Below are 72,089 nucleotides of genomic sequence, written 5' to 3'. Positions count from 1 at the left end.
GGTCTCTGATGTAACTATTCAACTCTGCTCTTGTAGCTGTCAAAGCAGACACAGGCAACACTCTAAATGAATAGATGCGTCTGTGTTCCAATAAAACTTTATTAGCAAAAATAGGCAGACCGCCCTTGGACTGTGATTTGACTTCTACTCTACATGATTTGTTTAGGAGTAAACATGCAACTGAGGCCCCGCCCATCAGCATGATTCTCTTTTTCTAGCCAGAATGTTTCAATGTCCATTAGGGTGACTCTCAGAACGTGATCCAAACTCAAGGGCAAATGACACTCTCTTTCCATTGGACTATAGTTAAGAAACTGTGAGGGTGGAACAGTTGTTTTCAGAATAAAACCCAAAGTCCTTTGCATGGATTCAAGGCATCCTGAACTTCAGGCACATACCCACCATCATTCATATGTTTTTACCAGAGGCCAGAACTCAGTAGATGGATACAAATGCCTAAAAAACAAATGAGAAGTAATCAACAAATTAATCTTTTTAATCTCCAAATTAATGGTCTTGGCTTCTTGTATGGATCAAGTTAACTTGCAAACTGTCAATTGCACTGTTTGAAAACAACCTAAAGGAACATATCTTGCACCTTGCAAAAGGAAGATATGTTCCTTTAGGTTGTCTCAAAATGCACCTCTGTACCAATGCCTGCCCATGACACTATTCGATGACCTATTGTATAAGGGGAAAAACAAAAAACATATCATTATATAGCTAATTGACAATGTGGCCCATCATTATTGCTACATTGACAATAATGAATGACCTTCTTACACTTCTTGGTTTTAAAATGTCATTTCTTTTATGAAATGATGGATATCCTAGCTAGTAAGTGCTTATATAATGTCATAACTTATTAAAATGAAAAATTGGCACCCACCCATAACTTTCCTCATTTTTTTAAGTTACCATGTCATTCTGTAAAGAGATTCCGGGAGCCACTGGCATAGTTAGTGGTTTGGCCTAGAACTTGCTTTAGCTGTTTAAGGACTTTTTGACCACCCAATCTGTGCTGTTATCATGTTTCCTCATTCATCCCTCACAACAACAATGAGAAAGGCTTTATCATCCCGAATTTAGAGATAAGGCAACAGATACTTGGAAGAACGTGCTCCTGGTTATAATTTCTCAGTTGTTCCACTTTACAACAAAGTCCTTTTTCCATATTACTCTTCCTAGTTCTGCCTCTCTGATTGAATCCTGGCCAATGCACACAACCATCATCACAGTGTCTGTTTCTGGGGAATCTGAATGAAGACCAAGTGCTTCATAAGTGATGGGCTACATGACTTCCCAAGGCCACATGGTTAATTGAGGCAATGCTGGACCTCTGTCCAGTTCTACATGACTAAAGTCCATGTTCTGTCCCTAGGGCACACTACCACCTTATAGGCACTTGATCTACCCCCAAAGCAGTGAATTGAGGGGAACCTCTGGGTCACATTCACCTACGCATATTGGTAGAAATTATTATAATTGTTATAAGAATACTTTTAACATTTAGGCCCACTAATCAAGTACACCCTGCCTGCACCCTCCAACCAGAAGGAGTTACCAGTGCAGAGAACCACGTGGCAGGGTGTCTGAGAGCAGAAACTGACTAATTCTCAGCACAGGTGCTCTTGTCGAATATTGATAGCTGGTCTGAAGTCAAAATAAAGTATCTCTGGCTCTTCCTACACCAGCAGGTGTTTCTCACTCCCGGTGCTTGAAATGTATGTGCCTTCTAAGACTGTAAAAATAGACACCTCTTATATTTCTCTATAGGAACACTTAGAAACAAACAACATTTGGAAAGCTGCATACATCTTATATGAAGATGTTCCACTTTTACAAGAGATTTGCTAAGTCTGAGCATAGATATTTGTATATTCATAAATTTCTGGTACTGATGCACTTAAAATTCACTGTTCCTGAGAAAGGCAGGAAGAGGCAGGACAATTAAGAATAAGAATGGCTTTTTTGAGAGTTCTTCACTAAACAAAACTGTAAATATCCAAATTTCTTTATGCTATTAAAACCCTACGTGTTGTAAATTAATATTAAAATACCAAACTTTAAGTAGGATTTTGGGAGTCCTCAAATAAAATTTGATTTTTCTAATTTAATGAAATATTACTATAAAAATTAAGCCATTTTAATACCATTTTCTTCCATTGATACAAATTTATAATAATCTCTCTTATACCTAGACTTTCTCCTCAGTAGGTAAGAAAAAGTTCCAGAGATCATTAAGTCATTTTAAAAGCACTTTTATTCCGGGACTTCAAAAAAAACACACTGAATGTACTTTCTTTTGAGTTCTTTGTAACTTGGGACCCATAATCCATTGTCATAAATATCACAGATCCTATTATTCATATGCAATATTTTGGTGGAATAGTTAACTAAATGATGCAAAGATTTGCTTCCTTAAAATTATGATTCACATTTGAGGCCTATAAAAATGCACTGAAACATAAGGAAAGATAATATTACCCTAAAGACTCAGAGAAAAAGCATAACTTAAAAATGATTTTCTGAAAGAAATGAACAGAATTTTTAAAAATACTTGTTGGTAAATAGCAAGTAATTTTACATCCATCTATAGGTGACAGATAGATACTTAGATAAATAGACAGATAGATAGATAGAAAAATCCTCTATAAAACAAAAGCAAGGAGCCAGAAAAGATGAGGCAAGAATGAAAAAAAAAAAAAAAAGCCACATAAAATGTTAGAAAAACTCAAGGAAATATAAACTCTAATAGAAGAATTAAAATCTACATTAAAGTTAGCTCAAAGCTGAAAGGACACTAGAAAACTGTGATGTAGACAACAAATTTGGAAAACCCTCAAGAATATAGAGGAGAAAAAAAGCAATGAAAATCCACATGAAGATAGAAGTACAAAAGCAATCATCAGAAAACAAAATACCAGGTATCAGATATAAGATCAAACATGTTTATTGTGACAATAACTATAAATGAGTTAAATTTTCCTGTCAAATGGTTAGGAATTTCAAGTAAGTTTTTAAAAAATAAAATTCTATTTTGCTTTCCAAAAGCAGAGAAAGATTAAAGTAATAGAGGAAGATACAGCGAGCAAATACAAACAAAAATGAAACATGGATGAGAGAGAAAATAGTTAAGAATTCAGCATGTCTGCACAAATGCATGGACAAGTTTTGCTGGAAGCATCTTGTACTGGCTCACATCTCTTCTCACCTCTACATTTGATGACATCACATGGTCTGTTTTTTGGAAATCTATTTTGCTAGAATAACTCTTCTTTCCTTCTGTCCATTCCTCAACATTTCCCAGCTTTATATTTACAATTTCTTCTTTTAGATCTTGGTTATTATCACTAAAGAACTTTCATTTATTGTGATGTTTAATTTTTATGTGTCAACTTCACTTATCCATGGGTCCCCAGATATCTGATCAAACATTATTCTGGATGTTGGTGTGAGGGTGTTTTTGGACATGATTAACCTTTTGTGAATGTTGGAATGAAAAGATTGCCCTCCGTAGTGTAGATGATACTAATCCAATCAATTGAAGGCTTGAATAGAAATCAAAGAACAGCCTTCCCCCTAGTAAGAGGGAATTCTTCAGGAGACTGCCTTTGGACTTCTTCTGTGCCATCGACTCTGCTGGATCTCCAGATTGCTGGTCTTTGGACTGGAACTGCACCATTGATTTTCCTGGATCTTCAGCCTTCTGGCCCACACTGTAGATATGAATCTGGCCAGACACCATCATCATGTGAGCCAATTCCTTACAATAAATCAATCAATTAACTAATTAATTAATGTACACACACATATCCAATTGGTTCTGTTTCTCTAGAGAACCTTTTAACATACATTACATGCTTGTCTTTAAAGATTTTGTTTAAGGAGTTTCCGTCGTGGTGCAGTGGTTAACGAATCCGACTAGGAACCATGAGATTGCGGGTTCGGTCCCAGCCCTTGCTCAGTGGGTTAACAATCCGGCATTGCCGTGAGCTGTGGTGTAGGTTGCAGACGCAGCTCGGATCCCGCGTTGCTGTGGCTCTGGCATGGGCCAGTGGCTGCAGCTCTGATTGGACCCCTAGCCTGGGAACCTCCATATGCCGTGGGAGCGGCCCAAGAAATGGCAAAAAGACAAAAAAAAAAAAGATTTTGTTTAAATGTTCGTGTTGTTTTACAGGTATATTGGCAGTAATTATTTAGATTTAACTTAAGCATTACCAATTAATTGACACCAATTATTTTATACCATGAATTCCACATTCTTGATTTCTTTAATTTGATTCATTTTTCACTTGTCTGGAATATGATGGTAGGTAATTATTTTCAGGAAGAGTATGTTCAGCCGATACATCTTGAGAATGTCTGAGAATGTCTTTCTGTTGCATTCTCCCATGAAGGGCAGAGGAGCCAGGTATCATGATCTTAATGCAATACCTTGTCCTCTCCAAATTGCGTACAAGTATTTTTTTTTTTTTGTCTTTTCTAGGGCTGCACCCGTGGCATATGGAGGTCCCCAGGCTAGGGGTCGAATCAGAGCTGTAGCCACCAGCCTATGCCAGAGCCACAGCAATGCCAGATCCAAGCCACATCTTCGACTTACACCACAGTTCATGGCAACACCAGATCATTAACCCACTGAGTGAGACCAGGGATTGAATTTGCAACCTCATGTTCCTTGTCTGATTCGTTAACCACTGAGCCACAACGGGAACTCCCACAAGTATTTGTGATCATTAGTTTTGCAAATAAAAAAAAAAACTTAGCCTTATCTTTTTCCTTAATAAGTAGCCCTTTATCCTGCCCACATGCTCTTCACCTTCTTTTTCTTCTCTTTAAAAATGCAAACATTTCATTAGGTTGGCCTATTTCATTGACTAAAGGACATTTTTTTCACATTTTTATACTGTCTGGAATTTAGATACACCTTACAGTTTCCGTTTACCATATGGCAGTAGTGTCGTCATTCTGAAAAACACTTCTATTGACACCTCTGAAAAAAATCAAGCATGAAACCCTCTTAGTTTTAATATTGTACAGGTTATACTCTTTGTTAGTCTATTTTCATTATTCTATTTTTGTCCATGCTCAGTAAGCCATAAATTAACACCCAAGTCTTTATTCAGCTAAAAAAATGTGTCTTTTATTATTTCTTTAAAATGTTCCTTCTCTACATGCTGTTTGTTCTTTTTGAAATTCCTCTCTTTCTTCTCCCTCTGTTCTTTTATCTTTTCTTAAGCCAATGTTCATGTCTTTATTTCCTTCCTCTGAGTTTTGGGAGAAATTTTTGAGCATGCCCTCGCACTTCCTTGACTCCATTTCTGCAATAGACAATCTATAAATACATGTTGTGTCACTGCAGATTTTAATTTGTCCACAGTGTATTTTTTTGCCCATACAATCCTTCCCAATATCCACCTCTTTCCTCTTTAAGACCGCCCACAAATATGTTTACAAATGTAGTGCTCCAAAGAATTGTGTTAAAACATAATTTAGAAATATTCTAAACCCTAGGTATTCTTCCATTTCTTGCAGCACCTCTAGTTCATAAGGTGGTTTTTGTACTGATTGCTGAGTTTGATCCCTCTCTTTTGAAATCTGGAATTCTTTCATGCACCCGTTGGTTTTTCTTACCTGCTTGCCTATCTATTTTTTAAGGGCTACACCTGCAGCATATGGAAGTTCCCAGGCTAGGGGTTGAATCAGAACTGCAGCACCGGCCTAAACCACAGCCACAGCCAGATCCAAACCACGTCTGTGACCTACACCACAGCACATGGAAACACTGGATCCTTAACACACTGAGCGAGATCAGGGATCGAACCCACATCCTCATGGATACTAGTCAGGTTCATTACTGCTGAGCCACGATGGGAACTCCAATAGATGTTGTTTTAAGCAACTAAAATCTTCATAATATGTTAGAGAAGCAACAGAAAAAGAATACATCAGTATTTGTGTCATCACACCTCAAAATTTGCAGGGCTTGGGCACTCACTCAAGTCTAAAAATATCTCTTCTACTGACCTGCACCCAAAGCATATGGAAGATCCCAGGCTAGGGGTCAAATCAAAGCTACAACTGCCAGCCTACAACACAGCCAGAGCAACACCAGATCTGAGCTGCATCTGTGACCTACACCACAGCTCACAGCAGCGCTGGATCCTTAACCCACTGAGCGAGCCCAGGAATTGAACCTGCGTCTTCATGGATGCTAGTCAGATTTGTTTCTGCTGAGCCATGATGGGAACTCTAGGCTCAGAGTTTGAGTAAAAGATGGTTCGCCTCCTTCACATTCAACTTTTGGCAGCTTTTCCTTCACTCTTTCCTTCTCCTCATCCTGTAAGTGAAACTCCTCCCAGAGAATGGAACTGTCCAATGCGACTTTACTAAAGAGAAAACCAGTTCATCTACCAGTCCTCTCCACCCTGTCTCCATCCTCTATCCCTCTTCCTCCTGATAACCAGTGTTTTCCGCTCTCACTTCTAAGAAGCCACATCTCAAGAGTCCAGTCAACAGATCTGTCTTGAGTCATCATGTGTTTCTTTCTGGAAAATTTTCTTCATGGCTGCACAGCCATTCCCCAGGCCCTCATCAGTCATTATTCCTCCTGAGACGAAGTGTACGCCAGAGAGACATTTGGTATTTCCCAAAATGATGTGAGATAATTAAGATGCTATTAACCAGTCTTGAATCATTTGGAATCTTTTTAATTCTTTACCTAATGAGATTAGGAACTCACACTAATATTATGGAAGGGTAATTTATTTCCATCATCAAAATAAACAAGCAATTGCTCCCATCCCAAAAGACGGTAAACACTATCCATATTTGTGCAGTTATATTAGGGAATAGGACTTGAAAAGATGAGAAAGGCTGCGTGATTTATTGCTGATTTCATCAAGGTGGACATCTGTGGTTATGCAAGTCAATTAGAACAAAATAATAAATCGTGCTGATTGTTATATGCACACAGATCAAGGATAAGTTTTTTTCAGCTGTAGTTACACATGCTTTATATGTTACACATTGGCAAGACACAAACTCATTGATCTATATTATATATTAAACAGATATTATGTATTTATCTACATAGATCTATAATCTATATTATATATAATCTACATTATATACAGATAAATACTATACATATACATGCACACATATAATCTGAAATGCTTCTATATTTAAACTGAATTGAATCCATATGTCTGTTCTTCAGTTCCTACCCTTGGATTTTTGCTTATTCAAAATAAGTTCACCCAAAAAGTTAATATTTAATTTCTATATATTTGTAATCTTCCTTCTTTGGAATTTTGCTGGAGAAAGAAGTGAGGGAAAGGCTCATCCAAATATATTTTCTTTATTTAATTTTAATAGTATTTTTGGCCACACCACAGCATGCAGAAATTCCCAGGGCAGGGATCAAACCTGTGCCATAGCAGTGACAATGTCAGAGCCTTAAGCTCTAGGCCACCAGGGAACTCCAACATTATATTTTAATATGCAGCTGGTGTTAGAAATAAAATGTGTGGTGAATAAAAAGATTGAGTAAGTTCCCATTGTGGCTCAGCAGAAACAAATCCGACTAGTAACCATGAGGTTGTGGGTTCCATTTCTGGCCTCACTCAGTGGGTTAAATCCGGCGTTGCTGTGAGCTGTGATGTAGGCCACAGACGCGGCTTGGATCTGACGTTGCTGTGGCTGTGTCATGGGCCAGCAGCAATAGCTCCTGATTCAACCCCTAGCCAGGGAACCTCCATATGCCAAGGGTGTGGCCCTAAAAAGCAAGAAAAAAACAAAACAAAACAAAAAAATTGGGGAGAAATAAGAATTTTCTCAGAGTGCTAACAATTTGATAAGAAATATAGTTCTTCAGAGTTCCCACTGTGGCACAGTGGGTAAGAATCCAACTGCAGTGGCTCTGGTCTCTGCGGAGGTACAGATTCCATCCCCTGACCAACACAGTTGGATTAAAGGATCTGCCATTGCTGCAGCTGTGGCTTGGAATCAATCTGTGGTCCAAGAAATTCCATGTGCCACAGGTTTGGCCACAAAATAACATAACAAACATAACATAAAATAGAAATATAGTTCTTTGAAGATTCAACTCCCACTAACAAAATTACCTATGTACTGGCTTTTGACACCTGTGGTTACCAAGTTGCTCCCTTCTTGCAAGGATCCACTCCATTCAAAATATTGGGAATATCTTTTCCTAATATTTACTGAGCTCTGACTATGCATCAGGCTAACTCAGCTAATCCTCACAACATTCCCATGAGTTAATCTTTCATCTCTGTATACCAATTTCACAGGTGAGAATTCTGAGGATCAAGAGATTTGCCCACAATGAGAGTTCTTGTTGCAGCTCAGTGGTAATGAACCCAACTAGTAGCCACGAGGATGCGGGTTCAATCCCTGGCCTAGCTCAGTGGGTTAAAGATCCACCACTGCCGTGAGCTGTGGCATAGGTTGAAGATGTGGCTCTGATCTGGCGTTGCTATGGCTGTGGTATAGGCCAGCAGCTGCGGCTCCAATTCAAACCCTAGCCTGGGAGCTTCCATATGCCATGCATATGGCGCTGAAAAGAAAAGAAAAAAGAAATTTACCCACAGCCTTTTAATCAGTAACATGAAGAAGCAGGACCCAAAGACCTGGCTCTCTGTTTCCAGAGCCTGTGATTTTTGCCAGTATATTGGGCTGAACTTCCTTGGAATGAAGCTTCTTTTGGCTACCATGGTTATACAGATATATTGCTCTAACTATCCCAAAGTGCTATTACCTAATTAACTAAAATGCCTGTGGATATCCCGAATGGATTATTACTAGGAAGTCTAAAATTCAACTTTTTTTCAATAGATCAAAGAAAAAATGTATATGATCCTATCAATAGATGCTGAAGAATAGTTGATAAAATCCAACATCCATTTCAGATCTTAAATAAATGACGAAAAAGGAGAAATAACATATCTGAAAATTACCCAGATCAGAAGAAGCATATTCAAGTGGAAACAAACAGTTCCATTAAAGTTGGAGGCAAGCATGACCATAATTAACTTCATGCTGCAGGAATCTCCCAGCCAGGTCCCCAAACTCTGGAAGCCAGACTCATACATCCCCAGGTAGAAACCTGGTGGATTCTTCTCTCAAAAAAAACAACACTGCCCAAGAGGAAAAGACCTAGAGAAGGTGAAGTATAGAGATCCCTCAATTAGTCCACCAGCCCCACCCCTGCACACAGAGCTTCCAGTCCTCCCTTTGGTGCCCCACTCTTTAATATTAACAGTGAGCCAAGGATCACCAAGCATATGAGAACAGCCTCGAATAGAGAGGATGGAGGCAGGAAAAGGAACTTTGTCTTTTTGGCCACCTCCACATCACATGGAATTTCCCAGGCCAGGGATCAAAATCTGAGCAAGAACTGCAATGCAACCTACACTGCAGCTACAGCAACGCCGGATCTTTAACCCCCTGTGCTGGGCCAGGGATTGAACTGGCGCCTCCACAGAGACAAGCCAGATCATTAACCCACTGTGTCACAGCAGGAACTCCTCCAAGCCGTCTTTTGGCACGGTGGACTCGGGGTAGCCAGACTGGTTACGTGGCAATGGAAGGCTCCCGGAGTGAGGGTCCCAATTCTCCGAAGTCACACAACAGCATCGCTTCCACATTTTAATCATCAAGGAAGTCACAAAAGCTCCTCCAGATTCAAGGAGAGTGGATCTGGACTGCCCCTCTGGGTAGAGGAGTGTCAAAGGATTTGCAAGTAGGTTTCAAAAGCACCCTAGGCTACAACTGGGGTGACTGCTTTGTTGAGTTTGCAGTATCCATTTTCACCCATCAAGATTCACCTGACTTTTGTAAGGGGACAGACCAGTGAATTAAGTGAAGCTATGATGACGATTGCTACCCTTGCAATATTGTGTTTTATATGCCATTCTGGCTGATGGGTGAGAGAAGGGTCGTTTTAGACGCTTGCTATCGGCTTGCTCCCACTGTGATAGCTGTGACTGCACAGGTTGAGGAACAAACATGGAGTTCTGCCACACCCCTAATATGTCCATTCCAATCATGCCTGGCCAACCCCAGGAAGTTGCAGTGACCTGGGGTGAGGCAGTGCTCTGCTCGCTTCAGCTGAGAGCAAGTCTTAGGGAGAGACTCAGAGGAGAACCATTGGCCACCAACATTTCCAGCGGATGAGGACGTGAACATTTCTATTTTGAATGGAGTGTGAGGAAGTGCATCAGTGTCCACTCCACCCACTGACCCTCATGGTGCTTGATAAAATTTGCTGTGGTTAAAAAATCACAGACTTGGGAGTTTCTGTTGTGGTGAGGCTGAAAGGAATCCACCTTGTATCCATGAGGGTGCAGGTTCGATCCCTGGCCTTGCTCAGCAGGTTAAGGATCCGGCATTGCTGCAAGCTGCAGCAAGGTTAACAGATGTGGCTTGGATCTGGTGTTGCTGTGGCTGTGGCTGTGGCTTAGACCGGCAGCGGTAGCTCCAATTGGACCCCTAGCCTGGGAATCTCCACATACCATGGGTACAGCCCTAAAAAAAGAAAAAAATGTATATCATGGACTTATCCAGAAGTGATGTAGGAGAAAGGAAGAATGCCATTTACACTCTTTTTTTTAAAGACTGGGTATGCAGCAACAGGCATGGACCTAGAGATTATCATACTAGGTGAAGTAACTCAAAGAAAGACAAATATCATGGTATCACTTATATGTGGAATCTAATAAAAATGATGCAAAAGAATGTATTTATAAAACAGAAACAAAGTCACAGATTTCAAACCAATCTTAAGGTTACCATAGGTGAAACCGTTTGGAGGAGGGAAGAATTAGGAGGGTGGAAATAACACATACACGCTACTGTGTAAAAACAGATGATTAATGAGAACCTACTGTAAAGCACAAGGAAATCAACTCAGGAGTTTATAATAACCTATATGGGGAAAAAAGAATGGATATATTTATAGGTAAGACTGATTCTCTTTGTTGTACACCTGAAACTAAGACAACATTGTAAGTCAACTATAGTCCAATAAAATTAAATTTTAAAAAAAATGAGTAAAGAACCAACTTTTGATTTATGAGGCTTAAAGAGTAATTGCCATGAATAAGCTAATCGTCCTCTCATTTCTCTCACCAAAATGATACACAAACTATCATACTATTTCCTCCTTCCTCTCCAAGCACATGTCTTGTCGTCTAAACAGAATTCTCACTCTAAATGTCAGTGCTGTATATCATATCTCCCTGTGGAGGCAAAACCAGGCATGATTAGATCTTTGTTAAATAACAATCAATTCCACTTTTGAAATGAGCCAGCTTTGAATTTCCTAAACCTATTTTTTATTGAGAAAGCTACCCCCTCTCCATGGCATTTCTTAGAAAAATATAAGAAGCAAGCTCCAAATTAAGCATCTTAGAGGTCAAGAAAGGATCAGGCCACAAAGAAATGACAAAATGTGTTGCCTTTTTTGCTTTTTAGTGCCACCCCCAAAGCACATGGAGGTTCTCAGGCTAGGGGTCCTAAGACCTACACCACAGCTCATGGCAAAGCCAGATCCTTACCCACTGAGGGAGGCCAGGGGTCGCACCGAAACCTCATGATTCCCAGTCAGATTCATTTCCACTGCACCAGCCAGGACAGGAACACAACAAAACGGGTTTTTCTTTTTCAAATAGGCTACCATTTAGACTCATTTATTTAACAAATTAATGCATTTAACTCCAAAATTTGGTATAATGTATAATAACTGATTTCTCATTTTTTTTGAATTACATTTTTATTTATTTATGTTAACTTTAAGTTTTAATATTTTAATATTTTTAATGATATGGCTCAAAACAGCAAAAGGAATTAAAAGATAACAACGTAAAAAAAAATTTCCCTCTCATCCTGAATCCCATCTGTCCAATTTCCTTCAACAGAAAACCAAGAATCTTAGTTTCTCATATCCTGCCAGATTTTCTTTATGTATATTCAAGTATAAATCTATATTCACAAAAATTATCCTACACGAAAGGTGGCATATTTTTACCCATTGTTCTGCACTTTGATTCTCTTCCCTCAACAAAAGCAATTGGTTTTGATTAATAAAAAACCACAGGGCTTGAGGAGATTTTTTTTACAGTAAAATATTATTACTTGGGATTTGGGGATAATCATAGCATTATTATATATGCTTAAAATGATAGCTATGTATTACTTATAAATCACCCCAATGACAAATGTGATTTATTTCCTTTTATTTTTCTAATCTTTTAAATTTTATTAGATTATAGTTGGTTTACAGTATTGTGTCAATTTCTGCTGTATAGCATAGTGACCCAGTCATACATATATATATATATACACACCTTCTTTTTCAGACTTCCCATGTGGCTCACCGTATATATACATTCTTTTTCTCCTACTATCTTCCATCATGTTCTATCCCAAGAAATTGGATAGAGTTCCCTGTAGCGCACAGTAGGGCCTCACTGCTTACCCCTTCTAAATGTAATAGTTTGCATCAACCCACCCCAAACTTTAAGTCAAAAGTCACTACAAGCAATGTGGTCCAGTAATCAGATCCAAACTTAATGTCTTCTATCACCCCTGCCCCCTCTTACAACACAGCAGGTAGAACCACATTTGGAGAAAACATCAAAGTCTACATTTAAGACCCCTGTGAATAAGATGTCCAAGACGAGGGCCCCTCCCATCACTACCCCAACTTTCCCTCTTCCACAAGACTAACTCCAATCAGGTTACGACAGCAGAGTCACCAGTGCCTACCGACAAAGACAGTCAACACTTAGAACATTGTCATTTGCAGGGTCAAAGCTCTTTGCCAGAACCAGCTTCAAGGCAGGTATGCACGCTCACACAGGCTCAGGAAGGCCCCATGCTTAGTTGAATGCTCTGCTGTTGCCATCTTGAAATTAATTTTTTTAGCAAGTTTCCCAGAATTTTTATTTTGCACTGCCCTCTGCCTCTTCTCAGAATGCATTCTAAGAGGGAGGATGCAATAAGGGGAAAAGAATTTCGCCGAAAATAACGAAAAGAGCACTCCACAAAGCTTTCCAATTGAAGTACTATTTTCCCTGTGGGAGAGCCTCCATGGGGTTCCTCGTAAATCCCTACAAAAGGTTAATTGCTAATCCATAGGAACCACTATCGTCTTCACAAAAGGCTACTTGTTGTTGCAAAGTGGGGCAGGTAATTGGTTTTTGCGTTGGGCTTCATACATTTTTTTTTCCCTTTCTGTTAATCATGAATGGCTTGTCAAAACAGCGAACATATTTTTATTTTAATTACAAACCATCAAAAGTTCTTATTTCCAAGAAAAAGATTCACTTAATAATTACATTCCCTCTGTTGTATGAGTAATAATTAGTCAACTAAATATTAAGTTTTCTCTTAGTGTACTATCCATACAACATTAGTACACAGGTGACAACATTCTCAGATAATTAATATACGTGATACACACCAATGGATCTCCCATGGCCCTTGGGTCCTGGGCAGAACTCTACAGGTACTACAACCATCCCCCTGTCCAATGTGTACCAACCTTCACTTGCAGACAGAATCAATGAATCAATAATAGACTGCTCAAGGTCATATGCTAAAGTTTTTCAAATGATTGTAGATGCTATTGGAATCCATAAGTCACAAATCTATATGATAGTGTTGCTGAATTCATAGTCTCCTTTTAAATGTATTGTCCCAGCCAACAGACCCACAAATCCAATTGCCTTCATGAAGGATTGATCCAAGAATATTTTGAATATATGTTCAAGGGATGCTTAAGCATGGAAAGGATGGGGACCATCTGAGCCACGTGTTCGAATCTAGAAGATTCAGGATGGCATTCAAGGCTTTCAGCATCATGCATCTAGTGAGGCAGTCGAGGCGAAGAATACAGGCTTAGAAGTCAGGTGGACTTACCGCATTCTTTTTCATGTCAGCCCCGTTTTAAGATAAGGCAACTCAGGCACAGGGAGATTAAATAACATGCATAGGTCACACCAAGCTGGGTTTTAAGCCCAGGTCTTTCTGACTTAAAACCATGTAAGCAAACTCTAAGAGGGCCAATGCTGATCTAGCCCTAAAAGAGGAATTAAGGCCAGGAAGTAGGCTATCTTTTCTCTAGCCTCTGGATTTCATAGGCATTTTCCATATGTGAAAAACTGAGCTTTCTAAGAGAAATTACAGTGGCCTGCCTTCTGCAGTCAAGCTAAGGTTACCCGAGGTGTGCTGGGTTCTACGTCGGGTGAGGAGGAAAATGAAGATTAACCTCACTCCTGGCCCAACAGCAAAAATCAAAGGGCCACTGCCTGACCTGTGTCCTCATGGGCAAAACTGAAACTTGCCAAGTGACCTGGAAGGGACATGGCTCTGGTGAGCAAAACAATCTACAAAATAAGGAAAGGTCTGGAGAATTAATGTGACAATGACATAGGGAAAAAAAAAAAATCCTTTGCCTTAAGCAGAAAACTTATGCCCAGCCAGGGCAAAACTCCAATGCGTAGACACATCCGTTAGAATTTACAAAAGTCTGCTTCCCCAGATACCAACTTCTGACACCATTGCCTTGCACACACATATTAAATCTAGATTCCACGAGGTAATATTATGCAGTGCTGATGAAGTGTTTATTTAGTACCTGGGAAGTTTTTTCTTTTGTTTTCGTTTTAAAAGCAATATAAGTTCTTGGTAAGAAAGTCAAACAGAACAGAAGGGAATAAACTGAAATGTAAAGGTCTTACCCTACACCTCCATCCATTTCAACTCCCCCAGAAGAAATTACTTTTGATAAGAGCTTTTCTCTCTCTCTGTCGTGTGTGTGTGTGTGTGTGTGTGTGTGTGTGTGTGTGTGTGTGTGTGTGTGTCTGTAGGGCAGTGCCCACAGCATATGGAGGTTCCCAGGCCAGGGGTCCAATCGGAGCTGAAGCCACCAGCCTACACCACAGCCACAGCCACACGGGATCTGCAACTCAGCAAGGCCAGGGATCCAACCTTCATCCTCATGGATGCAAGTTGGGCTCGCTAACCGCTGAGCTGTGATGGGAACTCCTGGTAAGAAATTTTCTAAGCAATCATAAGAAAATATGGGGCCATCCTACGCCTTATTGTTTCGCAATCACTTTTTCAGCATGTAATAGCATGGATTGCGTATTATCTATCACATACCGCTTATAATAGTTGTGTGATATCCCATTTATTAGTGATGCAGGAAGAAGTTTTGATGAGTCTTCTAGTGTTGAACATTCAGGAGAAATGTCTGAGAAATAATGACACTTCACAAAATAATATGATGAATAAACATCTTCATACACATGATCCCTATTAGAATACAAGTTCTACAGTGGCAAAGATTTTACCTGTTTTGTTCCCTGACACATATTGGGTGCTCCATAAACATTTGTGGGGTGTATTTTCATGTGTACATGGATCTATACAGATATTTTAAAAGTCTATATATATATATTGCTCAATCATCCTCCAAATTACTGATTCACTATATACTCCCATATGCTTTATTGTATTTTGCTTTGTCTTGTTTTGATCAGCTGGGGATTTCATCTTTAGAGCTCAGTGTAGGAGAAATACTGAAATCTTGTGTATTAGTTTCCTGTTGCTGCTGTAACAAATTATCACAAATTTAGTGGCTTACAACAACACAAGTCCATCATCTTTCAGTTCCAGGAGCCAGAAGTCCAAGATGGGCTGGCAGGGATATACTCCTTCCAGAGGCTTCTGAGAACTCATTTCCCTGTCTTTTTAAGCTTCTAAAAGCTTCATTCCTTGGCTCGCAGCCCTTCCACATCACTTCAAACTCTGCTTCCATTGTCACTTCTCCTTCTGTGACCCTGACCCCCTTGTCTCTCTCTTCCCCTTGTATGGACGCTCGTAATGACCTTGGGCCCACCTGGATAATCCAAGAGACTCTCCCCATGTTGAAATCTCTAACTTCATCACCTCTGCAAAGTCCCATTTGCCACCTAAGGTGACATGTTCACAAGTTCCAGGAATTAGGTCACAGATATTTGGGGGGACAATTACTTTGCATACCACAGCTTGGGAATCAGGTTTGCATTTCAGCATTGTCACTTCAGCATGCATAACCTACATGGGTGTTGAATCCCTACTTACCACACCCTGAACTAAGTCTAAGAAATACACCAACAAGCTCTGCGGTCTTGCCCAAGTTACATAACCTCCCTGAGTCTCTCACTTGCAAAATTGGAGGGATTCATATCTGTCTCCTAAGAACGGCTATATGCAGAATGTGTCATAGACATTCTTTTCCATTTAACTAGCATTTAGGACTTACTATATGCTGTTTTAATCTTGACAAAATTAAGTAAAATACTGGATTAAGCAGTAAGAGGTAGAGAAACAGATCCTCTTGTAAATCTTTCCGGTGGATGTAAATTGGACCTTGCCTTCTAGAGGGCAATGTAGCACTATGAACGTAATGTAAAGACATAAATGTTTGTTCTCTTTATCCCAGTAGGTATCCACTTCTAAACGTATCTAAGGGGCATGGTTAAATTTATGCAAAAAAGATGCTCAGTTAAATATTAGTTATAATACAAAGGGGGGAGTGGAAACAAACTAAATGTCCACTAATAAGTAAATAAGTACGATACATCCTCGTTGCAGAAATCTTAGCCATATCAAAGGATTTTGTAAAAGAATATTAAATACCATGTTCAGAAGTTTGTGAAATGATTGACACACTCAAGATTTAAATCAGGGTTACTTATTATCTCATATCAGTAACAGTAAATGAATTCTTCCTGGTGAGAGAGTGTGCTTATATAACCAAAAAAAGACGGAAAGGACAGATTTCATGACATCACAGTGCTTATTTCTGGGTAACGGAATAACAAGTGATTTTTATTTTTGCTTACTTATATAGTATTTTTATTTTGTGACAATGAAGGTTGGGGGAAAATGATATGGACCCCGAACAATTCCTCTTTAGATTATCAGGCGTTTCTAGTTATAGAACAAAAACTACCGAAGGTGTCCCTCTAGTGGCAGATGGGATGCTGCAGCGGCGAAGACACCTGGCTGGGACTTTCTAAATAGCTAATTGTAATCAAGACTTCGAGAGGAACAAGAGCCTAAAATTAGCAAACTATTCGGCTTATTCAAAAAGTACTTTAAGGGGGAGAGAGGCTCATTGCAAAAGTAAGGAGCAAGGCTCACCCTAGGAAGCAGGTGCTACCAATTCTATGCGCACTCCTTAGATGGACAATTAACTTTCTCAGCTGTTAAGGTAGGAGAACTAAGGTCCTTGGGTTTCATTCTCCTTGCTTGCTAAGTCTAGGCTGCCTGGGTCTCAAATCGAACGTACTAGACAAGGTAGAATAACGGAAGACTTCAGGTGGGGACCCTGAAGCCCAGAGGGGACACTTGTTGCGAACGCTAGCACCTCCTTGCGACTCAAAGAATCTTCGGCTCCACTCGGCTACTCTTTGGCGAGTCTGGCCTGAGCTCGTCGTCAAGGGCTCGGCTCTCTTCGGCTCCATTCGGCCGGCTCTCGACCTCTCGGGCTCGGCTCTCTTCGGCTGCGTTCGGCCCACGCTCGTCTCGGGCTCGGCTCTCTTCGGCCTGTTCGGCACACGCTCGTTTCAGAATCGGCTCTCTTCGGCTGTGTTCGGCGGCGGCCCCGGAAGGGCGCCCATGGAGCCGGGCCCGCCGGCTGGAGCAACGGCTATGGCGCCGCTGCTGGAGTATGAGAGGCAGCTGGTGCTGGAACTGCTGGACGCGGACGGGCTGGTAGTGTGCGCCAAAGGGCTTGGCGCGGACCGGCTCCTCTACCACTTCCTCCGGCTGCACTGCCACCCGGCGTGCCTGGTGCTGGTGCTCAACACGCAGCCGGCAGAGGAGGTGCGGCCGCCGGCGCGGGGGTGACGGGACCCCGGGAGCACTGGGGGCTTCCTAAGAGGACACAGGCCTCGGCGCGGAGGCCGGACCTCTGAGGGTGATGCAGGTCCCTGACACGGCGGGAGGGCGTTGAGACAGTTGTGAGCGCCTGACACGGGTGTGAGGACGCTGAGACGGTGGGAGGGGGTTCCGAGGAGGATGCAGGACCCTGACCGGGCTGGTAGGGCACTGAAAGGGTGGAGGGGTCCTGCGGGCCTCTGACACGAGTGGGCTGGAGGGCCTCTGAGAGGAGTAGGGGAGTCATTTGAGGAGGATGGAGGTGGGAGGAGCTCTGGAGTTGGGGGGTGGTCCCTGAAAAGGATGAGATGTCTGGAGGGGGTTATGGATGGCAATAATGAGGCAGAGTCCTAAAGCTGGATATTAAGGAGCCTGCTGCAGGCGGAGGAGTGAGGTACCTAAAAGAGAACAGTGACGGGGATGGAGGAATCCTAGAGCCGGATGGGAGACGTGAAAAGGAGGCTCTAAGGCCGGGAGAACCCTATAGGGAAAAGGAGGGACTGGGGGTTCACCGAGGCTGTGAGAAGAGGGGCATAAGTTCAGAAGGGAATGGGAGCTGGAAGCTGAGGATGTTGGGGAAGGTCCCTGGGTTAGGGAGGACACTGAAGAAAGATAGGAAGGGGATACACCTGTGCCGTGGGGTAGTGACAGGTGACACGGCCTGGTCTGACAAGTCTGATGAGCTCCTAGATACCTAGAGCAGGTGGCCAGAAAGAAAATGCCACCTGAGAAGAGTGACCACAAACTCCTTGTGGGTGGGACCAGTCTGATTGCACTGGGCATCCCCAGTGCTTACCTAGGGCTTAGCACTGCACCAAGCCTCCAGGAAAGGTGGCAGGGAACTGAAGGTGTAAAGGACCCAGGGGTCTATTGACATGAGGAAATCCCCTCTAGAGCGGCCCAGGACAAAACTATAGTCTAAAACACCACCTGGGAAAAGCGTCCTTGTTATATTCTCACATGCTATCCCTGCCTGCAAAACTTGCTCTGGCGGGCAGTATTTTCTAGGTGGCAGAAGCCTTAACCCTGGACTTAACAGTCTTTGTTGTTGTTGTTCATCTGCTAATAACATCTCAAGTGCAATGATGAGTCTTGAGTGCAAACCCCAAAACAAAAACGAAAGGCTTGATAAACGTAGATTGGTTGATCATTGTAGTCATTTGGTTTGTTCATCATTAAGTTCATGATCCCTGCAAAAGGCAGCATCATTTTTTTTATTTTTTATTTTTGGTCTTTTTAGAGCTGCACCCGTGGCACATGGAGGTTCCCAGGCTAGGGGTCCAATCGGAGCTGAAGGCACCGACCTACAGCACAGTTCACAGCAATGCTGGATCCTTAACCCACTGAGCAAGGCCAGGGATTGAACTAGTCGGGTTCGCTAACCACTGAGCTATGACGGGGAACTCCAGCATGTCATTTTAAATACAAATACTTGCAACCTAATAAAAACAGCCCTGTTTTAAGCAGTCTTCTAATCAACTGTGATCTGATATAGGAGTATTTTATCAATCAGCTGAAGATAGAAGGAGTTGAGCACCTCCCTCGCCGTGTAACAAATGAAATCACAAGTAACAATCGCTATGAAGTCTACACACAAGGCGGTGTGATCTTTGCAACAAGTCGAATACTTGTGGTTGATTTCTTAACTGATAGAATACCTTCAGATTTAATTACTGGTAAGAATTTGAACCCTTATTGTTTATATATATATGTTTGCACTTTTTTTTCTGTGTCTGTTCTCTCTGCTAAACTCTAAACTGGCACCTCTTGTGAGTAGCACAGGATGTTTTTGCTTAACATTGTGCTTGCAGGTGTTAACACAATACCTGACACTTTTGGTTGCTCAGTAAATATTTACGGCCTGAATAAGACACTAAATGTAAGATTGAAGTTTCCTTTTTTCTGAGCTCATGTTTAGTAAATCCTTCGTAATTGGCTGGCATTTGCTTTTAGAAACTAATCGGATTTGAAATATTTATAAATATTCTTTGTATATTTCCTAAAATGTTTGGTTTCCCTCTTTAAAGAGTATTTTTCTACCATGATTTGAAATATAAAAAAATTTTCCTGTGTAGTTAATTTACAGTGTTATATTAGTGTCAGGTGTGTAGTGTGGTGATTCAATATTTTTGCAGATTATGCTCCATCCAGAGTTATTATAAATGTTGACTATATTCCTTTCCTGTACCTTACATCCTTATTTATTTTATACCTAGTAGTTTGTGCCTCTTAAGTCCCGTCACCTATTTTACCCCCCACCCCGTCTCTCTTCCTGCTGGTAACCACTAGTTTGTTGTCTATTTCTGTTTTGTTATATTTGTTCATTTGTTTCATTTTTTAGATTTCACATATAAGTGAAAACACAGTATTTATCTTTTTCTGTCTCATTTCACTTAGCATTAAGACCCTCCAGGTCCATTCATGTTGTGGCACTTGGCAAAATTTCTTTCTTTTGTGTGGCTGAGTAGTATCCTATTTTATATATATTCCACTTCTTTATCCATTCATGTATCTATGGACACTTAGGTTGCTTGCATAGCTGAGCTGTTGTAAATAATGCTGCTATGAACATTGGGGTGTATATATCTTTCTGAATTAGTGGCTTTTGTTTTCTTTGAATAAATACCCAGGAGTGGAAGTGCTGGATCATAATGGTAGTTCTGTTTTTTGAGAAACCTCAATACTATTTTCCATAATGACTCTACCAATTTACATTCCCAAAAGTGCATGAAGTTTCCCTTTTCTCCACATTCTCAAAAAAACATATTTCTTGTCTTTATCACAGTAGACAGTCTGAAAGGTATGAAGTGAAATTTCATTGTCTGTGTCTGTTGAATCTTTATTCTTTGGAAAAATACCTGTTCAGGTCTTCTGTTGATGTTTTAATCAGGTTCTTTGGTTTTTTGATATTGAGTTATATGAGTAATTTGGATATTAACCCCTTGTTGGACATATCATTTGCTAATACTTTCTGCCATTCAGTAAGTTGCTTTTGCGTTTTGCTGGTTGATTTCCTTCACTGTGAAAAAGCTTTTTGTTTGATGTAGTCCCATTTAATTATTTTTGGTTTTGTTTTCCTTGCCTAAGACAGATCCAAAAAAATTGTTGCCAAGATCTGTATCAGAAAGTGTACTGCCTATATTTTCTTCTAGGAGTTTTATGGTTTTAGGTCTTACCTTGAGGTCTTTAATCCATTTTTGAGTTTATTTTTGTATATGGTGTGAGAAAAATGTTCTAATTTCATACTTTTACATGTAGCTGTTCAGATTTCCCAACACCACTTATTGAAGAGACTTTTCGCCATTGTATATTCTTGATTACTTTGTCATAGATTAATTAATTGTATGTGAATGGGTTTATTTCTGGGCTTTCTTTTCTGTTCCACTGATCTATGTGTCTAACTTTGGACCAGTACCATACTATTTTGATTACTGTAGCTTTGTAGTATGTCTTAAGTCAGGGCATGTGATACTTCTAGTATTGTTCTTTTTTCTCAAGATCACCATGCCTATTTAGAGTCTTTTGTAGTTTCATACAAAGTTTAAGATTTTTTTCTAGTTCTAGGAAAAACGTTGTAGGTATTTTGATGGGAATTGCATTAAATTTCTAGATTGCTTTGTGTAGTATGGACATTTTGACAATATTCTTGGAATCCATGAACACAGGGAATTTTCCATTTATTTGTTTTGTCTTCAGTTTCTTTCATCAATATCTTCTAGTTTTCAGAGTACAGGTCTTAACTTCTTGGTTATATTTATTCCTAGGTATTTTTTAAATTCAATTGTAATGAAATTTTCTTCTCGATTTCTCATATTAGTGTATAGAAATACAACAGACTTCTGTGTATTAATCTAGTATTCCATAACTTTTCTGAATTTCTGTGTTCATTCTAATAGTTTTTTGTGGAGTCCTTAGGGTTTCTATATATAGCATCATGTCATCTGCAGATAGTGACAGTTTTACTTCACTTCCAATTAGGATGTCTTTTTTTTTTTTTTTCTTGTCTGAATACTGTGGCTAGGACTTTCAATACTGTATTGAATAGAAATGGCAAGAGTGGACATCTTTGCTATGTCCTTGATCTTAGAGGAAAAGCTTTTAGCTTTTCACTGTTAAATATGACATTAGCTGTGGGTTTGTCATAAATGGCCTTTATTATGTTGAGATATGTTCCCTCTATACCAACCTTGTTGAGAGTTTTTATCACGAATGGATGTTGACTTTTGTCAAATGCTTTTTCCATATCTATTGGGATGATTATGTGATTTTTATCCTTCATTTTGCTAATGATTCAGTGTCCACAAATCAGAGTTCAATATTGAATCATTCTTGCATCCCTAGAAGAATCCCACTTGGTCACGATGCATGATCCTTTTAATATATTGTTGAATTCATTTTGGTAATATTTTCTTGAGGATTTTTATATCCATGTATCAGAGGTATTAGCGCTTAATTTTCAGGGTTTTTTTTGTCTTTTTGCCATTTTCTTGGGCCGCTCTCACGGCATATGGAGATTCCCAGGCTAGGGGTCGAATCGGAGCTGTAGCCACCGGCCTACGCCAGAGCCACAGCAACGCGGGATCCGAGCCGCGTCTGCAACCTACACCACAGCTCACGGCAACGCCGGATCATTAACCCACTGAGCAAGGGCAAGGATCGAACCCGCAACCTCATGGTTCCTAGTCGGGTTCGTTAACCACTGCGCCACGACGGGAACTCCTAATTTTCAGTTTTAGTAGTGTCTTTGTGTGCTTTGGGTATTAGGTTAATGTTGCCCCCATAGAATAAGCTTAGAAGTGTTCCCTACTCTTCAGTTTTTTGGATAGTTTGAAAAGGATAGCTATTACCTCTTCCCAGAATGTTTGGTAGAATTCCCTTGTGAAGTGATATGATCCTAGATTCTTTTTGTTTGGATTTTTTTAAATTATTGATTCAATTTCATTACCAGTAATCTGTTCAGATACTCTGTTTCTTCCTGATTCAATCTTAGATTATATGTTTCTAGGAGTTTATCCATTTTTTTGAGTTTGTACAGTTTATTGCCTATAGTTCTTAATATATTCTCCTATGATTATTTTTATTTTTGTGATAGCGGTTGTAAATTTGCCTCTTTCATTTATGATTTTACTTATTTGGGCCCTCCCTCAAATAAGAGCCAGCAAGAGTCTGGCTATGGGATTAATTTTGTTTATCTTTTCAAAAAAGGCAGCTCTTGGTTTCATTGATCTTTTCTACTGGGTTTTTGTCTCTGTTTTATTTATTTCAACCCAGATCTTTATTTTCTTCCTTCCACTGACTTTGGGCTTTGTTCTTCTTTTTCTAATTCTTTTAAATGGGAAATTGGGTTGTTTATTTGAGATTTTTCTTGTTTCTTAAGGTAGGTCTGTATTGCCATAAATTCTCCTGTAAGATGCTTTTTCTGCATCCCAGAGATTTTGGAAAGTTTCCATTCATCTCAAGGTATTTTTTAACTTCCTATTTGATTTTTTTCATTGACCCATTCATTTTTTTTAGTAGCATGTTGTTTAGTCTCCATGTCTCAGTATTTTTTTGATTTTTCTTCCTTTAATTGATTTCTAGTTTCATATTGTTGTGGTTGGAAAAAAAAAATCATTGATATAATTTCAGTCTTCTTAAATGTATTGAGACTTGTTTTGTGGCTTAGCATTTGGTCTGTCCTGGAGAAAGTTCCATGTGCACTTGAAAAAAATGTGTATTCTGCTGGGTTTAGATAAAATGTAATTTCATCTGGTCTAAAGTATGGGTTCAGGACCACTGCTTTCTTATCAATTTTCTGCCTGAGCTATACTTTGATGTGAGGTGGAGAGGGTTAAAGCTCCAAATTATTATTGTATCACTGTCAGTTTCTCCCTTTGTGGTGTTCCCATTGTGGCGCAGCGGAAACAAATCTAACTAGTAACCCTGAGGATGCAGGTTCGATCCATGGCCTCACTCAGTGGGTTAAGAATCTGGTGTTGCCATGAGATGTGGTGTAGGTTGCAGATGCAGCTCAGATCCTGTGTTGCTGTAGCTGTAGCTCCAATTAGACCCCCTAGCCTGGGAACCTCCATATGCCTCAGGTGTGGCCCTAAAAAGCACACACACACACAAAAATTAAATTAAAAATATTTGCTTTATATTTTAGGTGCATATGTCTGTGAATGTTATATCCTCATCTTGGGTTGACCCCTTTATCTAAGGCCTTCTTTGTCTTTTGTTATAGACTTTGTTTTGTTTTGTTTTTTGTCTTTTTCTATGGCCACTCCTGCGGCATATGGAAGTTCCTAGACTAGGGGTCTAATCGCAGCTGTAGCCACCAGCCTATGCCACAGCCACAGCAACACGGGATCCGAGCCGCATCTGCAACCTACACCACAGCTCACGGCAACGCTGCATCCTTAACCCACTGAGCAAGGCCTGGGATTGAACCTGAAACCTCATGGTTCCTAGTCGGATTCGTTAACCACTGCGCCACAATGGGAACTCCTAGACTTTGTTTTAAAGGCTATTTTGTCTGACATGAGTATTGCTACCCCAACTTTCTTTTCACTTCCATTTACATAAAATATCTTTTTGCACTCCTTCATTTTCTTTTTTTTTTTTTTTGTCTTTTTGCTATTTCTTTGGGCCACTCCCACAGCATATGGAGGTTCCCAGGCTAGGGGTCGAGTCGGAGCTGTAGCCGCCAGCCTATGCCAGAGCCACAGCAACGCGGGATCCGAGCCGCATCTGCAACCTACAGCACAGCTCATGGCAACGCAGGATCCTTAACCCACTGAGCAAGGGCAGGGACCGAACCCTAAACCTCATGGTTCCTAGTCAGATTCGTTAACCACTGCGCCACGACAGGAACTCCCACTCCTTCATTTTCAGTCTGTGTATGACTTTAGCTCTGAAGTAAGTCTTTCGTAGCCAGCATATATGTGAGTCTTGTTTTTTAATCCATTCAACCATCTATGTCTTTGGATGGGCACATTTAAGCCATTTACATTTAAAGTGGATTTTTTTTTTTTAAAGAACATATGAAAAGTAATTTTATTTTTGTTTAGCCTTAAACTTGTCAAACTGCTTCTTTCTTTGAATAGCATTTATCTTGTTTGATATCTGGCTGCACTCATATTGGAAATTAATGAAAACTACTTAGTGACTCCACTTTGACGTTATAACCATACAGCTAAGATATTTTGCATATAAGCCTGTCTGTATGCCAGCTAAACTTCAGGAGCTCTTCATGCCTCTTCTTTTATAGAAATTCTATATCCTGAGGTACTTTAGTCGATTAAGAAAACTAAAGGCAAAGGGTCAGAAGGTTGACTTCCTTAAATTAGACAAAAGGAAAAGTTTTTTCAACTCCCACTATAAATAAAAAAAATCTTTCTTTCAAATTCAAAATCAATTTTCTCAACTGTACAATGAATTCTAATTTGCAGTTTTTACTCTTACTACTTCAAACAGTGACCTATAAACACTTTAAACAACAATAATAAAGTACTTTTCTGTTTTTTTCAGAATAAAAGTTAAATGATGTATTGAAGATACTACTAAAAAACACCTCATCTTTCAAATGTAGCTTCTGCATTGAAAATCTGTGGGGATTTTTCCAGTTAACTTTCAAATCTTCCCACCACTTCTGATTAAAAAAATACTGTCTTTGAAACAATTTGAATGAATGCTCTGCAAATCAAAAACTGATTCGAAGTCCCTATTACCATAATCACCAATTTTAACAAGTCCCCTAAATATGTTCTCCATCAGTTTTCTTGGTTATAAGATGTCAATAATATGGAAGCATTTTTAATATTATGGAAATTTAATCACATCAGTTTCCCATCAACACACAAGTCATCTAGTGATATTTATATTGGCCATTTCCATAGGTTGGCTGGAGGTTCTTCCACTAAAGGCTCCCATGGCTTCCAGGGCACCATTTTTCTTGCCAGACGTAGTTCATTTTCAGCCTGAAGAATCCCCTCTTCACTTTGGCCACCCTGAAGTTGCTCTTCTAATACCTTAACATCTGGTTCCACTTTCACCTACCCAGCTTCTCATCTGTAATCTGTTCTGTACACTCTCTATATGCTGCGTTTTTTAGGGATTTGTCCAAGAACATCAAGAATCTTTGTATACAGTATTTTTCGCCTCTCATGTGGAGTCTCACTTAGAGCTAGTCCCACAAGGCCAGTGGTCTTCAACCCCGCCATGATAGCGCCCTAAAGTGAATATTGATAGATATGTACTTAGTGTCCTTTTGTTACTAGTTTTCTGGTTGTTTTTGTCGTTCCCTGTTCCTTTGGTCTCTTCTCTGTGGTTTGATGATTTTATTCAGTATTATGTTGGGTTTCCTTTTTGTTATTTATTTACCTATGGTAGGTTTTTGATTTGTAGGTACCATGAGGGGCATATATTTAGCTCTCTCTCTGTATATACCTGTTTTAAGCTGATGGTTGTTTAAGTTCAAACACATTCTAAGAGCTCTTCATTTTTTACTGCCCCTGCCCCCAGCGTTTTATGGTTTGGTGTTATATTTTACATCTTATATGAATCCTTTGACTGTTTATTGTAGTCATAGTTGATTTTACAATTTTTATCTTTTAACCTTCATACTAGCGTACTGAAGTGGTTGATCTGTTCTATTTACAGTATATTTATCTTTCCCAGTGAGATTTTTTTCCTTCATATATTTCTCATTTCTTGTTATAGCCTTTTCTTTCTCACTTAAAAAAGACCCTTTAACATTTCCTGTAAGGCCAGGTTAGTGATAATGAACTCTTTTAGTTTTTGCTTCTCTGGGAAACTTTTTTTAAATTTACTTAATGATTTTTATTTTTTTCCATTACAGCTGGTTTACAGTGTTCTGTCAGTTTTCCACTGTACAGCAAGGTGACCCAGTCACACATACATATATACATTTTTTTCTCACATTATCATGCTCCATCATAAGTGACTAGATATAGTTCCCATTGCTTATCCACTCCAAAGGCAATAGTTTGCATCTGCTAACTCCAAGCTCCCAGTCCATCCCACTCCCTCCTCCTCCTCCTCCTCGGTAACCACAAGTCTGTTCTCCATCTCCATGAGTTTCTTTTCTGTGGAAAGTTTCATTTACTGGGAAACTCTTTCCCTCTCCTTCAATTCTGAGTGATACCCTTGTCAGGTAGACTATTCTTGATATTAGGATACTTGTTTATCCTTTCAGTACTTTAAATATATTATGGCTTTCTGGTTTAAAGTTTCTGCTGAAAATCAACTAATAGCTTTATTTGGAGGGTGGGGTTCCCTTGTAGGTGACTTTCTTTTCCTCCTGCTGCCTTTAAAATGCTTTCCTATCTTTAACTTTTACCATTTTCGTTATGATAGATCTTGGTGTGGATTCTCTCTCTCTCTTTTTTTTTTTTTTTTTTTAGACACTTGTGCTTCCTGGACCTGGACATTTGTATTCTTTTTCAGGTTAGGGAGATTTTTCAGCCATAATTTTATCAAATATGTTTCCTGCCCCTTTCTCTCTTCTCCTTCTGGAACCCCTCTAGTGCAAATGTTAGTACATTTGATGTTGTCCTTGAGGTCCCTTAAACCATCCTCATTTTGTTAATTTTACCTTTTTGCTGTTCTGATTGTGTGATTTTCACTATTCTGTCTACCAGGTGGCTTACATGTTCCATTGTGTCATCTAATCTGCTATTAATTCCTTCTAGTGTCTTTTTTCATTTTAGTCATTGTATTCTTCAGTTCCGATTGGTTCTTTTTTGTATTTTTTAGTTGTTTGTTGAAGTTCTCACTGTGTTCCTCTATTCTTTTCTCAAGTTCAGTGAGCATTTTTATGACTCTCGCTTTATACTCTGTCAGGTAAGTTACTTAGCACCATCCCTTAAGAGTTTTTTCTTGGGTTTTATCGTGTTCTTTTGTTTGGAACATATTCTTCTGTCTTCTCATTTTGTTTGACTTTCTCTGTTTGTTCTTGTGAAGCGTGGCAAAACAGTTACCTATCCCAGTCCAGAATCTGTGTCCTCGTGTGGGGGCGCCCCTCTGCAGTCTGCCTGTGCCTGGTGATTTTGGAGCGAGAGCAGGATCTGAAGAGAGCATCTTCCCCCAAGGTGCCCTGGCAGAGCGGCCTTGGTGGGGGATAGGGAGGGGCTGGAACAGGAGCTCGGTGCAAGCTGGGGTAGGGGAGTCCTGCAGGCCAGCCAGAGGACCAGGCAGTTTTCAGGCTGCTCCCTTTGCTGAGACTGGGAACGACCAAGTCTGCGGGTGCTCAGTCTCTTCAAGAGTCTTGGTTTCCTACAGCCCGCCAGTAAGCCCCACTGCTCTTCAAACCAGCCAAGGAGGCTCCTCTTCCCAGTGCTAGACCCCACGCTGGGGTACCCGATGTGGGGCTCAAACCTCTCACTCTGTAGAGAAGATCCCTGAGCCTGTGACATCCTCCTCCTCTTCCGAGTCACTCACCTGGGGTGTGGGTCCCAACTAAATCTCCCCCCCCCCACCCCATGGAAAGAACTCCATGGGGTTCTTTCTTTATAGCCTTGGTTGCAGAAGAGCCATTCTGGTATTTTTCAGGTCGTTCTCAGAGAGAGTCGCTCTGTGTGTGATTGTAGTTTTGATGTGTTCATGAGTTAGCAAGCTCAGGGTCTTCCTATTATACCATGCTTTTTTTTTTTTTTTTTTCCTTTTAGGGCTGCATCTGCAGCATATGGAGGTTCCCAGGCCAGGGGTCCAGTCAGAGCTGTAGTTGCCGGCTTACACCACAGCCATAGCAACACAGGATCTGAGCCACGTCTGCAACCTACACCACAGCTCATGGCAATGCCAGACCCTTAACCCACTGAGCAAGGCCAAGGATCGAACCTGCGTCCTCATGGATGCTAGTCAGATTCATTAACCACTGAGCCACGACAGAATTCCTCCGCCATCTTGATCCCACTTCTCTCCCGTAATTGAAATTAAACTAAGTAGTTCCTTAATTATCTTGAATGGTTTAATTTTAGCTAGAATTAATACAGAAGAGGAGCCATTTTTCATTATTATTTGTCCTTTCTGTTTCCCCAAAGCTAATTTGGGGGCCCAACCTCTGTGCCCCAAGGTTGCCCCACGCTTCCCCTCAGGGTGTTTCAGAACACCACATTGTGTTGGCCTGTTTATTTGTCTGTCTTGCTCATGAGATGACAAGCTTCCTAAGTGCAAGGAACAATTTGCTCATCCCAGGCTGAGTGACTGGTACCTCGTAGGTACCAACCGCGTATTTGTTGGGCGAATGATGCATGTGTATCTTGGGATCTTCAGTGAACTTCTGAAGGGCGGAGAGATGACGACAGCCCTAACTGTCCTCTCTACTGTGTCTGTCATGGTCCCCTGAACTGAGATGACCCTCAGGAAATAGTTAATGAATAAATGTATGAGTGAGTACTTTATATGTTTCATGGTGAACTGATGGATGGAAAGTTCTCTTAGACTTTTGTCACATAGATCATGGTTACAGGCTCTGACACGAGCTGTACAGTCAGGGTCAGACTCCCTTTACCTTGAAGGATAATGCCACTGCTTACAAGCAAGTTACTTAATTTTCACACGGCTCCGTTTTTTTCATGGCTTAAATTGAGAAAATAGCACCTCATAAATGTTTTCATAAGGATTAAGTGAGGTGAAATAAAGTGCATAATATTTTGCCTGGTATGTAGTAAACAGTAAATAATAGCAAAAAACTGACTTTTAATAACCAGATATCTTGATGCATTGCAAAGCCTTTTTACTGCTTTCCTATAAATTTAGTTTTATGGTTCCTTATTTTTTTGGTTAATAAAATGAAAAAGATACATCAGAATGACCACCAGGTGTCAGTATTGCTCTGTGACTCTCAGTAATGGCTCAGCCTAACCAGGCAGAGAGCAACTGAAGTCAAAGAAATATCTGAAGTGTAGTTTATAGGTAGTTCCCAATTGAATGTGCAAAATGCCATTCCTGTTTCGGATCAAGTCCCAGCCATTAGTGAAGCTGGAGCTGTTACTGCTGCTTGGCTGAATAGAATGCAAATGAATGCCAGAAATGAATTCCTTCAAATGCCTCACTCCCTGGGATCATCCTTCCCTCCCCACCCACCCACCCAGAGCCCTTGCAGGCGCTTTCACCAAAGAGCGTCCGGGAAGCACGTAACTCGCTGGAAAGTACTGAATGCACCCAGCCCTGACTTGTACCCGTTGCCCAGACCATACCCCACCATAGGCATCCCTGCCAACACAACTCAATAGTGGGTATCTCACCAGACTAGACTTTCAAAGGACAGGGTAGCAGGATGCGTTCATTGTTAAATGGACCCTGACATCCCCAAATAGAACACACTTTCCATGGGAAACTTAAAAAAAGTTACATGTTAGATTTCTGTACCCAGGGCTATGATTCAGCTTTGCATTCATTCAGCATTAACAGTAAATGTTCGTAAACATTAAGTTTGCTGACACTCCCCTATTTGGCAGCATCGAGGTAGGTGCTGAAGACAGAAAGGTGACAACAAAGTAGGGTGTTCTCCCAAGTTAGGCAGCTCCCAGTTTTAAGCTCCCCCTCACCAGGCGCCAGCGGTGTGACCTTGGGCAAGTTTCCTCATTTCTGAATGACTCCGTTTACTCGTCTATGAATTGGAGACAGTAACAGTACTCTCCTAGGAGTATCGTGAGGGTGAACTGAGATAATGTAAGTAAAACTCCTAGCATCCCGCATGGCACAGAGGACGCATTCTCTGATTACTACTTATTAGGAGCAGTTCAGTGGAGGAGACAGATGAAAGAAGGAATGACTGAGGCAGCACGAAATGCAGAATGTCAGGAAAGCATTAACATGTGGAACTAGAATTGCCCCCAGAGACCTTACCTGCTTGTATTTTTTAAAGAGGAAGGGGATGGTCCTCAGATGATGTCACTTGGTAGAAAAAATAGATCATTGTTCTCAGACACTCATGATTTGAAACCTTTGGTCTCCCATTTATTTGCAGGCTGGGTGGGTTTTTTTATTTTATTATTTTTGACTTGATGTCATATTTCAGTGCAGGCCAACAACTGTGGCCCAGTAGCATCCTCAGAAACACCCACCTGCTAGGTACAGAATATTTTCTAAGTAAATCAGTTATGTATACACATTGGAGTTATTGAAAATCTTTTATATCTACACATTCCTAAATGGCACTATTAATTTTTATATTTGAAAAACACTTGTGGAGTTCCTGTTGTGGCACAGTGGAAATAAATCCGACTAGGAACCATGAGGTTGCGGGTTCAATCCCTGACCTCGCTCAGTGGGTTAAGGATCTGGCGTTGCTGTGAGCTGTGGTGTAGGTCGGCAGCTGTAGTTCTGATTCGACCCCTAGCCTGGGAACCTCCTTATGCCACTGGTGCGGGCCTAAAAAAAGGCAAAAAAAAAATTTGCTTTGCTTTGCTAGGATAAATTTTAGCTCCCTCCACCTGGATCTAAAATTTAAACATCAAAGTAGTAGAATCTGAATTGAGTCTATTGAACTACTGGAAGGAGACATGAATTACCATTGGTGTTATTTTCTGGGTCCTAAGAGTGATGAGAATAGGAGCAGAAACATGCAAGTGCATTTATAGTAAATATGTATGTGGTAACTGGCTTAGTTTAGCTCTAAAAGACTGAGAATTCCCATACAAGAGCTGAGTTCTTGATCCATAAATGACGTCTATGCACCTTATGTCATCTCATGTCTGTCGCTAATTTTCCACAAATCACATTGCACCACAATGGCACGTACACATGCGCGCGCATGTGTGTGTGTATAAAGTATGCATATGAGAGCTCACCTGATCCAGCAGTCTCATTTTATAAGTAGAGACACGTGTAATTGTTCATGTTTTTGCAATTTAGAGGGGTCTTTATCACATCCACCCCAAAGAGCAGATGTTTTAAGCATGTTCATTAAAAATTTTTATTTCAAAAGGACTAATTTCCCTCAATCAAATAGACTCTGATTCTGACAGTTGAATTCTGATAGGTGATGCAGATGTAGCCTCGTCTTCTGAAAGGCAGCTATTTTGCATAGTTCACATCTGATTCACATGTGAAAGAATGAGTGGCCCACTTAGCTTTCAGAAATTCTCCCTCCACCAGTGCAGACACGCCCCACCCCAGGGCCTTCCTCCTTGGCCTGGAACTCCCTTGGCCCACCAAGGGTGCCAGGCTCACCTTCTCATCTCCATCCAGCCTTTACTCACCCAAGACCTTAGTAAGGCCACCCTATCTAAAATTGCAAACCCTGGAGTTCCCGTCGTGGCGCAGTGGTTAACGAATCCGACTAGGAACCATGAGGTTGTGGGTTCGGTCCCTGCCCTTGCTCAGTGGGTTAAGGATCCGGCGTTGCCATGAGCCGGGGTGTAGGTTGCAGACACGGCTCGGATCCCGCGTTGCTGTGGCTCTGGCATAGGCTGGTGGCTGCAGCTCCGATTCAACCCCTAGCCTGGGAACCTCCATATGCCGCGGGAGCAGCCCAAGAAATAGCAAAAAGACCAAAAAAAATTTTTTAAAAATAAAAAAAATAAAATTGCAAACCCTGGAGGGGTTCCCTCGTGGCTCAGCAAGTTAAGGCTCCAACTTTGTCACTGCTGTGGCATAGGTTCGATCCCTGGCCCAGGAACTTATGCATGCCATGAGTGCAGCCAAAAAATTAAATAAATAAGTAAAATTGCAAACCCTAAATAAATAAATAAATAGAGAATATAACAAAAAAAGAAGTAGACTCACAGATTGGTGGTTACCAGAGGGGAGGGGGAGGGGCAATATGGGTAGGGGACTAAGAGATAAAATCTACTAGGTAGAGAATAAGCTATAAGGAAATACTGTACAACATGGAGAATAGAGCAGATGCTTATAATAACTGTAAATGGAATAGAACTTGTAAAAATTGTGAATTTATACTGCACACTTATACAACTAAGATAAATAAAAACTGAAATTACAAACTACCCCTCACACATACTCCCTCCTCTGATTCATTTTTTTTCTTCTTAGCACTTACCACCTTATAACCTACTAAGTATTTTACTTATATTGTTTGTTGTACTGCACAGGACAATTTTGCGTGTTCTGTTCATGGCCAGGTCCCGGCCTCGAATGGAACTTGCCCATGCTCAAGTAGGCATTCAGGAGAAGTACCATGAATCAATGAAAGCGAGCGTGAGAAGGACATGTCTCTTCTGTGTTTTAAATTATGATTTTAAATGGAAAAAATAAAAACATTATAAAATATAAATAAATAAATAAATAAATAAATTATAATTCCCCCCCAGGCATTTTGGTGTACAGAGCTCACAGAATCATCGAATCTTGCCAAGAAGCCTTCATCTTGCGCCTCTTTCGACAGAAAAACAAACGTGGTTTTATTAAAGCTTTCACAGACAACGCCATTGCCTTTGACACTGGCTTTTGTCACGTGGAAAGAGTGATGAGAAATCTTTTCGTGAAGAAGCTGTATCTGTGGCCAAGGCAAGTAGCACTATGTGACAAACTCCTACAAGGGAACCTGCTGTGACTTAATTTTGCGCTCTAATGTAAAATTTACCTGCACTTGATATATGCTAGTCAGGTTCATAACAAGTACCTCCAAATATAAATGTATGGCCACCACATTTGTGATTCTGTTACAAGGAGAGAGAAATTCGATAGTTACTTTTCTGGTAGCCTTTAGCAGCCACTTGTACATATAGTGACCCCACCCCCACCCCCACCCCCACCCCACTCCTCCCAGGGATCTAAAAGTTCACACATACAACAACTTTAGGTGAACTAAAGATTTACTGGCTAAGCCTCCAGCTTCCACTTTGAAAATTACCCACCAGGGAAATGAAGCACCAAGATTTTGAAGAATTTATGTAAATTTCTAGGAAAAACAACCTTGCAATTTTCAAACATTTCACAACCTGGGCTAATATGTGTTTTGGTTATACTGTATTTGAGAGTAATTGTTGTGGTGTTTTTCCTTTTTTTTTTCTTTTGTCCTTTTAGGGTCACACTTGTGGCATATGGACATTCCCAGGCCAGGGGTCGAATCAGAGCTGCAGCTGCCAGCCTACACCACAGCCACATCAGCACGAGATCTGAGCCAAGTCTGTGATCTATATCACAGCTCAGGGCAATGCCAGATCCTTAACCCACTAGGCGAGGCCAGAGATCAAACCCACATCTTCATGGATTCTAGTCGGGTTCATTACCACTGAGCCATGACAGGAATTCCCCTTTCCTTTTTTGATTATACCTTATTTCAGGTTTTGTCATGCTTTTCTGTAAAGAGCCAGATAGTAAATATTTTAGGCTATGCAGGCCATACACCTGTCATAGTTACTCAACTCTGCTCTGACAGTGTGAAAGTGTCCACAGACAATGTATAAACAGTGAGCCTGGCTGTGTGCCAGTAAGACTATTTATAGAAACAGCCACTGGGTTTGGCCCAGAAGGTAATTTGCTGACCCTGCCTTATTTGAATAATACTTCCATTCGTAGAAGTTACAAGTATTCCTGAAAACATTGTCATTTTGCTTTCCATTTTGTTTCCCAATTGCATTTACAAAAAGCTATTAGAGTATTAAACTGAGACCAGAAACACATAGCTCTTGCAACTCTAGAAAATATTTGAAAAATGTTTGTCTCTTTAGGTTCCATGTATCAGTAAACTCGTTTTTAGAACAGCATAAACCTGAAGTGGTAGAAATTCATGTTTCTATGACACCAGCCATGCTTGCTATACAGACTGCTATCCTGGACATTTTAAATGCATGTCTAAAGGAACTAAAATGCCACAACCCATCACTTGAAGTCGAAGATTTATCTTTAGAAAATGCTATTGGAAAACCTTTTGACAAGGTACTCTATTTCTTTTCCTTTTTTAGCACAATTTGTTATGTTGTAGTTTTAAAGGACACAGGTTATTTTACTATTTACACTGTTCTTAATAGAAATTTGCTATTTTTAAAATTAAATTTGAGTGATTTAAAGTATAGCTTCTTTGGTTGACTGAAAAGTAAGTTTAGTAGAATACATTGATTGGCATATAAGCAGAACTGTGATTTTTGTTGTTGTACAGTGATTATCTCTTAAGGCTGTGTAAAAGGACAATAAATAACCTTTTGCTCTGAAATGACAACATTTGGGTATCTACAGGTAGAAGAGTTTACGTAAGAATGCTTCAAAATTTATGCTCTCTTATTTGGAATAAAAATAATTTGGATGAGTTTGATTACTGAGGAATGTGAAACTTGCTCTGTCTTAAAATTACATTCTGAATTGAGAAAATGGTAAGACGTTAGTTCAAGGAATTTTTATTCTAACTAATTTTTTTCATCATAGAGTAATGTTAATACAGACACATTAATGTGGAATGGTGGATCCAGAGAATGCTGACTTTTAAAAAATTCCAAGCAGCGTTTTTTTGTTCTGTTTCGTTTTTTGTATGTTGGTAGAACAAGTTCCTGTCTTTCAGACTCTGAATCCATCTTTTTGTCACTGCAAGTAATGCATAGTGATTTTTAAAAAGGAAAAATGTAAGGCCTCATTTTTCTGACTCTTCCAAAACGTCATTTTGCTATGAAATCATGATACATAAAAGTAACTTCATGTGTTTTGTTCCTCTGTAAAATTTTACTATAATTTAGTGCATGGTATACCAAAAAAAAAAAAAACACACACACTCTAACATTCTTTTAATAGAATTTATGTGTCCCTAGAAAAAACAAAATATAACCCATATGTTTTGCACGAAATTTCTGTTTATCACCCCCTGGCTGGTAAAAGTCAAAGTATTGTCTTAGGTATCCTTTTAGTAGCCAAAACAAAATATAGACATAATTTGCATCTTTCAAGAAAATTAACTTCTGTAAATGATTTTACAAAAGAAGCATTTAGATGACTGTACGTAAAATAATCTACAGGTGAGTTCTATGTCCCCATTTATCTAGCACAGTCGCACTAACTGCCTGTTGTCATGGCGTAATTATTAAAAGTATGATTTCATTGTCATAAGAGTCCTGGTTTGGACAGTAGCGTATATGATCAGCCACATTTTACCCCTGCTCAGTATGTATTAGATACGATGCCAGGTAGTAAATTGCTTCCGTATTATGCTCCACGTATCGTATCACCTTTTTAGTTACAGAATTAGCTTGCAAAGGAAATGCACATAATACATAACCGTGGATATGTAGATACTTACATAGTAAATACATAAAGCCCTCCCGCACTTAGGCTACTTTTTAGGATCTTATAAGGTATTCAGATTTAGTTGGAATATCTTCCCATCCATAAATCACACTTTAAAAAATAAATAAATAAACGAATCTTCTATGCCAACAAGTTTAGGTCCACTGTTACTTGATACCACTGCTAATTTGATACCATGAAGTATCTCTAGTTTATGTCCTCTGCTTCCTCATTCAACTGGATCTCTCACCACTGTCCATCCAGGATAGGGGCACAGCCAACCTTGGCAGAAATTGAATGTGTCTCAGCTACTTGCTCTGATTCTTCACAAAAGCAAATAATTGATTATGTAATGTCTATCAGGCCTTTTTTCTCCTAATAATCTAAGTGTGGGTAATTATGAGTTGACTCTATCTGATCATAAAGATTCTGGTGATGACATGCTGCTTTATATTTGAAAAAATAAACATTATTATTAGAATCTTATGAACTTAAATTTTCTATCCATTTCCTTGGGAGATAATGTTTGGGATTTTTTTTAAATTATTGTGGTAAAATATACATCATAAGATTTACCATTTTAGCCATTTTTAGGTATATAAGGGATAATGTGTGTTGAAAGTATAATTTGTAGTAAGAGCTATATTGAACATACTTTAGCAATACTAAATTTTATTCTTGTTTTAGACAATTCGCCATTATCTGGATCCTTTGTGGCATCAGCTTGGAGCCAAGACTAAATCCTTAGTTCAGGATTTGAAGATATTACGAACTCTGCTACAATATCTCTCTCAATATGATTGTGTCACATTTCTTAATCTTTTGGAATCTCTGAGAGCAACAGAGAAGGCATTTGGTCAGAATTCAGGTGAGAGATAAAAATACTAATATTATCCTAGGAGCTGATTTGAATAAAGTACCAGATTTTGTTGGAGGATCAGGTGTGGGGCGTGCCATATTCAACTACATGATATACTAAGATTTCAACTTACGTTTAAGTTCATAGCATAAGGGTGTAGGTTTTATTGATAGCTAATGTTTCCACCTACTTAACTTCTGTTCTGTATAATAATACATATTCATATCCATTCCAGGCAATTTTATTTCTAGAAGAAGCTGGGTCTATTACAGGCAGTCCCTAACTTAGAAATAGGTTGTGTTCTAAAAGTTTCGTTGTTATGAACTTAAAATTCATTTTCCCCAAACAGCAAGGGAATTTGGAGTTTCATCAGCTCAAGTGCTGAAGAATGAGAAGAGGAAATTTGTAGGCAGCCATCCACCGTCCTGTTTCTTTACCAGTCACATCCTTCCCCCGCTACTGTGACCTTTCTCACTGTCTTGCTACATCAGTGATGTTTAAAGTGTGGTCCAGGGGCTGCTGGGGCCAAGATTTAATACAGTTAATATTTTTTCCTGCTTCACTGGGGACATTCTCGAATACAAACTACACATGCAGAGCCCCGAAGAATATGTTGATGGCCAGTACACTTGCGTTCACTGCCTTCCCCTTGAGTTCAGGCACCAGCCGTGTTACTCACGGAGGCTTCTGAACCATCACAGGAAATGGCAACACTGTGGGGAAAAGTCAATGAGGAATCAGTATTACTATGGGAATGGCTTTGAGGTCACAGGCCCTCCTAAACACATCTTGGGGACCCCCGAGGATCTATAGGCTGTACTTTAAAAACTAAACAGTGACAGAGGCCATGGTAAGGGAGACGATGTGGTAGGGAGATGAGCAGGAGGGTAACTGGTTGTGTACACAGGTCACGTGACCCTCAAAGAGTCTCCGAAATTAACCATAAATTCAAGGCTTTTTTTTTTTTTTTTTAACTTTTTACATTAGGTTGGCTGTTTCTTGACTCCAGCACCTCAATGTTTGTAAATGCTCGAGCAAGGGTTTATCACGTTCCAGATAACAAAATGAGTAAAAAAGGCAAAATGCCTGAAGAAATAGAGATTAAAGAAGAGCAAGGTATCTCGTATGCTTAAGTCTTCAGACGTGTCTTTTATTTAAGTAATTGGTGTGGAAATGCTTATCAAGTTAGAGTATAATTTTAAATCTCCTTCGGCCAAGTGAAAAATGTGACTGCATATTAATTCTATGTTATATGTGACGTGTGTAATGTATGTTCAGAGTGTGTTCAAAGTAGTCCATATGGAGCCATTGCCAGGGGATTCCAAGCAACAAATGTTAAATGTCAGTTAAGAGTATTCTTACTGCTACTTAAGAATTATAGATTGTTGTGTGTTTTTGTTTTTTGGGGGTTTTTATTTTGTCTTTTGTCTTTTTAGGGCTGTACCCGAGGCATATGGAGGCAAATCAGAGCTGTAGCTGCCAGCCTACACCATAGCCACAGCAACGCAGGATCCAGGCCATGTCTATGACCTACACCACAGCTCATGGCAACACCAGATCCTTAACCCACTGAGCAAGGCCAGGGATCCAACTCGCGTCCTCTTGGATACTAGTTGGGTTCATTAACCGCTGAGCCACGATGGGAATTCCTGTTGTGTGTTTTTTTTTAACTTCAGAGTAATTACTGTTTGGGTACTTAAAGTCTCAGTGGAACTTTTTTTGTGGGTTTTTTTTGGGGGGGGGGGTCTTTTTGTCTTTTTAGGGCCACACCCATGGCTTATGGAGGTTCCCAGGCCAGGGGTCCAGTCAGAGCTGTAGCCGCCATCCTGTGCCACAGCTACAGCCACAGCCACACAGGATCTGAGCCCTGTCTGTGACCTACACTGCAGCTCCCGGCAATGCCGGATCCTTAACTCAGTGGGACATTTTAATATCCCTTCCAGCTTTTAGGGAACGTAAATACCAAAGTGAGGCAAATACTGGATTTGTCTCATATTCATCTAGTAGGTATAATAAATAGCATTTTTTTTAAGGCATGGGATAGCGTTAATGCTCACGTCCTGCCTAATTCAAAGGTCTATTTCAAAACTTAACTACATCATTAATATGTTTGAGTACTTATAGAAATAGAAGTTTTATTGTCGTCTGCTCGTATCCCATGTTAAGGATTGTGAAAAACATGGGGTTCTTAGAAATAATAAATACTATTTATTCGGTACCGATTCCTTTATTTTGTGTAGCAGTGTATATATAAGGTCGCAGCTGACAACTAAGACATAATCACCTCTTATTAGCGACCATGCATATCCCCTCCTGTCAGAGCCTGTGTTAATGTGGGTTTGAAGTGTCCATAAGGAGACCTTCCTCTCGGACACAGGTTCTATCTGTGGAGCATTGTGACGAATGTTCAGAGGAACGGGCTTCCTCTAGGAGTGATGTCTGTGTTATATATTGTTTTAAAAGCCTTTGGCGGAGTTTCCGTCGTGGCGCAGTGGTTAACGAATCCGACTAGGAACCATGAGGTTGTGGGTTTGATCCCTGCCCTTGCTCAGTGGGTTAACGATCCGGCATTGCCGTGAGCTGTGGTGTAGGTCGCAGACGCATCTCTGACCCCATGTTGCTGTGGCTCTGGCGTAGGCTGGCAGCTACAGCTCTGATTCGACCCCTAGCCTGGGAACCTCCATATGCCTTGGGAGCGGCCCAAGAAATGGCAAAAAGACAAAAAAAAAAAAAAAGCCTTTGGAATACTTTATGGATACATTTTAGCACATAGAATGAGGTTATCTTTTATTTCTACACAGACACAAAAAAGGAACTGGTCCTAGAAAGCAACCCAAAATGGGAAGCACTGACCGAAGTATTGAAAGAAATTGAGGCAGAGAATAAGGAGAGTGAAGCCCTTGGTGGTCCAGGTGGGTAAAAAGGACACAGTGAAGTTTGCCTTCAAAATCTAGCAAGTGAGGCTTTTTTGATTAGCTCTTAAAAAATAACTCATATTGTTACTTTGTTTATAAAATGTAGAAGAGTCAATGCCACATGACCACTGAAATCTAGTGACAACCTCTTTTATGTTCATTGGATGTGGTTTATTTCCAGGTCACATCATTGTATATTCATGAAAGTAGGTTTTTTGGTTTTGTTTTTTTTTAACTGATCACGTTCTCAGGACTTCTATTTAAAGATACAGCTCATCTCCACATATATGTTCACCAGGCTTTCCCTCTGGAACTCCCAGGTAGAAAGCTAATGGGCTTATGTTTTGGGTTCTCAGCAAGTGCTTTCCCCCAAAAAAAACCTTACCTCTTCTATGGAGTGACGTTGACCTAAAAGAATTCCAAGTTTTAGGGCTACTCTTTTCAAACATGAGTATACTAGGAGATTAGCACAGTAGACTAAACCTGAACTAAATCTTAAAAGTAAAATGAGATAGAAATTAAAACTAGATCTTAAAAAATACCTTTGAGACTTTGAATTCATAAAGCAACAAAGGCAGGCACACAATCCTTATGTGAGTAATTATGTGACTCTGATATTATCCCAGACCTTATGGTGCAGTGACTTAAGACCCAAAGTCATGCACATCCACTTAGAAAACGGGGAAAGAAAAAGGAGAAGGGGGAACCATTACTCTAGTAGCCATCGTTAACATCGGCATATTTCCTTCCTGGTTTTCTTTCATGTATTTTCTGTTTCCATCATTAAAGTTACAGTGTTGATATAATTTCTGGGTATAGAATTAATGAGTCGATGATCCTGACATTTTTAAAGTTCTTGAGACATATTACCACATTAATTTATAGAAGGTTTTTAATCCATCGTCATTGCTTTTGTATATAAGAGCTTCTTTCTTTTTCATGTAGCTGACAGTGACTAGAGACTCTGTATATGTTTGTGTCTACATATATATAACAATTTCAGTAATTTGATTGGAGAAACATTATCTTGTTTTAAATTTTAATGTTTGATGAGCTCAGTGTTTTCTCAAATGCATTTCCTTTTGTGACTTGTCTTAGTTTCCTCTGCTGGTTTAGGCTATGTCCTCAGTATCAGCTCTTTATGTATTAAAGATATTAAGATTATCATAGTTTTGCATAAAGTTGTTTTTTGTGTTTAGCTTTTTTATTTTTTTATTTTTTATTTTATTTCATTTTATCTTTTGTCTTTTTAGGGCCACACATGAGGCATATGGAGGTTCCCAGGCTAGGGGTCAAATCGGGGCTACAACTGCCGGCCTACACCAGAGCCACAGCAACGCAAGATCCCAGCCATGTCTGCGACCTACACCACAGCTCACAGCAACGCCAGATCTTTAACCCACTGAGCAAGGCCAGGGATCAAACCCACAACGTCATGGTTCCTAGCTGGATTCGCTTCTGCTGTGCTACGACAGTAACTCCCTTTTTTTTTTTTTAAGCTTTTTTTAATGCATAGTTTTTTTATGCTCATAGAATCTATCTTAGAGTATAGATAACAATCTTCTCTGAGATTTCTTCCATCGTTTTTAAGCCTGGAAAATCATCCTTATCTGGAGAGATGGAAAATAGGCATCTTTTTATGATTGGATTTTTAACATTTGCCTTTGTAATCCATTTGGAATTTATTTTGGTATGTAAGATCCTCTAAAAAATTATTAATTAAAAAGAGCTTCTTCAAAGCCTCCATTATACCACAGCTATACTTTCCTAAGACTAAATATTTCTGGCTTCAACTTTACTCAAAAGATTTAGGTAATCCTGCCAGGGAGGTGAAAGTGTGTGACAAGCATCTGAGACCCTTTTCACACAAACCGTAAAAGTATCTTTAGCGCCCAGAGGTGAGATGGGTTGTCCATGTGGGGGAAGGGACCACAGGGGCAGGGGGGCCGAAGGGCGACAGGTGAGGTAATAGCGATGTAACGTTTTCTAATTTTAGGACAAGTCCTCATTTGCGCAAGTGACGACAGGACGTGTTCGCAGCTGCGAGAGTACCTGGCTGTCGGAGCAGAGGCCTTTTTATTAAGGCTCTACAGGAAAACCTTTGACAAGGACAGCAAAGACGACGCGGTGTGGATACAGTTCCGGAAGGAGGACGACTCGAAGAGAACCATGAAATCCAGCAAAAGGGCCCAAGACCTGCGGCACAAAGACAGGGCGGCTGCCAAAGAGAGGGCGCTCAGAAAGAAGAAGCCCCGGTTGACGTTAACGCAGATGGTGGGAAGAGCTGACGAGCCGGCGGCGGAGGAGGGGGCCGTCGGGGAGGAGCGGCCCGGAGACGGCAGCAGCAGCCCTGAGAGCTGCTTCCAGGAAATCAAGCACGAGGAGTTTGATTTAAACCTGTCCTCCGACTCCGCCTACGGAATCCTGAAAGACCCCCTGACCATCCTGCACCCGCTCCTGGGCTGCAGCGACCCCTACGCGCTGACCCGGGTCCTCCACGAGGTGGAGCCGAGATACGTGGTTCTGTACGACGCGGAGCTGACGTTCGTGCGTCAGCTGGAAATTTACAGGGCCGCCCGGCCCGGGAGACCCTTGAGGCAAGTTATCGGGAGTCGGCACTGTGATGTTATCGGCTTCCCCGTCCCAGCTCTTTAGGGTGTAACACAGATATGCCGCTTGCGCACGGGGTTCTTATCGTGAACATTACAGGGTTAGGATGTTGGTTGAGTTTATGAAACCTTATTTGGCTTTCGCATCCGTCTGGGAAGGGTGCGCGGGAAGGCGGCGGGACGTTGCAGTGGAGCATCGAGCCTGGGGGCGGGGGGTGAACGCTCTGGCCCTTCTTCCTTGGGCTTCTGCTGGTCTGGGCCGTAGTCCTTATGCTTGGGTTGTAGCTGATGGGGTGCTGCATCTGAACAAGTCTAGGAAATTTAGAAGATCCTAACTTCTACCAAATGGTAATGTAATTATGACTCAGCTAAATAATCCCAGCCGTCTAAAATGCCTTTCTTACAAATTTGAAGACGTTACAGCCACATAAAACTAAAGTATTGGGGGAATTATAATACCAAGTTTTCTTGAGTTTCAAGAAATATCAGATGAAAAATCTACAGAAATATCAGATGAGAAAATGATGCCTCCCAAAGAATATAGTGTTCTGGTTCTCCAATTATCTGAGGGAAATAAACAGCAAAATTAATATCCTGAACTCGGCCTGAACCAAAAGCAGAGCCAAAAGAAACTGTTCTAGCAGTTTGACTAATGCCCCCTTTCAGAGTAGAGATGAATGGAGGAGGTGGATCAGAAATCACGCAGGATGGAGAGATTAGGTGAAGCTGGTAAAATAATTATAGGCTGATAAATTGTTCATACTTTGCTATTGATCAACATGGTAGATAGCTTGTGTGCGCCAAAGTTCCCCATTGCCTGAGGGTAGGATCGTGTGATGTTTAGAAACCAAATAAATGTCAGAGGCAGAAGGGACCTGGGAGTTCAACCACTCGCTCCATCAAGGGGAAACTGAGGCCCAGAATCGGTGATGACCTACGCTTGGCCATGCAATAACATTCTCGGGAGAGCTGAGGTCTCTGGACTTGTTGGCCAGTGGGCTTTTCTCTGTGCCCACCTTAAAGAGATAGAGTCTAGGAAGATGAAGGCCGGGAGAAAAATTCAGGGCCAAAAAGGGAAATACCTCTACTAGAAGGTGAAGAGAAGAGGCAGACGAAGTGCCTAACTCAGCTCCTTCGCAACAGACAAGATAGAAAAGCTGACCTTTTCTGAAAGAAAAGAATATGTCAAATGATTTCTTGAGGCGCCTGATAAAATCCATATGTCTTCTGTGTCCGTGTGTTTGTATAAAATGTTGATGACTCGGTTCTGTGAAGACGTGAATAAAAAGCAACTGAGAAATTACTTGTGCAGATAAAGGTCATATAGATTTCATTTGTTTATTTTTCACTAACATGAACTTTCATAAGCTGGCTTTTATAACTACTATCCAACTCTTTAAACGATTGTTTGGCAGAGGTGCAAAGAAAAAACTGAAAAAAAGAGAAGCCGCTAGGATCGTGTGTTTTCTGATTTGTTTATAGTTAGGAGGGAAGAATTATTCTGTCCCTCTTTGTTATATTTCAGTGCTTACCTAAACTCTGTCCCTTCTTTTGGTGAAAGAAGGGGGGGGAGGAAATCCATGTGGTAGTGAGACCTTTAACAGGTGGGATTTATGCTGCTTAATTTTAGTAAGTGTGTGATTAGTGGAACCTTTTCTCCTCAGTCAAATATTTATTATTTGAACACTCTAGGTTGCTGATTTCAAACGCCATGTTCTTCCTTCCAGGGATTAAAAATGACGCATTTGCAGCCTGACAGAGTTCTGTCTTAACTTGCAGGGTTTACTTTCTCATATACGGAGGTTCAACCGAGGAACAACGCTATCTCACTGCCTTGCGGAAAGAAAAGGAAGCCTTTGAGAAGCTCATAAGGTAAATACGTAGGAGAAGAGGATGAAGGAATCAGAGGCCTTGCAAGATCCAGAGGTTTCTCTGGTTGGGAGAGTACCTGTAGCCCTCAGGAGAGATGGCGAAGGGAAGCCACTGGGGAGGGTCACGTTCAGGTACAGCCCGAGGTCTGGGTCACTCAGGGTTTCTGTGCAGCGACACGCATTTCTTTTTCTCTCCCCCTCTCTGTTCCACCATCTCCAATTGCTCAGGGGGTTAATAGACGCTTCGAAATGTGAAGAAAACTGCCCTTCTGTTTGTAAAGGAATACAAGACAACCAGCAGTATAACTAAAACACAAGTTTTCTAAGAAATCTGTTCTGAAATCTCTCTTTTTTCTCTCTCTCCCCCGTTCCACCCCCCCATGTACAAGATTTCTCCCTGCCCTTGGAATCGTGATTTTTTTTTTTCCTCTCCTTCTAAAATGTCCATTGTCCATAGGTGGGTGACTGCTGTTTGCTGGGAAACACTTTTCTAGCCCACTTTTCCAATCCATAGAATCGCTCTGGGAAAATATTTTTTAAAAGGTGCGACATTTGTCTGAACAGATGTGTGTTTTTTTGAGAATGAGTATCCTTTAATGTTCCCAATCCAAATCGAAAAAGCTTTCTGGTTTGACATAAGGAAGATGTTTCTAAGAGAGGTATTTGCAAACTGCATGGACATCCTGCACACAGTTGAGAAATCTTAGTGCCCCCCCCCCCCCCGAGGGATGTTGTCAGGGCGATGGCAGCTGGGTGAGAGCAGATGGATCAGAGGGTCTCTAAGGGGTCCCAGAAGTGAGGGCAGGGGCCAGACAGGATATCCTTGAGCTGAGTCAGAGAAAAGACTGGACCAGAGGAGACCATGGCCTGGCCTGAGTGTGGCAGGGCCAGACCAGTCTTCCAAGCCTCAGGCATTGGCAACATGCCAGTGACAGCGAGAGGACAGAAATCATTTTTAGTGGCAGTTGGCAAGCCAGGACCTAGACACAACTTCAAAATGGATACCCATCCTTCAGCACTGGCCATGGGCTCTCACCATATGCTTAAAATATGCAGATAACCCCAGTTCCTCCAGGGCATGTGTCCCTGGAAACACAAGTGCTTTCTGAATCAGTGCCACCAGGCCCTTTGAAGAGACTCAGTACAGTACGTGGGCAGTACCCTTGCCGTCCTCTGTGACTGTGGCGTGCCTTGGCCGTGGGTTCTTACAGCTACTGGTCCTTCAATTATTGGTCAGTCCTTTCAGCCTATGAAAATGTATTTTCTATTAATGTGCCCTGTGGGATAGTTTGTATCTGGATATGAGTGTTTTTCAAAAAATATTCCAGAAAGTGTTATAACAAATCAGGTATTAGACAGACTGCCTCTTCCTCTCCAAAGCTCTTAGTGCCTGAGTCTTCATCTCCCAAACTCAAAACAGTCGACCAATATTTCTGGAGCATCTATCACGAGCCACCCCTTTGGCTAATATTCAAGTGCTAGAGCTACAGTGGTGCAGAAAAAGTCTCTGCCCTCCCTCCTGGAGTTTTCCCTCTAGTGGACAAACTTCGGATGATCCTGGAAAGTGTAATAAGTAGACACAGGCAGAGGGCTACAGCCGTGGGCTGCAGAGGCTAAAGGAAAGGGTGTCGCACGAGAATCTGTCAGGGACCTGACCCTGCGTGGGGCATCAGAGGCAGCGTCACGAAAGGAGTGACCTTTACGCTGACGCAGGAAGTGTGTATTCCAGTTGCGAAGTAGATGAGGCAGCGGGGCCGGGGGTGGGGGTGGGGGGGGGTTCTGTTGAACAAGGGGGTGTGTGGAAGCCAAGGTGACGAGGCCTGTTAAGGATTTAGGGCAAAGGCAGGAAGACAGGACTGAAGCGCTCCAAGTAGGAAAGTGACATCATGTGTGTTCAAAGGCTCCCTCTGGCCTCAAACTGAGGAGTGGATGGAGGAGAGAAGGGGTCAGGAAGCTGCCACAGGTGTCTGATAAGGACGGTTGGCAGCCAAGGTCAGGTCGACGGGGAGAAGAGGACAGTTTTAGGAGAGTTTGAGGAAATGAAATCAAAGAATTGGTGCTGCTGAATGTGAGCCAGTACCTCCTAACTGCTCCTTCACTCTTTTTACAAGATCTTGGCCTAAGGCTTCGCTGATCAAAGTAATTGTCTCCAAATGACATATGAGCACAAGGTGCTAACAAAGCCACACGAGCTTGTTGGCGTCATGTTGAGGGTCCCCAAGACCACCCTCGGGCTCAGTGAGTCACTACAGGGGCCACAGAAGTCAGAAAGACAGGTGTCGGCACAGTCACAGTTTATCACAGGGGAAGGACGCACGGGGGCAAGTCCTGGAAAAATCCAGCTTACGCTCTCGAGTGTCCTCTCCCAGTGGAGTCACAGGACATGCCCAGTCCTCCCATGGCAATGCGTGTGACAGCACACACTCAGTGTTGTCCACAGGGACCTGTCCCAGAGACGTGGACTCCAGCCTTCTTACTGAGGGTTGGCTTTGTAGAGACAGTACTCGTGTGACAGACTCCAGCTCCCGGAGCAGAAACAGGTATTCCACATTAATCACACTGTTGGCATAAACCCTCGGATCACACTGGTGCCATGTGGCCCCAGGCTCACAAAAGCCCACTTATCAGGCAGAATAGTCCTAGGGCTCAGAGCTCAACTCCCAGAAGCTGGCCAAGGACTTCTGGGAAGACAGGCTGGGGAGACAAGCCTTTCTTGGGAATGTGCAGGGTTTGAGCAGCCCAGGTCTGCTCGCTTAACCCTTTCCTGCACAGTGCTGCAGCCAAGGGAGCTGGTAGCAGCTGAGCAGGTGAGTTTTATGCTCCAGGCCTCCTTCCCGCAGCTGCCCCTTCTCCAGGACCTCCGGAACCTGACCCTGGACAGAGTGCTGTCAGCGGATCCTAGCCAGACCTGGGGGACCCCATGCCATTCCTGGGGTTTATACAAGTGACTCAGCATATCAAAGGGCTCAGGGACGGGGTTCAGATAAGCCCAGCACAAACTAGAATCTCACTCCAAAGAACCGGAAATAAGGACTATCGCCTGCATTTTCATCTCTACAGTAATTCCCACACCAGGTTTGGATGTGATTTTATCTACCATCTGGCGTGAGTTTCTCCACTCTCTCAGTGGGGGTTGTCTGCTTGTTATAATCTCCCCCGTTACACAGGTTGTTACACTGCTTAGAATCCTAAGATACTTACTTTCCCAGAAAACTTGGGGAATTTGAGAAGTTTGTTTTGAAAAGCACAATACATGTAAGGGGTGTGGCTAAAAGAGCATTTGCCCTGAGCCTGGACTTAGAGAAAAATTTAATGTGAGACCGAGGAAAAGTGCTCCTGCCAGGACCTCCGTGAGGGATGTTGTAAGAACAAAAGCAGTGCTGCCTTTTAAAATAACCAGAGAGGAATGAATCAGGAGAACTGGCAGTGGAAGCGTTGTTTGGCTGGACTGGAGATCAGTAGATTACAGATGACAGGGAACGAGAAAAAGATTACACTTGTAAGTATTGATAATAAAATGCTCCCCGGGTCAAAAAATTAGCGGTAACATTCTGAGTATACATAGTTTTAGAGAGGTCACTACTTTTCAAAAGAAAGGGTTAGAGTATTTGAAATTTTACAGTCAGAAAATATGGTCACAAAATGAATTAGCATGAGGGCTTGAATAAATGCCCATTTGAAGAAACTTCTAGTCTAGTACCTCCTCCCTGTGTTATCAGTTGTACAGGCTGTTCAAGTATCACTGGAGATGTGAAAGCAAAATTTAAAAACCTCAGTACTTAAAGTAATAGGAATCCGAATTGTTTATTATTTTGTGTCTATCACATAGAGTAACTTACATAACTGCTACATGTTGAAAGCAGAGGCCTGGATATTTATACTGGTGGCACATTTCTGTTAATTTGAGTTACTGGCTAGGAAGAGTTCATATTTTCTTCGCAGCCTGGGTTTCTTTGTTTGTTTGTTTTTGCTTTTCAGGGTCGCACCCAATGGCACATGGAGGCTCCCAGGCTAGGGGTGCAATCAGAGCTGCAGCTGCCAGCCTACACCACAGCCACAGTAATGCCAGATCTGAGCGGCGTCTGCAACCTACACCACAACTCAGGGCAACGCCGGATCCTTAACCCACTGAGCAAGGCCGGGGGTCAAACCCACATCCTCATGGATCCTAGTCGAGTTAACCGCTGCGCCATCACGTGAACTCCTACAGCCCTAGTTCATTTCAGGGGTGTATTTTTTTCCTCAGACTCAATTTGCAGTTATAACATTTCATGATGAACTGGCTGTTTGGTTTAACAGTATTAACTGAAACAGTTGTGGGATCATTTCAAAGTAAATCTTCAGTGTTTTAGCATAATCGTGGATAATGAGGGATCAGGTTACCACATTATAAGAAAAGTAGTTGTAATAACAGCTCACATTTATATAGCACTTGTTATGGGCCAGGTACTATTCTGAGTGCTTTGCGTGTATCATGTGATCCTTCCAATGGTCTTTTGAGGTTAGGTTTTAGCATTATCCCCATTTTACAGACGAAGTTGAGGGACGGAGCCGTTAAACAACTTGCCTAAGTTTACATAGCCAGTAAGTGGTTTCGGAGCCACAAAACATGGATACAGAGTCTCCCTTCTAACCCACCCACAGATTGCAGATTAATCAGCGAATTACAGATTAATCAGGGAATTAGGGTGCCTCCACACGGGCAATAGCTTTTAGCCAGTAAGGTAAGTGGAGTCAGAGAAAAATAATCCCCATGGCGATCCCAAATGTAAAAGAAAAATTTAAGAGCAGGAAGTTGTTTGAATGGTGTGCACTTTCTCCTCGGCTGGAGTCTAGTGGGTGTAACGGGGCAGTAATGAGGGGCCGCCAGAGCCACTGTCACTGCAGAGAATTCTTCAGCAGGCAACACTTGACACTGGTTTGGAGAATAACCAGGGAGAAGGGAACTGGAACCATTGTCTGCCCCCATGCGATCTATTTATAAGACATTGTTCTAATAATAGCTTTGCCTTTGTATGTTGTTTCAAATAGTATAGAATTTAAACTTGGAGTTTGTTTTCTCGTGGAACCTCTTCGTGGTACCCTGCCCTTAAACTTCAGGTATCCAGAGCAGTTGGGGAATTGCTCCGTCTGATTTTACTTCCTTTCATTGGAAAATCCTTGTTGTTTCAACTCTTACTGAAATCTCTGGTTGCTATGGAAGATTCCTCTATGTCACCTTCCCTGGACTCTCTCTTACTGCAGTTAGTTCCACCGTTGCTTTTCACATTGCCGTGCTTCCTTAACTCAGTTGCAAGCCCTGTGAGGGAAGAGTCCCAGCCTTAAACATCTTTTCTGTGGAGCTGCCATAACGGACACACACAGTACTTGCCATTTCCTGAGCTGATTATGACCTTTGCCGGTTTTGAAAAATAAGACTATGGCAGGAGTTCCCGTCAGGGCTCAGTGGAAATGAATCTGGCTAGCGTCCATGAGGGTGCAGGTTGGATCCCTGGCCTCACTCAGTGGATTAAGGATCCGGCATTGTCGTGAGCTGTGGTGTAGATTGAAGATGCAGCTCGGATCCCCAGTTGCTGTGGCCGTGGTGTAGGCCAGCAACTGTAGCTCCAATTTGACCCTTAGCCTTGCATATGCCACAGGTGCCGCCCTAAAAGAAAAAAAAAGAATGAAAGAAAAGAAAAATAAGACTGTGGCCAACCTGGCTTCCTCTTCCTGTGGTTATAGAGGATCTTGTCATGATTCTGGCTTCTGGTTACAGATCCAAATTTTGATTGTACAGGCTTGTCAGACTACCAGGTTTAAGGTACTGAGCTTCCTTGAAGGCAGGAATTATTGGGGAACCCTCTGTATATCCAGACTACCTTGAACAGCACGTGGGAGCCCTCCTGAAATGTTTTAAGTAAATGCACAAGTGAGTGAATCAATGCTGCTCTACTGCATAACCCAGGTGTTGATTTTTTTTGTTGTTCAAATCTCTTCTGGAAGTTTGCTTTCTAGTATCAATCTTGGTTTTCCTTTAAAACTGAGGATGTTTAATGGGGCCTCCCACTGGGAGTTTTTATTTATTTATTTGCTTTTTAGGGCCACATCTGTGGCATATGGAGGTTCCCAGGCTAGGGGTCAAATTGGAGCTGTAGCCGCTGGCCGCAACCACAGCAACACCAGATCCGAGCCACATCTGTAGTCTACACCACAGCTTATGGCAACGCCAGATGCTTAACCCACTGAGCAAGACAGGGATCAAATCCACATCCTCATGGATCCTAATTGGGTTCATTACCCCTGAGCCACAAGGGGAACTCCTGGAGTTTTTCAAATCAAAGTTCTACTGTGGATGTTTTCAGTTGCTTAATAATTGATTTTTTTTAATTTATTTTTTGTCTTTTAGGGGTGCATCTGCGGCATATGGAAGTTCCCAGGCTAGGGGTCAAGTTGGAGCTATACCTCTGGCCTATGCCACAGCCATAGCAATGCCGGATCCAAGCCACATCTGCAACCTACATCACAGCTCCCAGCAACACTGGATCCTTAACCCATTGAGCAAGGCCAGGGATCAAACTGGCATCCTCATGGATGCTAGTCAGATTCATTTCTGTTGAGCCACGATGGGAACTCCAATCATTGATTTTTAACTGTCTTATTTTGACTACTCTGAAAATAGTGCAATATAAAAGACCTGAATTCTTTTCAATGCTCAGGAACCCACTTAGCATGTTTTTATAAAAAGTCTCAATCTATCTGTGGGAGTTTTTACGTGCTTATTTCATGTCTCAATGTGTTTGGAGGTCATATAGAATAGAAGATAAATAACAGTTTCTTGAACTCTGGAGGATGAGCAGCAGTATCCAACCAGGAAGCTCTTTCTGCCTCCTTTACTGTCGCGTCTCGTGTGTATTTACTTGCCACGTGTTTCCTGTGATCCCTTTGCCACGGCAGTTACATAGATCATTTTCTGTACTGTAGGTTACAAAAGAGCAACACCTGGAATTTTGACGTTAGCTCAGAAATGTTGATGGTGTTTTTCTCCCCCAGGGAAAAGGCCAGCATGGTTGTCCCCGAAGAAAGAGAAGGCCGAGATGAGACGAACCTGGACCTCGTCAGAGGCCACGTGTCTGCGGGTGCTCCTGCTGATACCCGCAAAGCAGGTGAGTCCTGCCCTTGGCTGAGCCGCTCCTGCTGCCTGCAAGGGAGCTGGAAGGTTGCAGCCTTTCTCTGCAGAAGCTCTTCAGCGTGGAGTCCGCTCGCAAACCCTGGTCTCAGCTCTGCATTCACTGACCTAGCCACGTGTCCTTCCTGGACCTCGAGATCCTCACCTGTGAAATGAGCGAGGTTGCGTTCTAGGCACCAGCACTTGGAAATCAGTTACATTCAGCATCGGCTGAGAGTCAGCATGTAGTTCTGCAAATGGTGATTAGGTTCTCATCTTAACCTGAAGAAGCCAGTTTGCTCACAGGCAGGATAATTGGGGTGCTTTCTCATTTCCTTTGTTGTTGGTTGCTTCTTGACACTTTTCCAGATCCCCAGAGAGACTTGCTGGATCCCTCGTGCACCGTGGGCCAGGGATAACCATGTCCCACTCCTCACACACCCCCTCCCCATGACAGCAGCTGGCTTTAGCCAAGGCATGGGAAAAGCAATACGCTTAACCTTCAGTGGGGCCCAGCGCAGTTAGAGCATTGGATCAGTCTCAGAATTTATTATACTTAAGGGTAATAACCTCTGATGCTTGTTAAAACTGTAGACTTATTCATGGACCCCAGTCCTTAGAATTTCCAATTCAGTGGATCTGAAATGGAGTCAGCATTTCAGGGGCTTCTGATGGAAGTGGTCCTTGGACCCTCCTCTGGGAAGCACTGCCTCAGAGCACCTATGTCTCATTTGAAGAAGACTCTTACTAACTCAGGTTGGGGGCATTTCATGCAGAACTGCAGGATGTTGGGCAGTATGCAGGGAGGCACATGGGAGCATGTAGGCGTCACAGAGAAAGCTATTCACAGAAATCTGCCCTTTTGAGTTCAGTCCTTTCAAGGGCTCGTCTTGGCTTCCTTTTGCCGCTATCACAGTTTGCCACAAATTTAGTGACTTAAAACAACACACATTTTTTTTATTAATGAATGAATTTTATTACATTTGTAGTTGTATAACAATCATCACAACCCAGTTTTATAGCATTTCCATCCCAAACCCCCAGCGTATCCCCCACCCTCCAACCTGTCTCATTTGGAAACCGTAAGTTTTTCAAAGTCTGTGAGTCAGTATATGTTCTGCAAAGAAGTCCATTGTGTCCCAACATTTTTTTTTTAGGGCCGCATCCATGGCATATGGAAGTTCCCAGGCTAGGGGTCAAATCCGAGCTATAGCCACCAGCCTACACCACAGCCACAGTAACACGGGATCCGAGCCACATCTTCAACCTACACTGCAGCTCATGGCAATGCCAGATCCTTAACCCACCGAGCAAGGCCAGGGATCAAACACACGTCCTCATGGATGGTAGTCAGGTTCGTTACCACTGAGTCACCATGGGAAGTCCACACATGTTTAGTATCTTACAGTTATTACCTTGCAATTCCAAAATCCAGATGGGTTCCACTGGGCTGACACAAAGGTCTCAGCAGGGCTGCGCCCTCCCACTGTCCCCCCAGGCCCTAGGGGAGAATCCTTCCTCCTACGGGTCATCGTCATGGAGGCGCCTGCATCCTTTGGCTCCTTCCTCACCTTCAAGACCAGCAGCTCTGATTCTGACCTTCTGACTTCCTTCTTTCACTTATAAGGACCCTGGGCCTGCCTGGATAATCCAGAGTAATCTCCCAATCTTGAGAGGGGCATTCCCAAGTGCCCTTTGCCATGGAAAGTAACATTTACAGGTTCCAGGGATTTAGACATGGACACCTTCGGGGGCCATTGTTGTGCCTGCAGCAACCCTGCATAGTCCTTCAGCCAGCAGCCATGGCATCACCTGGAGCCTGTTAGAAATGCAGAGTCTTGGCCCCGTCCCAGACCTATGAATATAGTAGATATTTTAACTCCATCCCAGGCGATTCATATGCATGTTCGTGGGAGAAGCTCTGAGCTAAGGTTTTTTTCAGAGCTTTGTGGGAGAAGCTCTGAGCTCTTGTTTTTTCCCACCTTCTTTCCATTTTCCCATCCCTGGACTCATTGATATAAGCAGTAAAAGCTCCAAAATTTTTCACAGCTGCTTATAAGGCAGTTTATTCAGAGAACATTTCTAGGCATGTACTGTGTGCCAGGCTCTGGCCTAGCAATTGGGACGAGGATGATCAGTAAAGGGAGGTCAGTGCAACGATGCGGGCCGGTATTGGGAACCGCAGAGGGAAGACGATGGCACACGCTGGCACTTAGAAATCCTAAGTCAGAAAGAACCGAGAGCGCCTGTCTTTGCTGTCAATAAACCTTTTCGAAAATATGGGGAAATGTGGAGTGACACCTAGTATTGTGTAACCAGGCATTGGAGGTGAACAACAGAAGCACAGATTTAAACCTCCATGTGATCATCTGTCTTGGGGAGTTCTTCCCCAGTGACCTGACTTCAGATGCTCCTTTCTCTGAATAGGTGGCCAGGAGCAGAATGGTACCCAGCAAAGCATCGTTGTGGACATGCGTGAGTTCCGCAGCGAACTCCCGTCCCTGATCCACCGTCGGGGCATTGACATTGAGCCAGTGACCTTAGAGGTTGGAGACTACATTCTGACCCCGGAAATGTGCGTGGAGCGCAAGAGCATCAGCGATTTGATTGGCTCTTTGAACAACGGCCGCCTCTACAGCCAGTGCATCTCCATGTCCCGCTACTATAAGCGGCCGGTGCTCCTGATCGAGTTCGACCCCAGCAAGCCCTTCTCGCTCATGTCCCGGGGGGCCTTACACCAGGAGATCTCCAGCGCCGATGTCAGCTCCAAGCTCACCCTCCTCACGCTCCACTTCCCCAGACTCCGGATCCTCTGGTGGCCCGTCCCCCCACGCCACCGCCGAGCTGTTCGAGGAGCTGAAGCAGAACAAGCCGCAGCCTGACGCGGCCACAGCCATGGCCGTGACAGCCGATTCCGAGACCCTCCCCGAGTCAGAGAAGTATAATCCCGGCCCCCAAGACTTCCTGTTAAAAATGCCAGGGGTGAACGCCAAAAACTGCCGCTCCCTGATGAACCACGTTACGAACATCGCCGAGTTTAGCAAGCCTGTCGCAGGATGAGCTGGCCGGGCTGCTGGGGAACGCGGCCAGCGCCAGGCAGCTTTACGAGTTCCTGCACACGTCCTATGCCGACGTCCTGGCCAGAGGGAGGGCGAAGCAATGATCCGCGTCTCCTCCCCGGCCTGCGCTTTGCCGCTGCTCTCTGCCTGCCCGGACAGGCCTTCGCTCTGAGCCCGGGAGCGCCTTCTCTTCCAGCCTTTTCACGACCGCGCTGTTTGCTGGGTCAGGGGACCAGAGGCCAAGCTCTGTGCTTTTCCTGTAGGAATCACGTTCACTTCCCACGCCTTCCCACTGTCTAGTACATTCAGTTTTAAACGAAGTGGTGTTGATAGAAGGCCCTTTCCCATACCAGCAGGCATTTCTGCTTCCTCCACAAACCGATAAAACACAGGGATGTTCTCACCTGTCTACAGACGGGCCCCGGACACTGAGGAGGGAGACTCTCTGCCTTTCCTGACCACGTCTCTCCTCCACCTTGTCCTCAGCAGCCTGCTTCTCCCACCTGTCTGCCTCTGAGACACATCCTTGGGGCCTTCCTGCTGCTAATTTTGGAAAGACAGTCCCCTCTAAAAAACCAGCCGATGGGTTTTCTAATCACCTGGAGATATGCAGCATGCGCTATAACTGAGTTGCTCAAAGCTAATATTTTTAAAACAGGAAATGAATTGCCTATTTACAGAGTTGGATGTCGTAGATGAAGGACCCCTGAAAAGGCTCCGTTTTTACAGATATTCCACCTCCTAAAGCCCTGCGATCCCTAAGCCGGAATGGCTAGTCCCTCAGCCTTGCTCCCTCCCAGCCTCTCCTCACCTGTCCTGGGCCCCCAGCGGGTCCTGTCCCGCGTCCCACCTCCCACATTCCCGAGCCAGAGCGGCCTCTGTGTCTCCCTGAGGGCCAGCCAAGGAGGGACCCCAGAGTTTTTACGATTTGATTTCCCTCCCCTGAGTTGAGCTAGACAGGTCGTAAGGAAATGGACTATCAATGTGTAGAATATATAAAAATTTTAAAGAAATATATTTTAAAGCCTGTAAAGAAAACAGTCTCATTCCCAACCACCTCCTGATTTAGTTTAGGTTCTTGCCGAAGTGGACACACAGGACTTTGGCAGCATCTCTGTGCAGTTTTTAACTTTTACGTTTGAAACATCACTAACATAGGTGTCTTTCACATCTTTCGCAATGAGTCATACGTTTTCTACCTCAAGAGCTGCTGAAGACATCAGCCACCTCACACAGGTTCAGGCCTCGTCAGCGCTGTTTTTATTGGTCACAGCGTCTGAACCCGGAGGAGACGGTGGACCCTGGGACATGAGATGGCCTCACCTTGCACAGAAGCCTTTGAGCGCTCCCCTCCAAACTGCACCTCTCCTGGCATCTGGATTCCTGGGTATGTCGACCTGTGTTACTACTGCTAAAACGTGTGCAGATTTTGTCCCTCTCCACGAGGGTCCTGCAAGAATGAATTAAGGGGCATCAAAGGATCCTATCTGTTAACGTCAGACTCTGTACAGGGACTCGGAGAGGAGGGAAGAGGACAAGAAAGAAAAATTAGCTTAAGGTAGAAGAAAGATTGGGGCTGCCAGTTTTATCCTAGGGCTAAAGATAGACCCTTGAGGAGAGAAAACAAAAAACGCCAGGGTAACATATGTTAACTTTCGCTTGTGTGTGCGTTGCTTGAAGAGTTGCGTCAGAGTCAAAAGTACATTAAAATAGACACCACCTCAAATAGTAGTGGTTATTATCATCTTTCTTCCCTCTGTGCTAGCACTTGCGCTTGAGGGATATAATTTCTTTTTATTTCCTGGTATAATTCCACCTGCCGTTTATTGTGCTTTCGTTACGTAAAAGGAAAATCCTAACATAGCACATTCTTCAATAAAGGTCACACTCCGAGTTAAGTTTTCAAAAATAAGCTCCCTTAAAGCTACCATTTTAAACAGTCCTTGTTATCTCCTACAACATGGAAAACGGTCATAATTGTTCCTAGAGAGCCAGTGTCTGCTGGCTTTCAAATTGCTATTTGCTGTTGTACCTACTGGACATTCAGAGACAATGCACTGTCTCGTGTGTTCCAATTATGAACAAAAATGAACTCTAAAATGGTCATTTTGGGAGTTCCCTGATGGCCTACCAAGTTAAGGATCTGTGGCGCAGATTCAATCTCTGGCCCGGGAACCTCTGCGTTGCCAAGGGCGCACAGCCAAAAAATAAATTAATTAATTAATAATAAAATGGTCATTTTGATTGAAAGGCTGTCACTGCCACTTCCTCTTCCAACTAAATAAATATATTTTTAGTGTCTCCAGTTGTGGAAAGCCTTCAGTACAACCATCATGTATTTACTTTTGTCAGATTCTTTTGCAAATGTTTACAATCTAAAAGTCTTGGGCAAAGAACTAGAAATGCACGCAGTTGCAAAAACTATCACTTTATTTTCTAGCATCATTTTATTAACTTTACCTCTTCCTTTCAAAATTGTGAATAATCCAGTTTGTTTATGAACTCATGCTTGGCTTTTTTAAGATCTTTCTTAAAAACTTGAGACCAGCATTATTCTCTTTTACATGTTTTTTGCATAGAAATTTGAGCATATGAAATATTGTGAGAAATTGTTTTCAGTTTTGTTTAAATCACAGTGCCTCTCTGGATATGTTCTTAAAATTATACAAGAAGAACTCTTTTTTGGGGGGAGTTGGGGGTGGTTAGGGTCACACTCAGCATATGGAAGTTCCCAGGATAGGGGTCGAATCAGAGCTGCAGCTGCCGGCCGAAACCACAGCCGCTACAGTGCCAGATCTGAGTCACGTCTGCAATCTACATCACAGCTCATGGCAACGCTGGATTCTTAACCCATCTAATGGGGCCAGGGATCAAACCCACATCCTTATGGGTACTAGTCAGGTTCCCTACTGCTGAGCCACAACAGGAACTCCAAGAAGCACTCATTTTTAATGGTGGCCATAAATATGAACTTTGGGCAATAAGGTACTATTTCTTTAACCCGAGGCTTAGTAGACTATGTATGTATGTCCACGTATGTTTGAGCCCATCCAGAATGCGTTTTCCCAGCTCATGAGGGACTGAAAGTAATTGTCTCATTCATTAGCCACTGAGACATAGAGGGTTAAGTCCAGATTTGGTTGTGTTGAGATAACAGAGTATGAAATTAATAAATGGCCTCCAGCAGGAAAACCTACACTGAAGCAAATCTGGAGAAGTGGGTGGTGGGGGAGAAAGACAGGCACTATTAGTCTCTGCTTTTGTTTTTCAAGCATAATTTGATTTTCTTTTGGCTCAGAAAACTTCTTTGGGGAAATTCCCTTTTCTTTTGTGTTCAGTTCAACCTAGGAATGTCCCCTTAAAAACCAACATTTAGGAAAATTCTCTTCTCAGGCTTGAGCGTATTAAAATTTACCCAGACTTCGACATGAGTTGTCATTTTTCTTCATTATTTTGCTTTCTATTTTGGTTTATAGCTATTTCCTGTCTGATTCTGAACCTCAGTACTCAATTTACTATCTTTGTCCACAGGTTTTTGGTGGCCTACCCCACTGTTGTTTTTTGATTTAAGGGTCTATAAGCCAAAATTTGGATGGGAGGGAGCCCTGACCATTTACATTAATTTGTAACAGTTGTATGTGTTTTAACAAAATGTGTATTTATTCAGTATTTTTTCAGCATTATGTGGGCAAAATAAAAATAACCATGTATAGTGAAAAGAAATAGGGTCCATATATTCCCAGGACACTATATTTACCAGTGTGTTGATAAATATAATTTAAAATTCAGAGATATTTCATTGGGTTTTTTAATGCAAAATAAATGATTGAAGCTGAAATGTGCTTTGAACCACTGCTTTTGTGTTTGATTTGCTTGGTAAACCCACTTTCTACAGCTTCAGTGAATTCTCTTTTGGTTGTTTTCCTTTCCTGCTTATCACTGTGTAGCATGTGTCCTTCAGGAGGGGAGAAAAACTCTTCTCCTTCTGAAAAATACTCATTTGTTGACATGTAGTGAATGTGTGGTAAATACAATGCCTGGGACACTTTAACTCAACCAAGGTTAATTTCCTGCCACCCCGATGCATACAGTTTTGTTCCTTTAGTGTGGGAGTTGAAAGAAGTGAATTATCCTTTTGACACTTTGAGAATTTATTGTAGCCTCTTAACCAAGTTAATTTTTAGTTCACTAATTGACTCACTTCAGCGATGTAATTATTTTTGCTTCTGCTTTAAAATGTAGAACCAACAGCCTCTTTAACAAGGTGTCAGTTTATTTCTCAAAATGTTTTCCTTTTTTTTTTTTTTTTTTTTTTTTTGCCACTCCTGTGGCGTGTGGAAGTTCCTAGGCCAGGCATCCAACCCGAGCCACAAGCAGTAATAATGCCAAGTCCTCAACCGCTGGGCCACCAGGGAACTCCTCAAAATGTTTTAATGCCTGACTACTTTGGTAAAATAATGAACCCTTACTCAGTAGTAATATAACTCACATTTATTAGCACTTGCACTTTATCTAATTTAATCCTCATGGCAAAGCCCTAATGGTTCCATTACTTAAAATCCTCTTTTATAATAATGAGACCAAGGCACAGAGAGGTTAAGTAATTTTTCCAAGCTCACCCAGTAGTATGAGGTGGAACCATGATTCGAACTCAAGCAGTCTGACTCCAGAGCCCATGATGAAACTGGGGCAAAGGAGAGGAGTGGGGAGGGCTGGTGGAGAGTGGGAGACCCTGCTTTGTGTCCCCTTCTGTAAATCTAATCACCACTATGTCATAGAAAACACCGACTGGATTGTTTCCATGCCTCTCAGAGAAGAGCATCCAGAGCAATTATGCAGAACTTGGAAATAGGTCGAAGCTAATACTGAGTACACTTCCTCTGTAGACCTGGATGGTGTCTAGTGGCCTCTGCTGCCCAGGGATTATCTCATTTTCTGAGGCTGCAAACCTTTTGCTGATGATTAGGAAGGCTATATTGCAAGCTTATGAGAATATAGGTAACCTTGCAGAAAACTGATAGCATTACCAATGACTCTTGCCCAACACCATCCCAAAGATTATAGCCCAGTGAGGCATTAACCAGTTTTGCATTTACCAGCAAATTTATATCTGCATTCCTTTGACCAACTATAACTCTCCAGATCCCTGATTTTCTCTTGAATCAGTCTTAACATCTTACTGGTTTCCTCATTAGTCGAACTGAATAAAATCTTTGACTTCTGTTGCTTTTCTCTTTGTATAAGAGTCATGTTGTTAACCTTTTGAAAATTGTACTTGGCAAATGGTATGGCCAACGTGAGCTCCATATAATGATGAAACCATATTTCCAGGCTCATTCATCCTAAAATGAAACCTTGTAAACTAGAAGGTAGATAATATTCATGTGTATATACATATATAGTGAAGAAATGTGCTTTGGTTCTAGGACATTACTATTAAAAACTATAAATTGATCAAATAGTTAAGAACTACAGACACACTATAGAACCGGCTCAGTGGACCCCTGTTTCTCATTCTGTTTACAAACCGATCTCCCCTGGATCCCTAATCTGAGTTCCTTTTCTGTGTAGTATTGACTGTCACTGTTAAAGAGACTGATTCGTGGGTGAGAAAGAAGAGGAATTTCAGATATTCCGAAGGATCCTTTGCACGAAGATATTTCTGCATCAAAAGAACAGTGCTCCCCGAGGGCCTGGGAAGCAGGTAAACAAAATCAACTTGTGATTTCAAACAAGGGAATTCCCTAGGATTCATGAAAATAGTAAATAAACAGGGTCTGAAGAAACGGTGACAGGGTATATCTGAGCTATTTGGGGACACTTTTAATTAGGACCTCCAGAATTTGGTGTCAATGAGAGGAGAGGTTTGCTCCCATGAACAGCTTGTTTCTGGGAAGGGTGACACCCAGCCGCAGCTCGGGGAAAAAGAAAGCTCAGTAGAACAAGGGAAGCGTGACTGGGCAGGTTTGTTTTTGGCAAAAGGCATTTATTGCATAAGGCGGAGGGCCCTCTCTGGATCTGATGCTGTACCAGTCCACGCCAGCAAGGACGTTCAGTCGTGCAGCAAAGAGAAGTCCAACAAAGAACATGAGCAAGTAGGGTCTTAAAAACACCTCTAGAGAGGGATCAGTGCGGCAGGGCTCAGAGAATGAAGTCATATCCAGGGCTATGGCAGGGCTGGCCTCAGAGAGAACGTGGAATTCAAGATGAGACTGAAAGCACAGCTAGGATTTCATCAGAGATGCAGATGGTGTACTGACGTCCAAGCACAGAGCACAAGCAAAGAAACAGATGGGAAACAGAATGGTGTTTCAAGAAAGTCGTGAACAGCAGAGTGGGAACAAGACACGGGGGGCATAGTGTAGGAGTCTCCCAAGTGCTAGGCTTGAGGAGTTTGTTCTTATTTCAGTAGAAAAAGGAACATTGGAGTAAGGGAAGGACGTGACCAAGAAGGCTGTTTTAAGACTTGGGTCTGGCAGTAGTAAGTTTGCAATGGAAAGGAACTAAGATCGGTTGAGCACTTAGATATTTCACATATGTTACCCCCATTAAATCCTCACACCCTGAAAGAGGGATGACACCTGCTTTACAGATGAGGAGATGAAGCCTCGGAGGGATCAAGAAATTAAAGTCACCGTGGACATAAAGGGCAGAGATGGGACCCCAACTCCAAAGCCGCCTTCCTTTCTACCATACCTTGCTACCTGGGGGGAAGGGCTGCAGGTGAAAAGACCATTTCAGAAACTGTCATTAACAATCTAAGCAACAGGTGGTTTCGGCCAAAACTCAGATGGTATAGCTTTGGGAATGGAAAGAAGGGCATAAACTGAAGAAGCATCAAAGGACAGTCTAGGGAATGCGGCAAGGAAATTACATGCCTAGGAAGAATCTGAATAACACCTCGCCTTGAAGCCTCAGGAGACGAGGAAGCCATTAACAGAAACAAAAAGTCTGGAGAAAGACTGATTGTGCGGGCAAGACTCAGCTCACTTAGGATCGAGTTTTGCGAGAGCCATGGTCAGGCAGTCTCAACTGAAGAGGTGGCAGACCTCTGCTGGGAAGTGAGAATTAAAGACAAAAGATAAATGAGCAAATATGAAACAGGACTTTAGAAAATGCCTACATTTAGGAGGTGAGATGATAGAGGAGACACTCTAAAAAGAAGATTCTGGATCACGCCACCACCAGAATCAAAAGCAGGGGAGAATTTCAAGGCAGTGACCCACAGGGTTGGGAGTTGAGCAGCAGGAACGCTGGTGGCCTCAGTTTGCAACACGGCAGGGGAGCTCTGGGTGTCCATGATGGTGGTTGCAGGGAGCCTGGGGCACACGCCAGACTGAGGCACCGAGGAATCCTTAGGATTGCGAGACTGGGCAAGCCTTAGGCCAAGGTGATCAGAAGGAAGGCGCCAGGACCCAGTGAGAGAAGGAAGATGCAGGAGAGAGAACAGGTAATGAATGAAACCAAAACCCAGGGCTGAGGTCCTGGGGATGGAGGGAGAAAAGAGTGCTTTCCCTTTTTTTCCTTTCACACCTACAGAAAACCTGTTATACTGATTTGGCTCTTCTTACAAATCAGCATTTATAGTGCTACGTACCCCTAACTTGGAACGGAACTAGCAAGCCACGATAAGTAACCATGAGCCCTTTTCTGAAGTCTATTTTAAGGACAAATGCTGCTGTTTGGCGATGGGATCTGCTCGTGTTTAAACTAGAAGCGGGGGGTAGGGGAGCAGAACCTCTCTGTAACCTGGCTGGATAGTTTTATTACTATTTAAAGCGTCCCTTTCAGCGATTTAGGAAACATTAATGCGTGCTGGCTAATGTCGGCTGGAAACCGAAAGTCTGACAGCAGCTCTCAGCCAATCCTGAGATTTGGTGAGGATTTTTATTTTGGTCGTCCTGAGCCTACTGTAACTGGGGCGGCTGAGTTGCTATGGTGATTTGTTCTCCAAACAGAGGGCTTTGCCGCAGTACCTTGAAACAGCAGATCAATCTACTTTATGTTGACTTGATCATGATATTAATTCTAGTTGAAACCTCCCCCAGGCTCCCATCAGGACTTGTACGCAGGAATTTTAAATCCGGGTCCAAGAGGCATCGTCTTTTTAAAGCCAGGCCCTCACAATTCCCGCCCCCGAGACTGCAGGCTCACAGTCAAAAGCTCCGGGGTCGGGGGTGGGGGGGATTGCAGTTGGAGGAAGGTTCATCATTGAAGCAGTTATGTGCTTAATCGCTACTGCGTGGGCACCGGCGGCAAGTTGTGACTCATTCCCCACTCTGTCACTAATAATTGGGGGCGGTGGACAGGATGCACAGAAAACTCAGCTGCTTTTTCCCGAGTTCCTCCTGCAAATCTGGAAGTCGCTGAGATCCGTCCTTGAAGCAGGGGAGAAAGGCCGACCTCAGCTCCACGACGTGGCCCTGCCTGTCTCCACCGGTAGGGGGCCCCATTGAGTCACCGGACCTATAAGGATGACTGCACTTTGAATGGGGGTGTAGCTGCCTCTGGGTCTTGCCCAACCGTGACGCGGGAAAGGAAAAAAAAAAAAAAAAAAAAAGGAGCTGCCTGATTTCCAGCGTGACTCATTATAAACAAACGGAGGACAGATTGACTGCCTCTTATCAGAGCCTGAGTATGAGCCCCAGGACTGAGGGTGAGTCATACTGGAAGTCCCAAGTCTTTTGTTGGTCAGAGGGATTGTTCTCCCTGCGGAAGGGGTGGATTTGCTGAGTGGGGGATGGGGGGTGCTAAGGGATCACTTCAATACCATCAGTGACCCCAAGGTGAGCCCTGGGCTCCTAGTGAGATCCAATTCCCTCAAAACCAAAAAAGCTTCCAAACTGAAGATAAAAACTAGCCATACCCACAAGAAAACTCATTTGGAGTTCATGGAATGTCCGGAATCTTGCATTGATGGTGTCACAACATACACATATGCCAGTTATCATCAAAGTATACATTTTAAGTATTGCTGTGTGTTGTATGTAAATTACACTGAAAAGTTTTGGTCTTTTGGGGAGGGGGGGGGGCACGCCATGCAGAATTTCCCAGACCAGGGATGGAACATCACCACAGCAGTGACAACACTGGATCCTTAACAGCTAAGGCACCAGGGATTTTTAAGAAATACAGTTTGGTGAGGGGGGAAAAACCTGGCCAACCCATTTTTATGGTGGTTTACCCTGAAGCTCTGCGTACACTCCCTCACTGCCCCATCCATACCCATCTATTGCCTTGTATTTGGGTGCAAACCCCGAGGGTACACACCTGAAGCGATCATGAAGTCATACCATCTAAGGCTGGTGTGCTGATCCCACATGCCCAGAGTGTGTGTAGTAGGTGAGTTATTTATTTTCACTGACCCAAGACGGGGGATCAGTAAAGCCTAGGTTGGCAACAGATTTGAAGAGGAGGCAGACGCTGGGTAGCAAAGGCAAAAAGAAGGACCTTGCATGTACCCGCCCCCACCCGCTGCTCCCGGCAGCCTCGAGACTGGAGACGCCGCGTGTTTACGCCCCAGGTACCTTCCTTCTCATTTCAGCAAATACAAGTCAGGTCAAGCCCACAGCGAAACTGCAGGAGCTTTGGCGGATGGGCGGTGCCCATAGAGCCCGCACACGTGAAATGATTTAACACTCGGACCCCAGCAAACCCGCAAGCAAGTTAATTTAGCGGGAAGTGAACATGTGTGCTTAGGCGGCCAAAAAGAAGGAGCGGTTTGGCAGGAGGGGCTCATCAAGAAAGAGTCACCATGAAGGGAAGAGCAGCCCAGATGCTTATAGATGTAAACGACCTCAATTGGGGAAATATGAATATGTGTTTCTGCGTGGACTAGCTCAGGATCTTCTCCTGAAAAGTACGTGATGTATTTCTCCTTCCAGATAACATGCCCCGTTGTGGACAGGAAAAGTCACTTTTCCTTCCTCTTGCTATAGAGTCTCTTGCTAATTCCAGCTTCTGGCTGATAACCTTATGGGGAAGGTCTTAATTATTTCTTTCATTGTCCCATATGCCTGTTCCTGCTGCTGTCTGTTGGTGAATGAATTCAACGGACACAACAAAATGATTTGGGAAATTTGTCATCACTATGAGAGAGGGTCATTAATGTAGGAGAGCTTTGTCTTAATCACCCAGTCTCTCTATCGCTAAATCTGTATGTGTGCGTGCGCGCTATTTTCTGACTCCCTGGATTCTGTAAATACTTCGAAGGTGTGTCTTTGCCACAGCAACTGATCTCACATGTAATGGCTGTGTCCTTAATATCCAAAGACAGTCGCAAATTTCAGCTGTTCTTCTGACATACCCCTGAAAACATATTCATACTTTTTAGATCTTTTTTTGCTATACAGGCATACCTTGGAGATATTGCGGGTTTGGTTCTAGACCATCTTAATAAAGCAAATATCATAATAAATCAAGAAATAGAACTTTTTAGGTTCCCGGTACATATATAAGGTATATTTATATTTATACTGCTCTGTCATCTATTAAGTGTGCAGTAGCATTAAGTCTAAAAAATGATGTACATACTTTTTTTTTTTGCTTTTTAGGGCCACCCCTGTGGCATATAGAAGGTCCTAGGCTAAGGGTCAATTCGGAGCTATAGCTGCAGGCCTACACCACGGCCACAGCAATGCGGGATCCGAGCCGTGTCTGCAACCTACACCACAGTTCACGGCAATGCCAGATCCGTAACCCACTGAGCGAGGCCAGGGATCAAACCCCTATTCTCATGGATACTAATCAAGCTCATTACCGCTGAGCCACGACAGGAACTTTCCGATATACATACTTTAATTAAAGAACTCTTCATTGCTCAAACACGCTAACTGTCATCTGAGCCCTCGGAGGCCTGGTAGTAACATCACAGATCACCAATCACCGATCACCATAACATATATGATAATGAGGAGATCCCCCCGTGGTGCAGTGGTTAAGGAATCCGACTAGGAACCATGAGGTTGCGGATTCATCCCTGGCCCTTGCCCAGTGGGTTAAGGATCCGGCGTTGCCGTGAGCTGTGGTGTAGGTTGCAGGCGCGGCTGGGATCCTGCGTTGCAGTGGTTGTGGCGTAGGCCTGTGGCTACAGCTCTGATTCAACCCCTAGCCTGGGAACCTCCATATGCCACAGGTGCGGCCCTAGAAAAGGCAAAAAGACAATATATATATATTTATGAAAAAAAATATATGAAATACCTTGAAATAGTGCAAGAATTACCAAAATGTGACACAGAGACACGAAATGAGCAAATGCTGTCAGAAAAATCATATCCATAGACCTACACGATACTGGTTTCCCATAAAACTTCGATATGTAAAAAAATTAGCATCTGCAGAGCACAATAAAATGAGGTGTGCCCGCATAAATACAATCTGTAGAAAGAATGACTCACTTAACAAATATTTTCTCTTGAAACCCAGGGTCTTCAAAATCATTATTTGGAAAACAATGCCCGTTTACTCAACAACCACTCCTGAAGCTCCTACTGTGTGCCAGACAGTAAGTAAAATACAGCCCAGTGGCTGGAGTTACAAGCGGTTGTGTTTTTCAGATCTTAAAAGAGCCTGAAAAGCAGAGCCAGCTTTTGTATTTGTAATAATGGAATACAGGGTCGTATTCCTCATATTAAACACACACAGAAACATAGACACACACACACACACACACACACAACACACTGCCTGGAAATGACCAACCCTCCCAAGCCTTGTGATGTGCATTTCAGAGTCCTGGGATGCTGTGAGCCTGGGTTACAGAGACTGTAAAAGTAGACTTGGTGGCAAACTGCCCAGCAGGGCCTTATTTCACATTTAATGCCTTGTCGGAATAAGATAGCATAAGACGAGTCTTTGCAGCCCATGAGAGAGCTTAGTTATCTCGAAAAGCCGAGGAACCTGTGTCCTCAGCTGCTGAAAGGCTTCTGGCTATTCCCTGGTGCCACTGAGTGATATGAGAGGGTGCTTCGGAAATGGAAGAGGATTTTTGTAGGAGGAGAGATGGTCTTTGGGTAGGTCTGTGTAACACCCTCCTCAGAGCGCTTTAAGATGTACCTTCGCATGGCGTTTGTGCTCCAAACTTTGATGTGTGCCTTCAGACGGAATCTTCCCTCTATCATCCAGATTCAAGTTCCCTATGTTTCCGCTAATTCATATTTCTGTTCCCTTTCTCATATTCTAACTTTCATTTAACATAGGTGTTTCTTATTGAACCTCAGGGCACAGAATTGCACAGTTCATCAATAATCTGGTTCACGAAACACGTTCACCCTTGATCCAGGCATGACCTGCCTTATTTAGTTTGTTATTTTTAATAAGGCAGAAAGTACTCATGAAGCCACCACCCCCACCAATCAAAGCTAGAACCTTGACAATAAGGTTACAACCTATATCTAACTGTATGGAGCTCCCCCCCCACCCCGTTTCCCTGCTTCTCCCAAACCAGTCCCGGAACCCTCGTGCTGATTTATATGGTCAGTGTGCTCTTGCTTTCTTTTTAAATTATTTAAAATAGATAAATAATATCATTTAAAATATATAATATATAAAATATACATATGTTATATACGCATACACATATGTACATATATTATATACATATATATGCATATATACACACATGTATGTATTCAGAAAGGCACCTGTGTCTGTGTCGGGGTGTATATATGCGTTGTCCTTAATTTTATAGATAAGGTGCCATGTTGTGTGTAACTTTTTAGGATTTATACTATTAAGATTTATCTATTGTTGCATGTTGCTATCGTTCATTTGTTTGGGTTCCTCTATATTCTTTTTGCCTTTTTTTTTTTCTTTAGGGCCACTCCCGCGGCATATGGAGGTTCCCAGGCTAGGGGTCAAATTGGAGCTGTAGTTGCTGGCCTACGCCACAGCCACAGCAACACAGGATCCGAGCCATGTCTGCGACCTACACCACAGCTCACGGGCAACGCCACATCCTTAACCCACTGAGCGAGGCCAGGGATCGAACCTGCATCCTCATGGATACTAGTCAGATGCATTTCCATTGAGCCACGACAGGAACTCCAGCTCCTCTATAATATTTTAGTATGTGAACATTACACAGTTATCCAGCAAGCCTCTCATTACTGGTCTTCTGGGTTGTTGATAGATTCTTGATATTGTAAACAGGGCTTTTATGAACTTCCTTGTGCCTGGTCTTATATATGTACAGACATTTCTCTCGGCCCCTACCTAGGAGTGCAGGTGTTGAGCTGGGTAGCGTACGTGTGCTTGAGGTCAGGGTACAGAGCCAGACTGGTTCCTGAGGGGGTTGCACCAATTTACACTCCCCTCAGCAAAGTGTATGAGAAGCAGTAGGTCCACACACGCTCCAGCACTCAGTCTGGTCAGGCTTTTAAATTTTTGCTGATTGTGTAACAAGCACCTCTTCATGGTTCTGATTGCGTTTTTACATTTGATGCCGAGCATCTCTTTGAATAGGATTGGTCAAATAGAGCTCCTTTCTTCTGAGAAGTGTCTGTTGGACGGTTTTCTTTTTTTTTTTTTTGTCTTATTTTTGCTATTTCTTGGGCCGCTCTCGCGGCATGTGGAGGTTGCCAGGCTAGGGGTCCAATCGGAGCTGTAGCCACCAGCCTACACCAGAGCCACAGCAACGCGGGATCCGAGCTGTGTCTGCAACCTATACCACAGCTCACGGCAACGCCGGATCGTTAACCCACTGAGCAAGGGTAGGGATCGAACCCGCCACCTCATGGTTCCTAGTCAGATTCGTTAACCACTGCGCCACGACGGGAACTCCTGTTGGACAGTTCTCTATCTTCGTTAGTGTTTTTCTTATGTATATGGCACTTAATGTATTCTCTATGCTGATCCTTTTTTTGTTTGCTGTACTTTGCACTTTTTTTAAGGAATCTCTTAAGAAATAAAAGTTCTTAATAGAGTAAAATGGGTCCATCTTTTATTTTGTACCTAATGCTTTTTATTTAAGAAATCCTTTAAAAATCATCTATTATGGAGTTCCACTCATGGCACAGCAGAAACCAATCTGACTAGAAACCATGAGGTTGAGGGTTCGATCCCTGGCTTCACTGCTCCATGGGTTAAGGATCTGGTGTTGCCTTGAGCTGGGGTGTAGGTCGCAGATGTGGCTCAGATCTGGTGTTGTCCTGGCTGTGGCGTGGGCTGGCGGCTACAGCTCCAATTTGACCCCTAGCCTGGGAACCTCCATATGGCGTGGGTGCAGCCCTAAAAAGACAAAAAATAAAAAATATAAAAATCTCCTAATACATCTATTTCTATTGTAATATCTAAAAGATATTTATCTGTATTCGATATGAAAAATGAAAAGTCTGTCCTGACAGAAGAAACCAGGAAAGCAGAGGTAGGAAGGAGGATGGAGCAGAACGCTCAGCGCTGATGCTCAGCAGCCTGAGGATGAGGGGGGACCCGTGAGTGGCAAGGCCAGGCCTTGGTGGGATTGATAACCCTAGGAGGGTTGGTTGGTTGGTTGGTTGGTTGGTCTGCTTGTTTCTATTTCCAGATTCCAAAAAAAAGTTCAGAATACATAAATATGTCTCGGTACAATAAGCCCACTGAGTTGCTGCTGGCTCTGCCCCCACTCAAGAGTGGTGGGGACCACTCGGGGGACAAGGAGTTGACCTCACCCTGTGGGGAGAGATGGGGTTCAGACTAATAGGCAGGGAGTCACTGTTCTGAAGCCAAACTGGAGGTGATAGCAAGCCCAACTCCTACCCTTGCTGAGACCATCCTCCTTCAGGAAAGGCCTGACGGGAGGGTGAGGGGACAAGGCACCCCTCCGTCAGAGCCACAGGCCTCTTATTTGATGGTGGCCACTGCAGAGGCCAGACTGTCCTCCTGGCCTTTCGGCCTCTCATTGATCAGCCTGGCGATGATCCTCTGGGTCTGTTCTTCCAGCTTCTCCAGCTTCTTGGCTGCATTGCTCTCAAGGGCCCAGTCAGGCTTCCTGGGCGCAGGGTTGGCCAGGTCCACGTGGCCATTGACGGGCTCTGGCTTGGCGGCCCCCAGCTGCTCCTTGACCTTCTCTTGACTGGTTTGGCCTGGGGCGCCCTCATCCTCTGGGACATAGTTCTGCAGTCTGAGAACTATGAGTACATGCCGCTCAGGGGAAGAGAAAGTTGGCTTTCTCTGTAACATAGAAAACGCAGTAGTGGAGTTCTGTGCTTCTCGCCTTCCTGCTCCCCTCCTCTGAGCTGCTTAGTCTTTGGCTCCCCAGCTTCCTTGTCCTTGCGCTCAGTTTTCTACCATAGGGCCTTCAGCTGTTCCTCTCACCGCAATGCCTCTGCCTCTAACCCACCCACACCAACCACAGTAGCCGCCATCTTGCCCGCAGACCCCCACTCCTCTCCCCAGTAGGTTTTCTTCTTCTTTTTTTTTTAATGATTTTTATTTTTTCCGTTATGGTTGGTTTACAGTGTTCTATCAGTTTTCTACTGTACAGCAAAGTGACCCAGCCACACATATATGCATATACATTCTTTTTCTCATATTATTCTCCATCATGTTCCATCACAAGTGACTAGATATAGAGCAGAATCTCATTGCTTATCCACTCCAAATGCAATAGTTTGTATCTACTAACCCCAGACTCCAAGTCCATCCCACTCCCTCCCTCTCCCTCGTGGCAACCACAAGTCTGTTCTCCAAGTTCATGAGTTTCTTTCCGTGGAAAGACTCATTTGTGCCCTATATTCCAGATATAAGTGATATCATATGTATTTGTCTTTCTCTTTCTGACTTGCTTCACTTAGTATGAGAGTCTCTAGTTCCATTCATGTTGCCGCAAATGGCATTATTTTCTTCTTTTTATGGGTGAGTAGTATTCCATTGTGTATATATGCAACATCTTCTTAATCCATTCATCTGTTGATGGACATTTAGAGTATTTCCATGTCTTGGCTATTGTGAATAGTGCTGCATTGAACATACGGGTGCATGTATCTTTTTGAATGAAAGGTTTTGTCCAGATATATGCCCAAGGGTGGGATTGCTGGGTCATGTGGTAGTTTTATATTTTTCTGAGGTACCTCCATACTGTTTTCCATAGTGATTGTACCAATTTACATTCCCACCAACAGTGCAGGAGGGTTCCCTGTTCTCCACACCCTCTCCAGCATTTGTTATTTGTTGACTTGTTAGTGATGGCCATTCTGACTAGTGTGAGGTGGTACCTCATAGTAGTTTCAATTTGCATTTCTCTAATAATTAATGATGTTGAGCATTTTTTCATGTGCCTGTTGGCCATCTGTGCATCTTATTTAGGGAAATGTCTATTCAGGCCTTTTGCCCATTTTTCACTTGAGTTGTTGGTTTTTTTTGCTGTGGAGTTGTATAAGTTGTCATAGGTTTTTGTAGTATTTACCAGTTGTATTCAGTTCACAGAGCCCACATTATAAACATCACATAATCTCATCATATTTGGACTAAAGAAAAGAATGTAGAAAAGAAAATAACAACCCTAATCCCTTCACCAGGCTTTTTTCTATATATATGCGTGTGCTAGTTATCAAACAGACACATCTTGTTATCCTGAAAGACTATAACCCTTTATCTTGCCACCAGTACCCTGATTCCAACCATGGATACTTTCCAAATATGACCACCCTTGACCCAGAAGTAACCTCTAACAGGGTCAACCATTACCTTAAAAAAAAAAAAATTAACTTCTGTTAAAGAAGTTGTATATAGGAGTTCCCTGGTGGCCTAGTGGTTAAGGATCCAGCATTGTCACTCTGTGTTTCCAGTTTGATCCCAGGCCCAGGAACTTCCACATGCTGTGTGTGTGGCCAAAAATTAAAAAAAAAAAAAAAAGAAAAGAAAAGAAATTATATAGAGAATGCTGTGCAATTATTGGAAAATAAGAGTAAGCCAAAACCTGTATCTGATTTTTACTAGCCAGAGAGATCATTTCTAGCATTTTTACATGTATCCTAGGCTTTTTTCTGTCTTTATGTCCCTACATATTTCATTTAAAATGGAATTTTCCCATAGGCGCCATTGTATACCGTTTTTTCAATGTGGTCAGTGTTTCTTCTGTGTCATTTTCCAAGTGGCACAGCGTATTTCCTGGTGTGGGTGGAATCTAACGTATTCACCAAAAGTGCATCACAGCCATCGGCCAGTCCAAGCTGCTCTCACACACGTGGATCAGCCCTGGGCTTTGTAAGACCAGCTCCGCACTGTCGACCCTGCATTTCCAGTCGTTCCCTTTTAGAAGAAATGGCGACACGAGTCTCCTTTTGGCTCAGCCTTGGTGCACGTCCACGATAATGTTCTTAGGATAAATTCCAGCAATTCCTAATCAAGGGGAAGACTGACTGTTTTTTCACTGTTTGCTATACTCAGCTGACTTGCTCTCCAAAACGGTTTTGTCCATTGAGAGTCACATCAGCAAGAGGTGAGAACCCGTGCTCCTCGGGGTTCTCACTGAGGAGTGTCGTTGTGACTTCTGTCAACAGGGCACTTTCAC

General features: G+C 42.5%; 2 protein-coding genes and 1 pseudogene across 2 annotated transcripts; 1 reads left to right on the top strand and 2 right to left on the bottom strand.

Annotated features, from left to right (window-relative positions):
- The first annotated feature begins 17,682 nt into the window (after window positions 1-17,682).
- ERCC4 (ERCC excision repair 4, endonuclease catalytic subunit) lies at window positions 17,683-58,452 on the top strand. The gene is given in 13 exon segments (XM_047780468.1): window positions 17,683-17,907; window positions 19,457-19,637; window positions 33,240-33,435; window positions 34,602-34,809; window positions 36,829-37,009; window positions 37,988-38,116; window positions 39,802-39,912; window positions 41,912-42,512; window positions 44,304-44,396; window positions 51,428-51,540; window positions 53,970-54,361; window positions 54,363-54,578; window positions 54,580-58,452. Coding segments are annotated over 13 exon segments (2,754 nt in total). The 5' UTR covers window positions 17,683-17,700; the 3' UTR covers window positions 54,706-58,452.
- On the bottom strand, window positions 25,818-26,162 carry LOC125127451 (NADH dehydrogenase [ubiquinone] 1 alpha subcomplex subunit 5-like; annotated as a pseudogene).
- Window positions 58,453-69,418: 10,966 nt separating the features above from the next.
- Window positions 69,419-69,951, bottom strand: LOC125128410 (coiled-coil domain-containing protein 12-like). Its single transcript, XM_047782764.1, is given in 2 exon segments — window positions 69,419-69,705; window positions 69,765-69,951. Coding segments are annotated over 2 exon segments (465 nt in total). The 5' UTR covers window positions 69,943-69,951.
- Between the last annotated feature and the right edge of the window lie 2,138 nt (window positions 69,952-72,089).

Source organism: Phacochoerus africanus, chromosome 5 (assembly GCF_016906955.1).
Source record: "Phacochoerus africanus isolate WHEZ1 chromosome 5, ROS_Pafr_v1, whole genome shotgun sequence".
In the NCBI taxonomy this organism is placed as follows: domain Eukaryota; kingdom Metazoa; phylum Chordata; class Mammalia; order Artiodactyla; family Suidae; genus Phacochoerus; species Phacochoerus africanus.
This window is presented reverse-complemented; position numbering and strand designations above follow the sequence as displayed.